Source organism: Ochlerotatus camptorhynchus, unplaced genomic scaffold, assembly GCF_037179485.1.
Source record: "Ochlerotatus camptorhynchus isolate MF236.1 unplaced genomic scaffold, CSIRO-AGI_Acam_v1.1 ptg000304l, whole genome shotgun sequence".
In the NCBI taxonomy this organism is placed as follows: domain Eukaryota; kingdom Metazoa; phylum Arthropoda; class Insecta; order Diptera; family Culicidae; genus Ochlerotatus; species Ochlerotatus camptorhynchus.
The window spans coordinates 3,192,605-3,264,693 of record NW_027040792.1 but is presented as its reverse complement, the minus strand read 5'-3'; the positions used below and the strand labels follow the sequence as shown (position 1 = coordinate 3,264,693).

The window sequence follows — 72,089 nt, the reverse complement described above, 5'->3', positions numbered from 1 at the left end:
AAAAAATCAATCGATTTTCACCATCTTTAGACAATGGTTTACTTTTAACCATTTTTCAATAGTTTACAGAATGAAATCAATAGTTTTGAAACATTCAGCAAATTGCTAGAAATATTTCCAATCGATTGATGCCATTATCTCGTAAATCTATCGAGAGACGGTTGAGTTATTATCGTTCAAAATCTTTTAATTTTTCGTAACGCATCCAAAATGACTGTTTTCAATTTTGCACCCCCGTATGTTGCCGAAAGACGTTATCCAACGTCAAAAAACAAGCGGAAGGAACTGAAGGTGGTTAAAGAACATGCAAGGAGCTGGGCATTGTACAACATGTTGCAGCATTTTAATTCACATTTCCGGATAGCTGACATAACACCCAACCGAAAGTGAAATCAAGGATACGATTCGGGTCATCTGAGCAAAAGGTACTGCAATAAAACAATTGCCGTAGATTCAGCTACTACCACTGAGCCAGTTAGTATCGAACCAACTACCGTTGCATCGGTAGAAATTGAAGGAATTGAATGGCTTAACAATGCATGTATTGATAACGAATTTGAAGAAGAATCTATTGTTCAATCATTCATCGAAATAGGTATGGTTTAATAACAATAAAATTTAAACACATACAGGCATATCACACAATCCACACAATCACATCCAGGCTTATCTGCTTGTGGCTGAGGTATGCATGAACCAGAATTTTTTCACTTTTAGAGGGAAATTTTACAAACAAACGTTTGGTCTAAGCATGGGCAGCAAACTTTCGCCTCTCCTGGCCAACATCTTCATGAGTGACTTTGAAGCCGATGCTGAAAAACACAAGTTTTTCCCACGTGTTTGGAGGCGCTATGTAGATGATGTTTTTGCACCAGTGAAAGAACGCTACTTAGAACAAACTGTAAGTCTACTTAACTCCCGGCACAGTTCAATAAAATTCACGGTAGAAAAAGAGGTGGATGGGAAATTGCCCTTTCTGGATCTAATGATAACCAGAAAGGAGGACGACACCCTGAAATTTGGTATTTATCGCAAACCGACGTCCACCGATCGCTACATTACTTCCGATTCCAACCACTTTGGAGCTCAAAAGCAAGCCGCTTTTCACTCCATGGCACACCGTGTTTACAATGTACCCATGGAGGATGACGAGTTTGCAGAGGAAAGAATTCGTATCTACAAAGCGGCTGAAGTGAATGGGTACGAAAAGGAGTTCGTGGACAAAATTCTCCGAAAACACAAACGAAAGAAGCACCGACAAAATATAACCACACTAGAACCAATGGGAGAAGAAGTAAAAAGAATCAGCCTGCCGTTCTATCCCAAAATTACGAATCCAATCAAATCCACACTCAAGCGACAAGGACTACAGGTAGTACACAAGAGCCACAACACTTTGCGTGACCTGTTGTGTAATTTGAAAGATAAAGTTCCACCGGATGAACAGTCTGGAATTTATCAAATTCCATGCAAGGATTGTCCTTCAGTCTATATTGGACAAACGCGCCGCAAAGTAAAGGTCCGCCTAAAGGAACATAAACATGCTGTAGACAACAGAAAATCAAATGAATCAGCTGTGGCAGTACACAAAATTAGCTTAAACCATAACATTGACTGGAAAGGTGCAAAACTCATTAAATCCGTCAGAAAAACTACACATCTAAACGCCTGGGAATCATCATTTATCAACTATGCTGCTGAACCATTAATGAATGAAGATGAACCCCCCATTATATCCTGCCTTTTCAACCTGACAAATCTGAGAATCCAGTAGCTTCTCTTCTCTTCTTTTTGGACGTGTACGGAACAACGTATGAACATCCAAGTAATCAGTCGGACATTGTCCCGTAGATGGGCAGCATCACGCCCGAAACCGGTCGACAGTGAGGTAAATTTTAATTTATTTTAAAGTTTTAAGAACGATAAGTGTTGTGTCTTGTCTCGTGTCGCGTCTTGTGAATGACATACAGGCATAACAAAGTTTATTATTCTAGAAGGTGAACACTGTAGCAATAATTCCATTGATCAAAGCTCAAACGATACCGTTCTTTTCTGGGAAACATGTTCTATGTATAATAGAATCAGTGGATCAAACCCACATGCTAGAAGGTATACCGATATAGAAATAGACATTATGGTGTTTGAATACCTCACAGCTGGTAATTCATACAACGAATATACTTCCATGAATATGGCAACAATGTCAAAAACTACAAGCGACAGCCCTATGGGGTTGTACGCAATGGTGACGTAGGACTACGTGGTCTTATATAATACGTCTTATTTCTAGAACATGTCAAAAGGTCCTATCTTCATTGATCGATTCTCTTAATCGACTTTCTCTTTCGTTAATAACACAGCTGCAAAACCATTCTCTGTTGCATTTGACGTTTTGGACGCTAGATAAGATCCTCCTTTATCAAACTATGTGGTAAAATTAGCGCGATATCTATTTGCATAGCAGTGGTTATCAAAATAGAAAGTCGATGAAGAGAATCGATCAAAGCAGATAGGACCATTTGAAATGTTCATCGAGATTTGTTAAGTGCAGCAGGAGCTTGTGTTTTGTTGGGGAATAGGAATTTGAGCGGGGTTTTCTCTGTTTATACTCTTTAGTATGACGCGCTTGACATAGTTGACCCACAGCGACTCACGAAGAGCTACTGATTCCGATCAATAGCTGTGCGGCTTCTTCCTCCTTCTATGGATGCTCATGTGGGCTGCAGCTCGCTGCTTGCAGGAAGCCTTTCGTTGTGTACTGGAGAACACCATCACTCACCAAGCGGTGATTGGATGAACATTGTTTGGTGAGACCAGATGGAATTCAACATTGAAATCTGTGTTAGGGAAAGCGCTTTTCGCAGTCAATCGATGATAATTTTATTTATCATAGCAACAGTTGCACATTCGTGCAATTTTCAACAGTGACATTTTGAAAAATTATAAAGTCTTAATTTTAACAGATTCGTAGAAAAAACTTCTAGCGATTGGCGTATTGAGAATTAAAATCCATCATTTCTGGATCAAAATCAGACCACTTTCATGCCGCGACCGCCTTTGGTTTCTGAAATTGCACCCCCAATGTTGAAGCCTAACATGGTATGTTAGATTTAAACATAGTTGGATTTTCAAAAGCTGTTACGCCCTAATTCCAGCTCTATCTTTATATGGGAACTGACATTCGACTGATGACCCTGACAAATGTCCAAAACATACTCTTTTTCAAATTAATGGTGGTCCGTTTGGAAAAAAAACCGTTTTGTCGTGATGGTTGAGTAATGCTGAACTATTAGGGTGTTAAACACAAATGAGGCTAGTGAGCTGTGTGTTGTTTGGAATGAGGGTGACGCGCTTGGCATAGATGGCCCACATCGACTCACCAAGAGCTTCTGATTTCGATCAATAGCGGTGCGGCTTCTTCCTCCTTCTATGGATGATCATGTGGGCTGCTTCTCGGTACTTGCAGACAGCCTTTCGTTGTGTACGTTGTATACTGCTGAACAGTGTTGCCAGTATTCAAGATTTATCTGGATTTTCCAGATTTATCAGTCGTCTAGCCAGATACACAGACAGATCACGTTTATATCCAGATTGTTTAAATATGTTCCAGATTTTCCAAGATTTTTAAAATGTGTTGCTTTATAAATATCACTGCAATTAATGGACCCTCTAGTAAAAAAAATAAAAAGCCAAACTTACTACTTTAATTACTAAAGGCCATCAACGTTGGACATTATTGCAACATCATACATGGAATTGTTACAACATGTTTGCAATGGGTTGCAGAATCATGAAAATTGAGACATTTTCTTAACATTATTGTTGTAAAAAATTTGTTAAATCTGTTGGCTGTAAAAAATCTTCAAATCCTGGATTTAAAAAAATCAATATTTAAATATGGAGGAATTTTCTTCATTTTGGAATTTAGAGAAATCGAAAACTGTTCAGGATTGAAAACAATAAATAGAGCTTTGGAAAATTAGCAAGGCTTTTGAATCTAGACAACCACCAGGACTTTGAAGTATGTTCGTGATATGTTTGAGGACAATTAATTAGATTTTTAAATAGAATTTACCTACCTGTACCTGTGAATATTGAGATACCTTAGCAGTTTGAAATGCGTTAGAATTCTGAACTGCCCTAGATTTCAGAATTTTAAGGTAATTCTGAAAATAGTTTACAGTGAAGTGCAAGTATGCAGTCAGTACAACCTTTGATTGAAGTAAAGGCGGTATAAATTGTCTTTTGCAAACTGATGACAATTGCATGGAGATTTTGTGAAGAAAGGAAATAGTTAGAATTCGGAAGAGAAATCATAGAAAATTCTTAAGATGAAACTTAAGGAGAATGCTGATATGAATCGTGAGAATTGATTTCTAATTTCAATGGAATTCTGTCCAATGTTTCTATGGAGATTAGGTTTAATCAAGTTTTAAGAAATCTGGCAATTTCTGGGAGACTTTCAAGGCTATTTTGGCAAAGTACTTGAGTACTTAGAGTATACTGAAGAGGATACGTCTGAAAAGAATGTGACGATCATTCTGAAGAGCGTACCAAGGAAATTATCAAGAATATTCTATGGGAATTTCATGGAGAAAAATTGAGACAAAATTATGCCAATTCTTGCAAATTGCAGTTTGAGGGAACTGTGGAATCAGAGAGCGATTTATAAGAGATTACAAGAGTGCTAAGCACTCTTAGAATGTTACTGAAAAAGTTTGGATATTATCAAGATCAGTTTAGGGGAAACCAGAATAGAAGTATGATGAAATTCTAGGATGATTAAAATTGAACTCTGTAAATGAAGTACATTCAGATTAACAAAAAAAAATCACTATCTGGGACCCAGGAAAAATATTAATTCCAGAATTTAGAATCATTTCAGACTTTCATTTTAGTTATATAATAATGTTATTCTTTCTATTATTTAATTATTTATATATAATAATTTATTTATTATTTTGTAATGGTCATGTGGAGTAACCCGTAGTGTAGGTAAACTGTGCGTGAGTACCACGATGTTAGGCTTTGATTCTCACCTCAGCCAGGAGAATTTTAGCTTGAAATAAAATTTCCCACTGGTCTACCGAGTGTTGTGAGTTGAATGATGTCAAGAATGAAATTAAACGATCAATCTCCGAGTAATATTAGAATTATATAGAACTACTAAAATTTTTAAGACATATTCAGGTACTGACTAAATCGACTATTAGTTTAAAAAAATCATCCCATCAAAGTCAAAGACTCTTCGCTGCTTCAGAATCCTAAAAATATTTTACCAAAAATTTAAATCAATTTTGAAATGCTGCGTAATGAATATTTAAACTTTTTGGGAACACTGTGTCAATACTTTTCTTAACTTTTGGATGATTTTCGCAATGCTAACAAGTTGGCTTTATATATTTTTTAACATGGATTTCATAAACATTTTTATGGGAGATTGACACATCACTTTGATTTTAATAGCATTATGTTAAAAACAGGATTTTTGGAGCATTCCAGATTTTTCCAGACTTTATATTTTGATTGGTCCAGATTTTTCTGAATATGACCTGGCAACGCTGCTGCTGAAGCCAACAACCAGACACACGGTGAATGGAGCTGAATCCGATCAGCGGTTGAGCTCAGCCTTGATAGCTGCTTGCGGGGAGCCTTTCGTTGTGTACTGGACTGTGTACACCACTCACCACGCGGTGATTGAATAAACACCGTTTGGTGAGACCGGATGGAATTCAACTTTGAAATCTGTGTTAGGGAAATCGCTTTCGCAAGGAATGAGTTATAATTTTAATTATCATAGCAACAGTTGCTCATTGGTGCAATTTTCAGTAGTGACATTTTGAAAAACAATAAATACTTAAATTTAACAGATGTGTAGAAATATTTCTGATTGATTCGTGATAAAATTATTGAAATTGGTCCAGGAGCAGCTGAGTTATTATTGTTCAAAATCTTTCATATTTTGTGTCATGTTCCATTTTTGGTTTCCACAAAGTGTACCCCCAGTATAGAAATTAAAGACGTAGTCCTACGTCAAAAAAGCAGTGAAATGTGATGGGAGAGCAGCGACTATGAGCAAGCACACCAATGCGGTGCTAGAGCTCGTTTAGCAACCTCCATCATAACGCAACTATCGCAACGGAGGTTGCTATTTCAAATGCGGCAAATAGCAATCCACATCTCGGGAAGTAGCGAGTTCATAAATCTAGTAACGCATCGCAAAGATGCTATGTGAAACAAACGTCAAAAGTTTGTTTTGGTTTTTGTCCGCCTTGATTTTGTTTGCGTGATTTTCGGTGCAAGCGGTGATTTTGAAAGTGTTAATATTACAGTTTTTTAAATCATGAGTGCTTAAAAAGGCGGATCATACTGAACCACGCAGGAGAATGAAGCATTGTGTACTGAGTGGTTGAATACTACGCAGGACACAAGTGTTGGGCCCAACCAGCGAGCGAAACCCATGTACGATCGCGTGTATAATAACTTCCTTGAGATTTGCTCGGAGAAACAAGTTCCAGCAATCCCGGAGCTACGTGCCCCTAGTGGTATCAAAGCCTGATTGGATCATATCAGTAAAATGGTTAGCAAGTTTGGTTGCAGTCTAGCTCAAATAGAGAATCGTTCCCAAAGTGGTGCTTCTTAGGAAGATGTAGTTAAACAGGCGGTTGCATTATTTGCAGCCAAGGAACTGCATTTACGCACTGCACGACTCAAATTTTGATTTTAGTTCACTCATAATCGCCAAAAGTGCAGGAACTCAGCGATGAGTAAAATTTGTCTCATGGTTTCCTGTGGAAAACCTAAAAAATCTGCCGGAAAACATGAGGCAAATTAACTCATCGCTGGGTTCCTGCACTTTTGGCGATTATGAGTGAACTAAACTCAAATTTGAGTCGTTCTCATTCGCCGTTCGTTGGGTAGAGAACATTTGCGGGAGAAGGCTCCTTTCGATTCGCTCCGACGGCGGTGGCGAGTATGTCAACCAGGAGTTAAACAATTTCTACAGCTCAAGGGTATCAAATCGCAGTACACCACGCCTTATTCACCTCAACAGAACGGGATAGCCGAACGCAATTTCCATGCTGGCTGATGCTTGTATGGACAAATTGTACTGGGGGAGGCCGTAATGACAGCAGCATACCTCCAGAACCGGAAGCCTGTCCTTGCCCACCTGAAGGTGTTTGTATGTCACACTTATGTGCAAGTTCCGGAGACAAAATGTTTCAATCTGGACCAGTCAGTGGAGTTAATCTTTGTTGGCTACTGCGTGGATCGTAAAGGCTATAGGTTTCTCGACCGTTCCAACAATAGAGTAACCGTCAGTCGGGATGCCAAGTTTATTGAGCTTGGAGATGGGTCAGAGCAACCTGTGAATCTGGAGAAGTATAACGTTGTTGATGACGAAACCGACGATGATATTCCAGTCAGTTTCAACGACGGTGAAGATTAAGAGCTGATGCAGAATGATGCAAGTCAAGAAGAGATGTCAGTTGATACTAATGGATGGCATGACGCCAATGAACACGTGATGGAGAGTTATTCCGGCGATGAAGAGGCGGTAGCCGATCAGGAGGAATTGGAGTCTTGAAGGCCAGAAAGACGGACAAGAGGGATTCGACCGAAGAAGTTCGACGATTATGACGTTGGCATGGCGAAGTCGACGGCTAAGGAGCCAACGGATTATCATAGTGCACTGAAGATTCCAGCATGGAAGCAAGCCATGGACACCGAGATGGATTCACACGAACGGAATGCTACTCGGGAACTTATTGGACTGCCAGAAGGGAGGAAAACTATCGGTTCGCCGCGGGTTTTTAAGCTAAAACGGAACCCGACGTGGAACACTTCGAACGTTGATGGCCGCGGCGGGCTAGCGTGGATTTGGTCTTCCACATTTGGATGTACGGACGGCATATTTACACGAAACCGTTGACGAAGAGAGTTACATGCGTCAACCTCCAGGATAAATATATGGAAAGGAGGAGCTAGTTTGCAGGATAAGAAAAATTGTTTACGGTCTTAAGCAGTCTACACGCTGCTGAAATCGTGCACTTCACGCAGTGTTGACAAAGCATGGCTTCAGAAAGTGTCAGTCTCATAGTTGCCTCTACATACGCGATAACGACGATGGATTGATTCTACTACTCGTCTACGTAGATGACATTCTTATCGCTTGTTTGAACGAATCCATAGCTAAGAAGGTGTATGAATCGTTGTGGAAGGATTTGGATATGTCCGTCCTCGGAACAACCAAGCATTTTCTGGGATACGAGATAATCTATAAAGCAGGAGTATACAGTCTACGGATGATTTGTTTTATCGAGTCACTGATCGAGAAGTTTGGCCTTAGTGAGTGCAAGTCATCTAAGAAGCCAATGGAACCAGGATACCTAAAGTCAAACGGTGATAGCAAGCCATTCGAAGATGTAAGCAGATACAGGAGCCTTGTAGGTGCTCTTCTCTACATCGCCGTCAACTCTCGGCCTGATGTGATGGTCAGCGTCTCGTTGCTTGGCCGCAGAGTCAGTGCACCTAGTGAGATGGATTGGAAGGCTGCAAAACGAGTTGTAAGGTATTTTAATGGAACAAAGAAGCTCAAGGTACTATTCGGACCAGGTGATGGATGGTCACTGGTTGTCTATTCGGATGCGGACTGGGCAGGCGACCAAGAGAGCAGAAAATCGACTACAGGATTCGTGTTTTTCTTCGGTGGTGGTCCTATTGCTTAGGTCAGTAGCCGGCAGACCAGCGTGAGCTTATCGTCAATGGAGGCAGAGTATATAGTATAGAGGGAGACTTGCCAGGAGCTGATCTGGCTTCGACGTGTGAGCCTCATCAGGGAGCAACGATAGTTCACGAGGACAACCGGGCTTCGTTAATCTGGAGAAAACCAATATTAGATATTAGCAAAGACATCATATCAAGAAGACTGGCAACTTTGCCAGAATCCAAGCGACAGATACAATAGCGCTGCGCTTGAGTGGAGGTGGAAGCAACGCATAGAAAAATTAGCAAATACACAAACCTTTCTTCTGAGGATGTAATCTTTGCTATCAAATTCGTTCGAAGCATTTACCTTTGAGCGGCAGATGACGCGGTTGTACCTGTCTCATAGCGTTCGTATGAGAAAATGGAAGAGCTGCTAGTCTTCTTGATTTGTGGTCTTTGATATTAGACTAAGTTTACTTGAGAAAATCAATGATAAAACCACATACACTCAGCCATGCTTTGATAAAATCACCATAAAACATGAATAAAACCAATTGACATTTGGATTGTTAATTGGCCGTAAAGCGCATCATGAGTACGGAGTGAACGAGATGGAGCGTTGAAGTTGATAAGCTGACGCAAAGCTGGGCAATCGATCCGTAAGAATGTCGAAAATGAAGATACGCTGCAGCTTCGAGCGTCTGGCAGAGAGCGTCTCCAGGTCAAGTAATAAGCAACGTGTGTTTCATCGTTCCATGGTAGGTGACGGAGAGCAAATCGAATGAAATATTTCTGAACTCGCTGTAATGTGCTGATTTGTTTGGATTGATGCAGTGCCCGTACAGGTGCGGCGTATTAAAGTAATGAAGCATACAATGAGTAATACAATGACTTCAAAGCATAAACGTCGGTGATGAATGTTGTATGGTGTGGAATATACCCTAGGATAGCGAATGCCTTTGCAGCTGCCGTAGAAATTTGTTTTTTGAATCCAAAATAACACCTAAGTCACGAATAGAATCTACGTGTTCGAGAGCGGTAGGGCCGATCTTAATTAAAACAGTGCAACAACGTGTGAATGAAATCGCTTTACATTTAGTTATGATAACGCTCATCCCGTTCTCTTCGCACCAAATCAACAGTTCGTCGATGTCGTTTTGTATATCAGCACAGTCCAAAGCCGATGTGATTACATTGAATAATTTAAAGTCATCCGCAAAGAAGGATTTGCCAGATGATAAGCGGAGAGCAAGGTCATTGATAAACAGAATGAAAATAAGTGGTCCTAGCCTGGGTGGCGTCAGCTCATGTTAAATTTTGAGACCAATTTGGTGTCAAACGGAGACCGCTTTCTGATTGGCTGAAAATAACACCAGCAAGCCTTGGTGAAATTACAACGGAGTTGTTTGTAATTGTTTTGGTCGTGTTGCTATGATACACATAATTGGCATAGCAACAACAGCGGCTACATTCAGTCTTTTCCATTTTGTTCAAATCTGCTCTATTTTGGTTCGTTTGTAATTCCAAAATGAAGTGCAAAGTAATTCTGGGAAATATTTGGAACTTTCAATTTTAGTTCTGGAGACCTCAGCATGGTCCAGAAGGTTTTTCCTGAAAATTCACTTCGAGTGCTCCTCAGCATTAGCTTTGTATTCTCCCGAAGTTCCCATGAATTTATTCTAGAAATTCCACAAACTCTCCTCCTGTCAAGTAGAGTTAATTTAAAACAGTAGTTTCAGGGAACTTCTTGGAAGTTTGTAACCCTTCTATTACGAAGGTTCGATACAATATTTTTAATTTGCACCATGTGATCGAGCATTCAACTCAATTTGTATAACACTTGCTGAATAAGGCGTGCACGGCCGCGATGCTTAAGGGACGGCCATCGTTCACTTTATCTCAGGCGAGCGTGTAGACCAGAAGTGTATGTGGAGTATGCTTTCAAGTGCGAGTAGTGAATCAAGGTGAAGTGTAAATCACCAATTCCACTGATTCAGGACCTTTTCTATGAATCAAATCGCTATCAAATTGGCTAGTCAAGGACCGCCATTGCACGCTACGTTCTAGGTGGCGGTTTAGTTGCCTTGACCTAAACGTAAAGGACAACTAAAGGAGAATTTCCCTTCCCGGTTCGACAGAGGACGCTTTGCCGTCGTCGACCGGCTCCGTCAGAAGGAAGCGCCTGTGCTTCGGAACCATATCCACAAGCTAAAACCAACCTCCATCGCACTACAGCCGACGTACGGTAGACACGCTAGTCCAACCGCCATCTCGCTGTAGTCAGTGGTACCGCCTGGAATTGTTTCGGATTCTCAGCGAGCGGTGGCACCGCCATCTTGCCGACAAGATCGGCCTTTCATCATCCACCATTGACAGAATCATTCCGGAACCGCAACGAGCGCTCGCTGGACTGCAGTCGTCGTAGTCTTCATCGTCGTCAAATGTATGTGTCAGAATGTCGACCACACCACACAATCCACACCATAGTGCTATAGTGGTACCTTTAAGAAATACAGTGTTTAAGTTGATCCGCTCTGTGTTTCAGTTAATTTGAAAGCTTGAGTCAGCGTAGCCACTCCAGTTTGCCCAGTAGTGCGCCGACTCTGAGACATGAACTGGAGAGGTATTTACTAGTATAATAGTCTTTCTTGAAATTTTGAATAAGTGCATGACTGGACTCGTTTGATCACAAAATACTTCTGTTTATTCAATCCTCGAAACCACACTTTATAAGCTACATGCTTGCTCTCTCATGTGCTCTTTTCTCCTACATCATTCGACTAAGAGGAAATATTGTTTTACCGCAAGTGGAGACTTTATATCTTGCCACCACAAGACACAGTTCGAGGAGTCTCGTGCTGCTGAGTTGTTGTCGGGCAGGACTTAAGTTCGTGAGAACTTCTTAGAACTTCCTTTCGGAATCCAGCTTCGGATCCCCCATCGGGATCCAGCTTCGGATTCTCTATCAGGATCTAGCTTCGGATTCCTTTTCGGGATCCGGCTTCGGATTCCCTATCGGGATTCGGTTTCGGATTCCCTATTGGAATCCGGCTTCAGATTCCCTATCGGGGTCCTGCTTCGGATACTCTACCGCGATCCGGTTTCGGATTCCCTTTCAGAATCCAGCTTGGGATACTCTATCGGCAAGTTAGGATTCCTTGTCGGGATCTGGCTTCGGATTCCCTATTGGGATCTGGCTTCGGATTCCCTATCGGAATCTGGCATCGGATTCCCTATCCGGTTTTGGATTCCCTACTGGAATCCGACTTCTGATTCTCTATCTGGATAAGGCATCGGATTCCCTATCGGGATCCAGCTTCTGACTCCCTATTGGTATCCACCTTCGAATTAATCATCGAGATCCGGCTTCGGATTCTCTACCGGGATCCAGCTTTGGATACTCTATCGGGATCCGGTTTCGGATTCCCTATCGGAATCCAGCTTCGGATTCCCTGTCGGGATTTGGCTTCGGATTCCTTGTCGGGATCTGGCTTTGGATTCCCTATTGGGATCCGGCTTCGGATTCCCTATCGAGATCTGGCATCGGATTCCCTATCGTGATCCGGTTTCGGATTCCGTATTGGAATCCGGCTTCAGATTCCCTATCGGGATCCGGTATCAGATTCACTATCGGGATCCAGATTCTGATTCCCTATCGGTATCGGCCTTCGAATTAATCATCGAGATCCGGCTTCGGATTCTTAATTGGGATCCGGCTTCGGATTCCCTATCGGGATCCAGCTTCGGATTCCCTATCGGGATCCAGCTTCGGATCGCTATCGGAATCTGGCTTCGGATTTCCTATTGGAATCCGGCTTCAGATTCCCTATAGGGATCCAGCTTCTGATTCCCTATCGGTATCCGCCTTCGAATTCCTCATCGAGATCCGACTTCGAATTTCCTATTGGGATCCGACTTCGGATTCCTTATCGAGATCCGGCTTAGGATTCCCCATCGGGATCCGGCTTCGGATTAACTTTCGAGATCTGGCTTCAGATTCGCCAAATTCCCCATAAAATACCTTTTCGTATTCCTCATCGGATTTTCCAGTATTTCATTGTGCTGGAGCAAATATTTCGTAAGAACATAACGAAAATACAGCTGGTGAATAACAATAATATGATAATATTCCTTGTCCAATTTCACTTTTCATACGCAAACTTAATTATAATTATTTAAATCTCAACAGTCAACCAGCGTCTGGCTGAAAATCTCCTCAATAAAGACAACCAACCTCAACAATTAAATTCAACCCCAATCTTAATACTTCCCACGCTTTTCTTCGTGAAGCGCTCGTGTTTATTTACATTGCTCGATTGGAACCGCGTTTGGCGGTTCGATTAGAACTTTTGGCTTCAGTATTCGCACGTCTCTTATTTAACATCGTCTTTGGGAAAATCCACGAACCCCTCATTTTATCTGTCAAACTTTCATATCGAATCAAAACAAGCATAGTGTAGTACTAGAATTTTGACTAAAATGGGGTACGTTATTTTTTGCTTGGGACCAATACGCTAGTCAAGTAGTGATCCAATTTAAAATCGATAGTTTCCACCGGTTGACTCTACTAAAGACTTCTCGAAATGAAACTACAAATAAATTGTGCTGATCACGAAACTGATGTGATGAGAAAGATATTGTTCGTCCAGTCTTTCCAAATAATCTCGATTTTACGTTTATTTTCACTTAAGATATGACACAATAGCCAAGAATCAATTAACCTTTAAGTTCCATTTGGCCACACGACCGATTCGATCCATTCGATGTATCGTGCCACCCGGGTGTACACACTGGGCGTGTTCGATCCGCATCCGTTTCCAAACGAGGTCACCCCTACCAGTTGAAACTTGTCGTCCTCTATGATCTGCAGCGGCCCACCAGAATCACCCTGGCAGGTATCTCCCACCTGTTTGGTGAGTACGTTTTCCCTCCCCGTGGCACAGTACTGTGTATTGATGATTCCCTGAGGTAGTCTTCGATTGTTGGCCAGCAAGTTATTGGCAGCAAAGGTTTCATTACACTTGACGATGTCCACCGTGGTCAGGTTAACCTTCATCAACTGTGGCGAGCGGAGTTGTTCTGAAATGTAAAACAAAATATTACCTCTTTGCTAAATTTTATTTAAATAGGGTACTCACTATCAACATCAACTATACCGAAACCCTCGGCGGTTAGGACAACATTGTTTGGCAGATCTTCTACTTGATTGTGGATGCAAATTGGGTTAACGTCCGGCTCTTTCTCCAGTTTACGCTCCAGCTCTATTAAGGCAATATCGTTGTAGCTTCGACTAGCTTTGTAGTCCGGGTGAGGGTAAAACTCCTGGAATATCTCGGTGTAAATAAACTACATCTATAAAGCTGCCCGACATACCTTTATCCCAACGATGACTCCCGGATTCATCGAGGCGAGACTAGACGTACCGAGCAATGCCACTACCGGACGACCCTGTCTCGGAATGCAGTGAGCTGCCGTTAGCAAGAAGTTCGGTGAAATCAGGCTAGCTCCGCATCGGTAATCGTAAGTGCCATTCTGATCTTCGTTTACATACCCCAGGGCAGCCATAAAGGGGAACTCCCCATCTGCGACTTCCTCTCCGTCGATAATGTGAAACGTTAGCCGGTTGTCAGCCGCTGGTACCTGCTCACAGGCCAATCCGCTGCGTACTCCCGGTTTGAATGTGACCGGTGCGTCCGATTTACAGCAAATGACTTCAACGGCACCGTCGAAGCCGCAAGTGACTCGCTCGCTATAGCGCTTCTTGTTGACGATGGTTTCCAAGAACCAGGGACATTGGGTGGCTTCTTGGCAAATTCCATTACTTCCATCCTTCAGAGTACATGCGTCACCGTCTAGAAGAAAAAAGGGTTCTGCAACAATTGGGGTTGAAAATATTGTGCAAGTCTGTTGATATCATAGGCGTAGCCAGAGGTGCCCCCCCCCCCCTAGCTCAGCATTAAACTACATTTCAAAGTATCCATTAATAGCGCAGCAGAAGGCGCCATAGGGTTTGTGGAACGCGCCGCGAGCCGAAATATGTCGGGATAAAGATGGAGGTATCTTTATGGACGAACGTGAGGTGATCGGAAGGTGGAAGCAGCACTACAATGGACACCTTAATGGCACAGAGGCGGAGAGCCAAGGAGGAACGGTTTCATTGGTGCGGCGAACGAAGTAGGTACAAGTAACTACTCCCTCAATAAGTGAAGTTAAGGATGCTATCAAACAGTTAAAGAACAACAAGGCAGCCTGGAAAAGTTGGCAACTTGTCTGCACCGACTGATAGTCAGGATCTGGTATACAAAACAGCCACCGGAGGAGTGGAAAGAGGGATGCCCAATATACAAGAAAGGTGAAAAGTTAGAATGTGAGAACTACCGAGCGTCACCATTCTCACCGCAGCCTACTAAGTGCTTTCCCAGATCGTCTTCCGCCGCCTATCGCCACTAGCAAGCAGATTTGTGGGAAGTTATCAAGCCGGTTTTGTGGACGGGCGATCGACAACAGACCAAATCGATTTTAAAGCCGCTTATGATCCTATTGACCGTGAACAGCTATGGAATATTATGGACGATAATGGTTTTGCCGGGAAACTGACGAGACTGATTAAGGCTACGATGGATGGCGTACAGTGCTGTGCGAAGATATCGGGTGCGCTATCCGACCCGTTTGAAACACGCAAAGAACTTCGACAAGGCGATGGCCTTTTCTGTCTCACGTGCAACATCGCGCTAGAAGGTATTATAAAACGTGCGGGCTTTAACATGCGGGGCACGATCTTCAATAAGTCCAGTCAGTTCATCTGCTTCGCTGACGACGTGGACATTGTCGGAAGAACGTTTCAGGCGGCGGCGGACCAGTACACCAGGCTGAAACCTGAAGCAGAAATGGTTGAATTAAAGGTCAATACGTCCAAGACAAAGTATCCGTTAGCTGGAGGAACCGAGCACGATAGGGCTCGCATTGGCCGAAATGTGACAATCGACGGAGATGAGTTCGAGGTGGTGGATGAATTTGTGTACCTCGGTTCATTGGTGACGTCGGATAACAACTGCAGTAGAGAAATTCGGAGACGCATTATTGCCGGAAGGCGTGCCTACTACGGACTCCACAAGACCCTAAGGTCGGGTAAACTTCATCTCCGCACGAAGTGTACCATGCACAAGAAGCTGATAAGACCGGTAGTACTCGACGGACATGAGACATGGACGATGCTCGAGGAGGACCTGCAAGCACTGGGAGTTTTCGAACGACGTGTGCTTACGACCATCTTTGGTGGGGTATATGAAAACGGTGTTTCAATGAGAAGAATCCATAAAGTCGCTAAAGCAGGAAGGGTACAAGGGGCGGGACACGTTGTAATGTCTTTCTAAAGTCAGAAACTTCGAAGAATTTTCTTAAAAATATTGAACATAATTTCACAGGAATTTTGAGCAGAAATGAAAAGCAATTCAGTTGACAATTCTAAGGGATTATGTAACAACAATTTACGAGAATTTCGAGCAGAAATTCTATTGCATTGCTAGGAGAATTTCAATACAGTTCAGAGAAATAGAGAAATCTAAGTAAGTTCTAACGATAATGCCGATAATTGGGTTGTTTAATGTTTAAAAACATGCCGTTTTTTATTCATCATCTGAACGAGCGTGTTTTTCTGAGAACAAAGATTTTTTTATCGATCCCATAGACATTCATCTCGATTTTTAAATTAAGATTTTTTTTTATTTTGACACTAAATCTGTTATTTTTGTCAGCTCACTCCCACACAAAGTATCACCATAGAGCAGAAGGTCTCGAAGAAACGTGCTCAACTTTTTGGCTCGGCTCTGGTACTATCTTCGGTCCCAAATTAATAGATTCACCCCTCGAAACATAGGAAAATCCACTAGCCCCTCATTTTATCTGTCAAACTTTCATAGCGAATCAAAACAAACATAGTGTAGTACTGGAATTTAGACTAGAATGGGGTACGTTAGTCGATTTGCTTGGGACCAATAGGCTAGTCAAGTAGTGAGCCAATTTAAAATCGTTAGTTTCGTATTGATTGTTGGTACCACCGAGGGGCGCTAAGATAGAGATTTTTGCTAATGTAATCGCACTTATTTGAAATAGTTCCAGTGCACCAAAATTGATGAAATTTTGGATTTCGGTTCCATCTTACTGCACCTCAATACCCCTAAGCATGGATGCTTCTGTTGAAATTATCAGTGCGCCCCTCGTCATCAACGACAGAGAAATGACAGCGCACATCAGTGTTAGTACTGCCAACAGCTAACATCAAAACGTGTTTTTTTCGTTATCAATCAAACCTAAACTATCGAGAGAGGTCGCTAATAAAATCAGTAACGTAATTTAAGTTTGTGTTCTTTCTTTCGCGTTTTTTTCCGATTCCGATCTTTTTCTTTGAGACAATGGACAATGATCTTTTTTTCTTGAATTTGTGTGGTTTACATGTATAACTTATCAAGTGACACAGATGTGTCTTTTCAACTTTAGTTCTTTTGAATTTCAATTATTATTAATTACAGTTCCTAGTTCTATCAGGCCTGTTTTAAGAATGATCACCTTGGTGGGATTGGTTTGTTTTAAATTTGAAAAAGGAGACTACTTATAACTACTATTTACAATTACTATATACACCTGATCCACATCGTTCCACAGATCATGGGCCCAGGAACGCAGCGCGTTTGTGATTCGTAAATTGGCCGGGAACCAGAATGAAAACTGGAAGTGATATTTTGACGTAGAACTACGTCTTTGTCGACTATACTGGGGTGCAAATCAAAAAATAGGTGTGGTGAAGGAGTGTTAGGTTTTGAACGCTTGTAACTTTGTCATGTATAGATGAAATTAAAATCCAAATACGCCAATCGATAGGATATTACATTACAAACCTGCTGAAATAAATATTTTTCCATTTTTTCTGGAATTAATTTTTTGAAAATGTACAAATGATAATTTTATCACTGTTTTCATGAAATAAGCCTTTTCCCAAACCCAGTCATCATAAACGAATACCACTTGGTTGCACATCATTCTGCTTGAACCTGGAAAGATATAAATCAGCGCTGCTCTTCTGCCTCTGCTCATTACCGTTTCGGACGGCGTGGCACTAGGTCCTGCAGCAAGCAGGACTTAGTCAGCGGCTAAAGGTGGATCACGCCGTGTCCACCGCAATTAGAAATGAGACTTGAAAAAACGTGCATGTAAAACCCCCTCCCCCTTAAAAACCTTTCCCCCTCCCCCCTTAGCAATAACCCGAAAAATACATGGACTTTGACGATCATTTTTTCCGGGAAATAAATTTTAAGCAAACCACAATTACGTATAAACAATTAAGTTTTTACATGCAGAGCCAACATTTTCAAAAAACAATTGCTTAACAGGAGACATACACTCGATGGATTACCAACAACTGACTTTAAAACATATCTGGTACCTCAATATATGCAATTATATTAACATCCAAAGTCCATCCTTTTTTACATATTCTGCACATAATAAACTTTTTGCTCCGCCCCATTCATAAAAACGGCGGGAAGTCCTATCAGGTTGGGTTGCACATCGTTCTGCTTGAACCTGAAAAGATATAAAACAGCGCGCTGCCGTGCTTTTGCTCATGGACTGATCATTTTCTGCTTGAGCGTCAAGCAGTTCAGTTTGGTGTTAGCTCGCTCTCTCGAGTTGTTTGAAAAGTTCGTGGCGATAGTGTTCGCGCTCTCTCTTTCGCGGTTTGTCGTGCGTGTGTGTGTGTGCCCCGTAATGGGAAAGCATCGGTCGCGAAGCCCGGCGAAGGTCCAGAACCCCGGTGAAGGAAGCTCCGGTGTGCCTACCTCGAACAGGTTTGCTGTTCTCCCCATGGATGGGAATATCCAGCCAGCTGTGTTGGAAAAACGGGAATATCCAGCCAGCTGTGTTGGAAAAACGCAGCAAGAAGAGGAAGAAGAATCGAGGCCAGTCCGATGTCTCTGCGACGAACGCCAACGACATCGGTGATTTCGGCGACGCCATCGGCAACGAAAATTCTGCCGGCCCGAGTGCGGCAAAAGTGAAGCTACCTCCATTGGTAGTGAAAAATGCCCATCTTAATGAACTCATCGCAGATCTAGCAACGCTGGGCGTTACAGCCGAATACAAGTTGGGCAGAGTCGGCACCAAGGTGGTGCTCCGTACCAAAGCGGAGTATGACTTGGTCGTCGCCCACCTGAGGACTTCCAAGGTGGAATTCTTCACCCACGACATTCCCGGTGAGAAGCCATTCAAGGTCGTCATTAGGGGCCTGCCAAACTTCGACCCGAAGTTTATCGAAGCTGAAGAGAGACCGGTACAAGCTGGCCCCAAGTGCCGTCTATCGGATGACAAGGAAGGACAAAAATGTGAAGGCGTATCCGGATAGCCTTTTCCTGGTACACTTCCAGAAGGGAACGGTGACGCTCAACGCACTAAAGGCCATCCGCTCCATCAATTCCATCATCGTCCGCTGGGAGCCATACCGTGGCGGCCATCGTGATGAGACTCAGTGCCAACGGTGTCTGAACTTTGGACACGGCACCCGCAACTGCAACATTAAGCCACGCTGTGGCAATTGCGCTCAAGACCACGCCACTTCCGACTGCCCTGCGGATGGAGCCGTGGAGTTAAAATGCGCCAACTGTGGTGGTGCTCACCAAGGTTCCGACAGACAGTGCTCCAAACGAGAGGACTTCAAACGCATCCGAAAACAGGCGGCAACTAACAACCAACCAGGACGCAAGAAGGACAAAGTCCCGGCATTTCGGACGGAGGATTTCCCGCCTCTTCGTGCTCCTCAGCAAAGGCAAGCAAATTCGCGGGTGCATTCCGCTCAAGCAACTTCTGGTGATTCTGCTGGCCAAAGCTCTTCATCTTCCCCCTCTAGATTCTGGAGACAACCATCAGCGCAAAACAACAACCCCGATCTGTTCTCAGCGGATGAACTGATGGAAATTTTCGTCAACATGTCCGGTGCTCTTCGTAAGTGCCGCAATAAGCCCGAACAGATCCAAGTGCTCGGTAAGTTCATCATCCAGTATGGCGTCTAAACCGCTAACTATCGTCACATGGAATGCTTGCTCTGTAAAAGCTAAACAGATTGAGCTTGCCGACTTCCTCCACAAGCACAGCATCGACGTGGGCCTTCTAACCGAGACCCATCTAAAGTCCGGCGACAGCTTCTGGTTGCCTGACCACAACATTATCCGGCTTGATCGCACCAGCTCCAGGGGGGGTGGTGTAGCGGTCATCGTCAGGAAGGGAATCAAGTTCTGCACTCTGCCCCACGTCCGCACTTCTATCATCGAGGCCGTTAGTGTGGAGGTGGAATCACCAACTGGAAACGTCCGGTTTATCGCCGTCTACTGCCCTCGACAGTGCACCGCCAACAATGGACTAGGAACTCAATTCAAGAACGACCTGACCCATCACCCGTACTAGCTCCCGATTCATCGTTGGGGGCGACCTGACTGCCCGCCATGAAGCTTGGCGGAACTACCAGCGGAACCGGAATGGATGTCTATTGTTCGACCACGCACAACATGGACTGTACACTGTGCAGTTTCCGAACGAACCAACTTTTATCTCTCCGGCGGGAAATCCGTCCACCCTGGACTTTTTCCTGTCAAACATCGTACTATCCAAGCCGGAGGCGCACAACGATCTCAGCTCCGACCACCAACCGGTGGTGACTGAAGTCGGTGTCAACGTGGTTCCTGCTAGAAGCTGCCTGCGTAAAGACTACCACCATGTCAACTGGGTGCAGTACGGACGAATGGTGGACAGCAACATCGATAAAAATCCACTGCTCGACACTGTAGATGACATCGACCGGGCGTTGGAAGGACTCCAACAGGCCATATCCGTGGCAGACGAGGCGTGTGTTCGACAAGTTCCTGTGAGGGGTAAGTTTGTTGCTATTGATTCCCACACCCAATTATTGATTCGGTTGAGAAATGTTCGTAGACGCCAGTTTCAGAGGACTGGAGATCTGTTTTAAAAACGTGAAATGGCCGATCTGAACAGGCAGATTGCTTCCAGAATGGACTCACTCCGAAATGAAAGTTTCGGGCGTGTTGTCCAGAATCTGGACGACCGCTCCAGACCATTCTGGAAGGTAGCCAAGGTCCTGAAAACTCATCCCAAACCCGTTCCACCTCTCAAAGTCGAAAATGATGACGATCGGCGATGACGATAGTCGAATGAGGTTGTTTGTCTGGCGAATGGCAGGAAGATTCCAGCGAAAGGAATTGGTACGGGTAAGCTGAATGTGATCGGCTAAAATGATGAGTGCAAAACCATTTCTATCAAAAATGTATTGTTCGTACCTGGCTAGGCCAGTAATTTGTTGTCAGTGAGCCGTATCACCGATGAAGGATACGAGGTGATTTTTGAATCCGGAGGATGCCAAATACTACGTAACGGTAAAGCAGTTGTTGTTGGAGAACGGAAGGGGCGCTTGTATTATTTAAAACACCCAAGCCAACAGTATCTCTTAGCTGCGGTTGGACATTCGAACATGTGTCAGCATCTTTGGCATCGCCACCCGGACGCAGTTAAGAGCATCGTCAGTAAGAAGATGGGAGCAGATTTGAAAATGAGTGACTGCGGTGTTAGATCGGTATGTGGGGTTTGCTGCGCGGGAAAGCTGTCGAGAGCATCGTTTCCGATTTCGAATTTGAGGTCAGGTTTGTGGGAGAAATCACCGACCACCTATCTCCAGATAAACCATCCTACCGTTTCCTACCCCTCACATCATCATGATGACATCTATGGCAGTTGCCAACATCGCAGACTAAAAACAACACCAGCTTCACGAGCAGTAGCAGGCGTACAGTTATTTCTCATACCTTGTTCCATTCCACATTCTGTATTCCTAGAGTATAGTTATTATTAATCACCGTGTGAAACAAGTTCGGCCTCGTGTATATTTTATTTAAGAAAGAATTCCTTTTTCGTGGTTTTCTCCGGTTCGCTTCGTTTCTGCTGGTTCTGCCCACAGGTTATGGGCCCAGATCGAGGAAAGTGCGGAAAAGTGACGGACATTAGAAGAAAAAACGGGTCGGTCGGTTGATCGGTCGAGTGCGCGAGTGTGACTTCATTTTGTTTTCTGCCACGCGGAGGAATCTCGGTGGAATGGCGGAGCGTATGGAGTGGCTGCTGGAGCGAGAGGACCTTTGGGAAGTGATTATTGTTGCTAAGCCAGAACCCGAGACGGAAGGATGGAGGGCAAAAGACCGAAAAGCGCGGGCAAACATTGGGCTCTGTCTGGACGAGAGCCAATTTAAAGTAGTGAAAAATTGTTAAAGTGCGAAGGGAATGTGGGAAGCATTAAAAACCCATCAAGAGAAAGTGTCTATGTCAACGATCGTTCACTACCTGAACCTTTTGTGCAGTGCTAGTTTGTCGGAGGGTGGCTGCATGGCAGCTCACCTTGAGAACATGGAAGATTTGTTTGACAAGCTCACGGCAGCCGGTCAGAATCTTGAGGAGTCACTGCGCATCGCGATGGTGTTTCATAGTGTGCCATCATCCTACCTGAATCTGGTGCATGGAATGCAGAGCCAGATAAACGCGGACTGGACAGTGATGATGGTGAAGAATCGATTGTTGGAAGAGTATCGTCAACGCCGAAATCGTGATGAATCGCTTGCACAGGATGTGAAAGCAATGAAGTTAGATGCTGCGAGTGGCAAGAAGGAACGTTTGTGTTATTTTTGTCAGCAGCCGGGACACCTTCGGAAGCACTGTAAAAAGTGGCGTGCGCAGAAGAAAGGTGATTTCGAGAAGAAGCCGAAAAGTGAAGACAAAAAATCCAAAGGCCAAAGAAGCTGATGGTGATGCCACTGGTAGTGCGGTTTGCTTTGTGGCTGGTGCAGTGATTCGTAACTGTTGGGTGATCGACAGTGGCGCTACGTGCCACATGACGTGTGACAGGTCGTTTTTCACGGAGTGTCAGGCATCGGTAAAGGAATCGTATACAGTGAGAACGCGCGCGGTGAGAGAGTCGAAGTTACTCTGAAAAATGTACTGTTCGTTCCGGAATTAGAATTGGGTTTATTTCTGTCGGAGCGTTGGCCGCGAACGGTTTTTCCGCGAAGTTCGGCGTGTCGGGTTGTGCGATTCGTAATGCACACGATGAAGTGGTTGTGATTGGTGATAAATCGGGCAGTTTGTATAAGCTGTGAATCCAGGAGTGTTCGCTCAAAGTGGCAGGTGATCATCACGAGCGGTGCCAGCATACGTGGCATCGTCGAGTTGGACACCGGGACCCCGATGTTCTGCGACGATTGAAATCGGTGCGTGGTTTTGTAATGAAAGACTGCGGTGTGCGTATCACATGCGAGAGCTGCCTAAAGGGGAAGTTGGCACGAGCGCCATTCCCTGCTTTGGCCGAGCGAAAGACTTCGAGACTTCTGGAGCTGATCCATACGGACTTGTGTGGGCCTATGGAGGCCACAACACCCTCAGGTAATCGATATATTATGACCTTAATTGACGATTATAGCCGTTACGCCGTGGTACACCTGCTGAAGCGCAAGGATGAGGCTGCAGATAAAATTAAGCAGTACGTTCGTTGGGTGCAGAATGTGTTTGGGAGGAAGCCTCTAGTGTTTCTCTCTGATGGCGGGGGCGAATATACCGGTCGTGCTCTCCGGGAATTTTATGAATAAGAAGAGATTAAAGCGCAATACACGATGCCCTATTCGTCCCAACAAAATGGAATGGCGGAGCGGAAAAAATCGGTCGCTGCAGGAGATGGCTCTATCTATGTTAGCAGACGCGGATATGACGAAGTTGTACTGGGGCGAGGCTGTACTGACGGCAGCATATCTTCAAAACCGGTTGCAGTTACGGGTGGTTACTAAGACTCCTTTTGAGATATGGACGGGCGAGAAACCAGATTTGGCTGATCTTCACGTATTCGGCTGTGATGCTTACGTACAGGTGCCGGAGCAAAAACGTTCGAAACTCGACTTCAAGTCGGTGAAGCTTACCTTCGTAGGGTACGTGGAAGATCGTAAAGGGTATCGTTTTGTGGACCGTTCAACCAATAAAATTACGGTCAGCCGGGATGCCAAGTTCATAGAACTGGGAAATGGGTCTGATAAAGCCAAGAAACAGACTGAACCTGAAACGGCCGAGGTACCTGAGGTAGAGATCCCGATCGCTGGAGGAGACAACAATCAGATTCTCGATGAGGAGATTATTGAACCTGAGGATGATGACAGTGGGTCGTCGTCGGATTTTGAAGGTTGGGCCGACGCCGTGTCCGATGATTCTGAAGATGTTCGGGTTCAGGAGGAGCAAGGAGCACAGAGGCGAGGTAGGCGTAATCGCGGTGTCCTACCGGCGCGTTTCGATGACTTCGTAGTCGGTATTGCTAGAAATGAAGCCGACGAACCGACGGATTACCGTGAAGCGCTGCAGTGCCTTGAATGGAAGGAAGCAATGAATCAGGAGTTGAATTCCCACGCGGTGAACCAGACTTGGGACTTATTTCAATTGCCACCAGGGAAGAAGGCTGCTGGGTCACGCTGGGTCTTCAAACTGAAGCGTGATGGAGCAGGTGACGTAGTGAAACACAAGGCAAGGCTAGTGGCACAGGCGTACCGACAGCGCTATGGTGAAGATTACCTGGATGTTTTTGCACCAGTGACGAGACAGGAGACCTTCCGGGCGTTGTTAGCCGTAGCGGGTAAGCGAGGAATGGTGCTCCATCATTTCGACGTTAAGACGGCGTATTTATATGGTACGATTGAGGAGGAGCTTTATATGCGCCAGCCTCCAGGAGTCGTGACTACCGGGAAGGAGAAACTTGTCTGTAAACTAAGGAAAAGTATTTACGGACTTAAGCAGTCAGCACGCTGCTGGAACCGTGTGATTCATGGTGCGTTAATCAAGCTCGGATTCAAGCAATATTCTTCTGATTCCTATTTGTACGTTCGGGACGACGATCGAGGTGTGGATGACATCCTGGTTGGCAGCACGGACGAAGAATTGATCACTGATGTGTTTGAATCGTTGTGGAAGGAGTTTGATGTTACGAACCTCGGAGCTGTGAAGCATTTTTAGGATTCGAAGTTCAATGTGTGAGCGGATTCTACAGCTTGCGGCTGACAAGCTACATTAGGACGCTGATCAAGAAGTTTGGCCTTGAGGACTGTAAGCCGTCGAGAACCCCAGTGAACCCCTGGGTGCAGACTAAAAACAACACCAGCTTCACGAGCAGTAGCAGGCGTACAGTTATTTCTCATACCTTGTTCCATTCCACATTCTGTATTCCTTCCTATATTAGAAAGAATTCCTTTTTCGTGGTGTTCTCCAGTTCGCTTCGTTTCTGCTGGTTCTGCCCACAAGGTTCTGGATCTCGTGCATTCCGACCTTTGTGGACGGATGGATGTCCCAACTCCTAGCAGCAACGAATATGTGATGACGATGATTAATGATTTCAGTAAGTTCACTATCATCTACCTACTGAAACACAAATCGGAAGCGTATGAGAAGATACGCAGCTACGTGAGCCTGGTTGAGAATTTGTTCGGAAGGAAGCCCAAAATCCTGCGAACTGATGGCGGAGGCGAATACTCAAGCAGAAAGTTGAAGAATTACTTGAGTGGACATGGGATTACGCTGCAACAGACGGCTCCTTATAGTCCGCAACAAAATGGCAAGGCGGAAAGGGCGAAGTAGAGTCGGTGTATAATGAGTCACGCCAAGATAGAAGCCAAGTCTACCTATTGAACTGTCAAACCGGCTACCTATCGTGCAAAGTAAACAAGCATTACGATGCTATGAAAGGTCCACGAAAGGTATTGCAATTAAATATAAAATATAATCGAAGAAATGATCATATACACGCAGTGAGCATTACATTTGTCATGCGATACGTTTTGTAATGATCAGTAATGACAATTTCTACTATTTTTCTTTAAGATAATTCGAAAAAATCACTGATATAATGATTTACTACAGCCGTTAATTGTTTTCCTCGCTAGAAGTCATTTGCAGTTGATGCAGAAGTCCTCTGTTGCCAAGTTAAAAGAAAGGGAATCTTTCGAAAACCGTGATGCGAGTTCAACTGTTTTTCTCTTGGCGTGACTCATTATACACCGACTCTAGGGCGAACCATTCTCTGGTGGAGATGACACGGTGTCTGTTGCTGGAGGCAAAGCTAAGTAGAAAATACTGGGGTGAGGCGGTGATGACAGCATGTTATATTTGTAATCATCTACCGTCTGCCAAGTTGGATTGTACTCCGTACGAGTTGTGGTTCGGCAAGCAGCCCATGTATAGTCATATGCGAGTGTTTGGATCGGATGCCTGGGTACATGTACCGAATGAGAAGCGTAACAAGCTGGTCAGGAAGGCTATGAAGCTGAAGTTCGTGGGCTACGGGACATGGGACAGACTTGCCCGCTGGAAGAAAATCTATCGGCAGCAAATTGGTGGTCAAACTGAAGTACGATGCGTCGGGAGAGATTATTAAGTATAAGGCTCGTAGCAATATGGGGTGGACTTCAAGGAAGTATTCGCACCTATTACCAGCCAAGCTTCGTTTCGGGCCCTACTTGCCACTGCGAGCATTGATGCATCTTGATGTCATAACTGCATATCTGCACGGCGAGCTTCAATACGAGCATTACATTCGTGGTTCGTGGAGGCAGGAAAGGAAAATCAAGAGTGTCAGATACTGGAATCGACGACTGCATGACATTCTGATTCGAATGGGATTCCGTCAAAGTTCGGCTGGTGCATGCCTATACATGTAGTCATTCGGCGGCAAGTCAGCATATTTGCTAGTGTATGTCGACGACATCGTTCTGGGATGCGCTGATGAAGCAGTTACTGCGCGGATTTTCAAGGAATTGAAGAAGCATTTGAATATTACAAATCTGGGAGAGCTAAACTACTTTCTGGGTATGGAAATCCAACGTGATAAAGGCAGATACAGCTTGAGTTTGCGTGGATACATTGACAAGTTGGCGGCGCGATTTGGAATGTCAGATGCAAAATGTGCGAAAACCCCGATGGACGAAGGGTTTTTGAAGCTGGAATGTGAAGAGAAGTTAGAAGATCTATTGATGTACCTAAGCTTGGAAAGGGCGTTGGTCTCTATATCGAGCTGATTGGACGACCGCAAAGAGGGTGGTGCGCTATCTGGCACGAAGTCTTGGAAGTTACAATTCACTGGAGAGACAGGAGACCTGGTTGGTTTCACGGACGTGGATTGGGCAGGAGACGTGATGAGCAGGAAGTCAACTTCAGGATTTACGTTCTTATTTGGAGGAGTTCAAAGAAGGGGAGATGTTACAATGAGTAGAAATACGCCCTTTAGGTTTTTGGATAAATTTAAATGCTAATTTGACTTAATCCAAACTAAGCGAGTAGGTACTTGAAAGGAAATAAATAAAACGCAGGTTTTGATTGGCATCGCAACAAAGAAACACGAGCTTCATTACAGAGTATGTGCTTGCTAGCACCATTACATTAATCATCCCTGGGTATGCGGTATAAGACGGAGCTGTACGGAAATTGAAAATTTAATTTCTTTCGTTTTGTATCATGTACACAAAAAATGGTCAGAGCTAAATTTCTTCTTATTCTACTTTGCTTTTCAAGCTTATTGCTTATCACATATTAGCTTAATGCGTGCACTCAACTTATAGCGAATTTGATTATTATCCAGGTTGGAACCAATTCCAACCCGTTCGAACCCGAGCTTATTGTCAGTGCGAACCTCAACTGGAGCCAGGTTACAAAAACAAACGTTAACACTGACATTTGAAAGGCAACAAGCAGACCCAATCTTGATACCCGATCCAGGTTGGAACTGAATCAAAAACAAATTCGCTATTAGTGTTCTAGATGCACTTTTTGCATTGGTATAATTCAGTGCCAACATTTCAAAGAGACGTAATTGCATTTGTAAGCAATGGCTTTAGCCGTCGATTTCTCGCAACTAAAAGATCGCTCATAAAAATTAATCACACCAACAGGTAGATGAATGTTTCCTCTACCAGCTAGCATTGTTAATTTGGAGGAGTAAACTTTTATTTACGAGAAATCGACGGCTAAAGCCATTGTTTACAAAAGCAATTACGCCCCTTTTAAATGTTGGCACTGAATTTTGTGGCAAGTACAACCATATCTATACCCAGGGAAGTCGAGAAATTTCTTACCCAAAAAATTCCTAGACCGGACCGGGAATCGAACCCAGCCAGCGCCAGCATGGCCTCGCATTATAGCTGCGCCTTTACCGATGACGAAAAAATGTCAAGTAAATTATGCAAGAATGTGCATTCATAGGGTCTTACAGAACCACACGTTTACAGTAGGGTGAAAAATCCAAATTGTGAATATTTCTATAGAATATAAGCCAAAATTTCGCTATGCTTCATTCTGTAACGATGGGTAACATAGCGTTAATGGTAACGCCACGAGTTGGGATAACGAGTTAAGCTGGTCACACTGTAAGAGCGAATGACAGCTGTTCGGGAAACGCGATATGATCGAGGTGTTGGGTTCGGTAGCAATGCTGAGTTTAGAGTAGGGGATTCAAGTATAGACGATTGTTCGGTACGGACGCTTTCACGGAGCTCTCGGGATTATTAGAGCCAGCGAGAGAAGGCACAAGTTAGATTTTACACATTTATTAAAACCTCACCCTCACTACGCTGGTGGCAAGCAAAATAATACTCTATGGCTCCAATGTGCAATATGACTTTCATAAAATACGAATTACGATGCTCAAAATAGCACGTAAATTTGAATAATAAATTAAATATGCTTCAGAAACAACTCAGAACATGATGTACATCTGCCTTTTCCATGATCTCTGATTTACTACGGTTTTTTGTAGTCCATTCTGAGCATGTTTCTGTTTTGATTTTGCACATCCTACTGTTCCAAGCTTGTCGCGGCTTCCTGCAGATTAGCAGCAATACCCAGAAAGAGAGGTTATCAAATCAACCCGAGCACCAGATTATAACAGCGAATGCAAATCACAAACACAAACACGCCTACTTTGCTCGCGAGCCGTCAGCTAGAAACCACCACAAGCCTTCTCTGTCACTATCGGGTGGGTGGGCAGAAAACAAGAAAACTCCCTTTCAAATCAAATGATACCGTTCGACGATCCTTACCGTACAGAAACATGCACCGCACGGAAGCGAACAGCAACGTGCTAGCGATCACCAACAGCTGTAGAAGTAAACCGGCACAAGCGGGTTTCCCTAAGGTCATCATCATCGTCGTCGCTTTCAGCAGGTTTCACCGCTTTTTTGTTTACAATCCCAAAGAAGAATCGCAATCTTTGCGTTGTAAACAAGACAAGTCTTTCTCGTTCGCACACAACTTTGCTCTTGTCGCGGAGGGGTCACCACTTCACCGAAAAAAAACTACAGATTATCTTATTCTCTGATGTTGTTCTTGATCTGCCTTTGGTGACCAAAATGACAGTTAGTATCACTTGCTATGCACTATAACTCAAATGACGCTAGCTTTCGTGTGTAAATCATCGTTATGTCACTGGTCTAAATCCGTTTGAACTGGCAAACTGTAGTTCTGCCCGCAAATTGATAGGAAAAGGGGAACAACGTAAAAATGGTCAACCGGTTCCGCGATAGAGAGATCACAAATGACACGATCACCGACGAAATGTGGAGTGAGCACTCTGAACACCAACCGACTACTGGATGAGGATGCGCGATCATCATGAATATTTCGGATTCGGACAGTGGTGAGCTGATCATGCTGCATTATAGAGCGGTGAGAGTGAGTACCAGCCCGCTTTTCATGGGAACTCGCGCCAAGAATCAGTCAAAAGAGAATCTGCAGAGCATTTGGTGACCATTGAACTGGACATCCGATGACACTATGCGTGCCTGCTATAAACAAAAACAGGTTTGCTCGCGATCGGTTTCACGAGATGGTCAAGAGGTGCTAAACAAAGGTAATAAAAACTATATTTGCATCGATGTTTGCATTTATCTTGTCTACTTTTATTGGTCCAAGACGGAGGCATCGTCCGGCCATACGATTGCCTCTATCCAATCGAGGTAGGATGCCACACGAGTGTAGATACCGGCGGATTCACCACAACCTAGCCCAAACGACGTGATCCCAACCAGATAGAATCGATCCGCACCGTGATCGGTGTAATGCAAGGGACCACCGGAGTCTCCAAAGCACGAATCCCCACGTTTACCGGACTTTCGGCGTTTACCGATGGCGCAGTACTGCTGCTGGATTACGCCTGAGGAAAGCCTTCCACCAGCGTTTCCCACCTGCGATCGATAATCCGTAGCACACCGCTCCAACGGTTCTGTCGTTAGTTCAACCTTGAGCAGTACGTCTGATCGAGACCCATCGGCTGAAAGTTAAAAAAAAATCTATTTAAAATACAGATATTTGAAATAATATCTCAGAACCCACTCTCCGTCAATCCCCATCCGGACGAGGTTAGAACATGCGTCGATAGCATATCCTGTGGGTCAGCATGCAGGCAAATCTTATTAATATTTGTGTCATACTTGAAAGGCGTCACCAGTTCAATCACAGCAATGTCATGGTATTTGCTCTTGGACGTGAAGTTTGGATGGGAATAGAACGCCTGAAAATGTTGCCAACGGGTTGTTATTGAATCGTAACTATGAAATTCATCCACGAGGCACATACCTTCAGCTCCGAGTCCTGTATGGCCGGATTGCTAGAATCTTCCAAGTTGAGCACTCCAATGCGGGCCAATATCGGCCGTTGAAAAGATCGTACGCAATGAGCCGCCGTCAGGAGATACTTGCTCGCAATCCAGCTAGCTCCACAGCCCCAATCATACAGCCGACCAGGCTCTGACGACCTATATCCAAGCGCTGCAATAAACGGTACCTCCCCATCCTCAGCTTCCACGCCTTCTACGATGTGCTGCGCAATGTAGGAACTCCCCCACATGAAATTCCGACACGCCTGAACCGCCTTCCGAACCGATCCGGACCTGACGTCAAACGAAAAATACATGGAATTTTTAAAAACCAATGTATTTATGATAAGCGGCGGGAGTCCAGGGGAGTGAACCCGTACAATGACGCAAATCAATTCCATACCTGCTTTTGTCCTCATTCGGGCAGCAAACCAGTTCATCAGTGACGGTGAAGCCACATTTTGGAACGTCTTCATATAGTACCAGCTTGCGTTGGATCACGTTCAATACGAACCAGGGACACTTGGTGGACACCGTGCACTTGCCGGTTGAGCCTTTTTCCATCTGACAAATGTCGCCCTCTGGAAGTGAAACGAAAGAAGGAAACCGAAAATTACCTATCGATAAATCTTGTATCTTGATTAGTAGTAGGGTCCGGTGGGGCAAGAGTGCCAAATGGTGGATGTTTATAAGAGAGTGTACACCGTTCATAATATTTGCTTCATAAATTAGCAACTAAATCTCGTCAAAAGATGTTGGCGATTTTTTTCAAAAGTTGTCGTCTCAAATTTTATTTTGAAACTGTAATGCGACAATAGAGATTGCTGATCTTTATCGTACACACGCTGCGTCAACTATGAAGATTTTTTTCCAAATCAAACTTTAGCAATCTCTTTAGTGCCAACCCCTATGGGGCAAAAGGGCCAAATGGATTCAAATCGATTAATGCTTGCTATAAACATCAAGAGCCACATATGAAAAGGGCATACAAGCTTTTTGTAAACAAACCTTTGTACGCTCTTATCTCGCCAACCAAGGGTCGCCCATGCAAAGCAACATCATCATCGGGAAGGTGATGTTGAGGGTTTGCGTAGGTGTCATATGGGTGGCGAGAAAAGGGCATAAGAAGGTTTGTTTACAAAAAGCGTGTATGCCCTTTTCACATGTTGTTCTTGACATAGCCTTTCGATAATTAATCATGCTAGCAACAGCTTTTATTATTTACTCAATTTAACTATTGAATTTTACAATATTATTCTATACATAACAAATAAACCATGTTTACCAATGAAATCAAATGAAAACTATTGTTGACGATATTTTTAATTTGCGGAAAACAAGCTCGACGAAGACTGAAATGCACAGTGGAGATTTTGGCAACAACAAAAAAATTAAAGGGTTGTGTCCTAGACACGACCGCAGTATGACGTAGAACCGAATTATGCAAAAATGATGTTTGTCATGCATTTTTGACTATTATACTTTATCTTATTTTTTTTCAAGTATTTCAATGTTTCGGTTATGGTTCAAAACTCGCGACAATTCATGTTAGCATAATCAGACCACCGTTCATATTACGCATAAGATAATGTGTTTAAATTTAATGTAATGGTTAAGAATTGACAGAATTACATGATCAATGTTGAGCTATTTTGCTGTGATCAATGTGCACTGAATTCGGCATCGACATCGACTACAATAGAAACTGATACTATTTTGTCACACATTTTTGTTGATATGCACCACAGTATAGTACACAAAAACACCATGCATGTGTGGAATAAAACAATTCCCACAAAATGCGCTTTTTTCAGTAGCTCCATCATTAGTTTTAAATTAGGGCTCTGAAGCACAGAAGAGAGTGAAGGTTTCATTTTATGATCCGTATTTCGTATTTATTTATTTATTGTTGCCATACATACTGTTGCCCAAATGATGTCAATAATACTAATCATAATAATAATAATAGTAAAATTACATGACAAATAATCACAGAAAGAAAAACAAAGCAACATGGTCAGAATGTAAAAAACATAAATAGAAATACACTAATTTTCTCTGTCAGTCACTGCGGCCGGCGAAAACAGATGAGAATCTCCGACGAAGCGCATCACGTGTGAGGTGAAAGTCTAATACAGATGCAACTCTGTTGAACACACGCTGTAGTCTGCAAATCGCACCATATGCCCCGTAGTTCGTGCAACGCAGTGGCAGTCTCAGCATGAGGTTGTTACGGAGTGGTCGGGGTTGCACGTTTAGGTCAATTTGCCTCAGGATAGCCTCACAATCTATTCGTCCCTGTAGAGTGTCGGCGATAATCAAAGCTCTGCTGGTGTCCCTTCTAATCCGGAGAGGTTCAAGGTTTATCAGTTGGCAGCGACTCTCGTAGCTGGGCAGCCGAAGCGGATCTCTCCAGGGCAGTCTACGAAGCGCAAAACGAAGAAAGCGACGTTGAACAGATTCGATTCGCTCGGCACCATTGTTGTAATTTGGATTCCAAACCGCAGAACAACACTCAAGCGTCGATCGTACGAGGGAGCAGTAAAGAGATTTTAAGCAGTAGACATCGGTGAAATTCTTAGCTAACCTGAAGATGAATCCTAAAGTCCTAGACGACTTATCGATGACATAAGAAATGTGTTGCCTGAATTTTAGCTGTGAATCCAACACCACACCAAGGTCTTTCACCTGATTCACGCGTTCGAGTGTCGTTCCAAGCAGGTCATAGCTGAATACAATCGGTTGCTTTTTTCGTGAGAACGTTATGGCAGAGCACTTTGCTGGGTTCACTACCATTCGATTTAAAGTACACCAACTGGCGAAGACATTAAGCTGATGTTGAAAATTGTGGCAGTCAGCGGTCGAGCAAATTCGTAAAAATATTTTGAGGTCGTCTGCATATGATAATCGACGTTCTTCGATAACCAGATTCACGTCGTTGAAGTAGAGTAGAAAAATCAACGGTCCCAGATGGCTTCCCTGCGGTATACCTGATGTGGCAAAGAAGCTAGTTGATTTGCAATCTCCTATAGCAACCATACGAACGGAACCAACTCAAGAGATTACCGCTCACCCCAAGCCTGTCGAATTTAGCAATCGCAATGTCATGATTCAACTAATCGAATGCCGCGGATAGATCGGTATATATAACGTCCGTCTGTACCCGTTCAGTCATACTATCGGTAATGTAGGATGTGAGGCATAGCAGATTGGTGGTTGTAGAGCGACCGCCAGTAAACCCGTGTTGATCAGCACTGTGAGAGAGCAACGGTTCCATAATAACAAGCTCGAATAGTTTCGAAACAGCACTCAGCGATGTAATTCCACGATAGTTATCCACGGCTCGTTTGGGGGAGGTAGCTCATCGATTCTTCCGGTTCGCCTCCTAGCATCGTGCTATAAGGTACCAGGCGATAACCAGGGTAGTTGATCGATAGCTCGAAGACGTCATTTCGTTGGCGTCTGAAATGGGAAATTCTCATAGCAGGCGTTCACGATGGGACGTTGTCGAGTTGTTCAATAGCAACTATCGTGGTAACTCACCGATTACCTATCGATCTGCCAAATTTGGAAAGACGTCTACATTGAATTATCTCAAATAATAATATTCCGCCCACTATATCACAAGAAATTGCGAGTAGCTGAGTGGAATGGAGATAAGTTAAGCATTGGGTACAGGACCAAGTCTCCCCTGGGTGGTGCCAGAAGATGAGCGCAATACCCAAGTAACCATAGGCACGTTATTTTGCCTTTTTGACTATATACAGCTGAACACCGGCTATACCAGTGTTTGCAAGTTCTGATGAGGCCCGTATATAGCCAAAAAGGCGAAATATCGTGCCTATGGTTACTTGGGTAGAATCATCAAGTTGCCATAAGGCACGGAATGAGACTATTGCATGGCTGGGTAGTCAAAGTCTTCCATTCGTTAGTCATTTCAGGTGGATTAGAACAGGTTTAGGTTTAGGGTGGGCGTTGGCCAGATTTGGATTTTTCAGATATAATCCTAAATAGGACCTAGATTATTTAATACACTAGTAACCTCAACTTTTGTCACAATGTTTCTTGTGACTAATCAACACTCAATGGGTAAAATATCAAATTTGTGGTAAATTTGAAAAAAAAGGTAACTTGGCGTGTAGAGCGCACTGCCCACTGGACGATTCTGAAGCCTGACCAAGTGAGTGGGTTACGGGTTCATTTGATTGTACGTCATTTCCAAGTTATATATAGATACATTCATACCATTGGCATTTTGTATTTGAGATAAGACAGAGACAGGATGCGGAGGGTTCGCTTAGGGGGAGCGTAACCCATGTTATGGCTTCCATTTATTAAATAGTTCAGATAGGCTGGAAATGATAGGTTCATGGTGAGAAAATGTACCATATGGTGCCCGTTCACTGATCAAAATTAGATTCAAATCGTCAGGCCCTGCCCTGGAATAATGATGATTTGTCGAGTTTCATTTTGCATTTGCATATAATTGTAAGTTTAGGTTTGCTTTTGTAATTGTAAGATAGATAGTTTGGCTCAATTGAAACATTGAGTTGTATAAACTTGACGAATCATACCTCTAAAATAGAAGTAGTTACAGTGCCGCATAAATTTAACAACCACTGCCTGCAACTAATGTTGAGGGGTTGGCAGGGCTGATTACGGATCAAAACTAACATAACTCTAACACTGAAATGATCCCGAAACTAACGCTCATTCATTGCACTTTGAGTCATAAAGTAGTTTTATTTATTTTCCTACTAATCTATCTACACACTTAGTTTTTTCTACCGAGCTCGGCTGTGCGGGTCTCGGCGGGGAGGGGGTTTCGCTGAGATCTCGGCGGGAGTGACATTTGATTGCTGAGTCTCGGATAATGCCTTTTCTAATAATCTGCCTACGTTTCTTTTCTTTGTTATCTACTTCATCCCTTTTTTATTTTTCTGCTCTTCTTTCCTCTTCTCTTCGTTTCTTTTGTTTGTTTACATATAACTAATACTAATACCTCCTTGTTTTCTCTCTATGTCCCACCATCACGATGAGAGATGAGCTACCGTACATGGTACACGCTCATATACACTCCCAAAATAGTATGCCGCAAGTAAGTATATCACAGAGGCAACTAAAGATCCAGAAACGCCGATAACGCTGAAGATAATGAGCTGTGGTGATTTATATGACTATATAGTATTATTTATTTATACTAACCTAAACACAACGTGGGTTGACCCAAATCCAAACGATCACTAACCAAAATAAAAGACTTATCTTTTTTTCAGCAGGTAATTTCGTATAGTTCTGCTTCTCTCTTTTCAGCAAAACAACAACAACAAAACCTCTATAACTCTTCTCCATTTTTTTAATCTCCTACTATCCCCTATAAATGTATCGGAAACTAGTGGGACTATCTGTGCAAACAGAAACAGGCCTGCTAGTGGAAGAAGGTCGTTATCCTATACGGTCTAGCATAGGCCTACGGCCAGGTTTCAGTAGGTACACACTCGCTTAACGGCAGATTGGTTTACAGTGGTCGACCAGGGTGTGTGCTGATAAATTACAAAACTACAATTACATAATTATATCATATATCAGCTAGAATTACGTTGACCGATATTACATTTTTTTTTGCTGTGCACTACACCAGCCAGCAAAGTTCAACAATCCATCGTTGCTTATGCCTTTGTTGTCGTTTGGAACCAGTTTTGCGAGGTAGGCGATGATTGTGCGTATTTCTCGCGTAACTTTTGAAAAGAGCCTATTTATAGCCTGAAAAATACGTAAAGAGCAAATTGAAACATTGAACATCGCGTGAAAGTGGAACTTAATGAAGGCCTAAGTACTTTTTCGTAGTTTTTAGTTTTCGGATTTGAGAGATCGTCGGTTACAGTGGCCTGCTTACTGAGCAGAAAAACGTATCGTGTATTTTGCGAAACTCGTTGTTGTCGTTGGTTCCGGGTTTGAATGGATACAAAAATTTGAGCAACGGTATTATGTGATATGAGGGGCTCGGTGGCCTTAGAGCAATCGTTTTTGCTTACTGAGCAGAACATCATGAGTCTAATCTCAGGCCCATCCACATTCAAGATTCGTCCATCGTTTATTTGTTAATATGACTACATGGTAATAACAGCAACTCGGTGATTAAAAAGGTGCTCGTCTGCCTAGTGGCAAACGTTTTTGCTTACTGAGCAGAAGACCGTGGGTTTAGTCCCAAGCTCCTTCGCGTTATATGATCGTTAGGACATCAATTCAGCTTATCGTTTACCAAAACGAACCCTGCTGTAAACTCAACCCTCTTATCCAACATCCCAGTGATTCCTCGTGGAAGTGCTGAGGTGTTCTCGGCTTCCATCAAAGCGAGTGTCATGTCAACACAATCCTTCCCATTCCTTTCTTGACCTGTGTTCGGGCGCGGCCGGCGCTGGTATTGCCTAATTTAAGATCACCAGTTTTTACACATTGAGGATGATTGCTAGTCCCAAGCATCGTCTATTGGTTCTCTGTGTAATTACAGCTGATCTGGCAATAACAGAGTAGCAACCGTGGGCGGTCAATCAAGCTCAAGCTCAAGATAGTTATCCACGGCTCGTTTGCTTCCCTTTTTGTGGACAGGAAACATGTGTGCAAATTTCCAGAAGTTGGAAATATACCACTGGAGAGGGACATACGGAATAGACGGTGAAGTGGAGTTAACAAGCAAGCAATATGTTTATTCAAAAACACGGACGGAACTCCATCGGGTCCAGGGTTGAAGGACGATTTGAGCTGCGTTGCAGCGTTAGAAATCATCTCAACGTTGACATCAATTGCACCCAGCGTTTGACCATTTAGTGGGATGTTCCTGGCTGCGAGGGAAACATGGTCGTCACTTAGTCTCTCATCAGTGAACACACTGGCAAAACTGTCAGAAAAAAGGCGGCAAATATCCTGCGGAATGGAAGCGACTTCACTGTTCAATTCCATTGACGATGGGAGGCCAGATTCTCTGCGTTGCTCGTTCAAGTAGTTCCAGAAGGATTTCGGGTGTAGTTTAAGGTTACGCTGAATACCTCGTTGAAATCGCAGAAAGCATCGACGACTGGCTCGCTGATACTCGTGATTAAGCCTCACGTAGTGATGTTTCAGAGGAAGCGTGCGATACTTCGTAAATCTTCTCAATGCTGCTCTCTTGGTCGACTACCGCAGCTCAATCGTCTGCCAGGGAGGGTGAGAGTCTTTGCGGTGAATTCTTTTCGGGACGTGTTTGTCAATGACATATGCCAAGACATGAGAAAAAGTTCCGCAGCGGCCTAAGCGTCGTCATGATCGAGAATGTTCTCCCAGTCCATGTTTGACAACACATCTACAATGCTTCGATGGTCGGCCTTTCGAAAGTCATAAGAAACCGCAGCAGGAAGACTATCGAAATCACGAACGAGATTGTCCTCAACAGTGACAATCAGAGGAGGGTGGTGCGGAACAAGCTTAACTAGTGGACAAGGTGCTGTGGAAATGGACGGAGCATTGTCCTGAGTGCTCACGAAGCAGAGGTCCAAACTACGGTTGTTCTCGTAGACTACGTGGTTAACGCAACAGGCAGTTGTTTTCCCTGTCAGAAGATGGTACTTTCAAAATTGAACAAAATGTTGGTTCATATGTTAGCGAAGTTGAGGAGGAGGGGATAAAACAATCACACATACATTAAGCAATCCTAACATAAAATTATTATCATGCATCATCATTATGTACTGTACAGCGTGTTCGTAGAATGATGCAAAATTGAATACTGTGACTTTTCTCAAATCAAACGTTTGGTTTCCAATAAGTAAGTCACAGAACAGAAGGGGAAGTGCAAACAAATCGGTGAATCAAAAAGTGTTCGTTTTTCTGCTCAACAAGCGATGTGTTGTGGTAGCGTTCCACACGGGCTTTCTATGTGCACTCACACTATCATAGCATGCTGCCTATCTTAACTGCAGGCAGAAGATGCCTTCTACCGCTAGGTGCGCTAGTGTTCGCAAATTACAAGTGGAGCCACTTTCTGATCCGAAGTTCCACTCCTGTGAGTAAGTGCTTAGAACAACATTAACTAAAAATTGGGGGGATTCAGCTATTCAATTTCAAAGTCAGAACAAAAGCTCGTATACAGGTTCTCCACCTGTTCAATGCTTTGATAGTAAGCATCATAGTTAAGGTACATAGGAGGAAGTTGGAACGGTACGTGTACTACCGAAAACTACTATATTAGAAATAATCTCAGTGATTATTCACTTCCGCTAAGAGATACATCTACCGGTTCAACTTCCCCACGTGAGACAGTGGCGACAAGCTTCGTGAGACAGTGGCGAATAGTGGTGAAGGTAGCTCGTGCGTTTCTATCACAAATAGGTACACTACTCTTCCCACCGATGCTGGGAATGCCCTACCAGCGGAAGCGAAGCGGACGAAGAAAAGGAAGAAGAATCAGGGCCAGTCCGATGGTGCGAGTGACCGTGACACCATGACGAATTCAAGGTGAGCAGGATCGGCACCAAGGTGATGGTGCGTACCAAAGCGGAGTACGAAGCAACCGTGAATTACCTGAAGGATTCCAGGCCGGAATACTTCACACATGACATCCCCGGTGAGAAGCCCTTCAAGGTAGTCAGCTTACCGAATTTCAACCCCAAGTCGATCGAAGAAGAACTTAAGGACCGTTACAAGCTAGCTCCAATCGCAGTCTTCCGGATGACGAGGAGAGACGAAAACGTGAAAATGTACCCAAATTTTAACGGTTCCATTTGTGAATTCAACGTATTTTTCTGGAGTCGACCACGCCAGTGTGTCCGAATTGCAGTTCGAGAATCTGATCCCTCAGTTACAGTGTGCGCCACCAATCCAGGCAAGTCAACTTACCCTTGTGTTTCGTTGAAACCTCGAGTCCGTCACCATACTCGGGGGAGGGGGGGACAGGTAGAGGTGTCCACCCCTGGCCCAAGAAGGTGATGCGGTACCAGAGGAAGGAGAGGAACGACGACGACGGCAGTGGCAAGTGAAGGGGCCCCTAAGACAAAAGAAGAGTAGTGCTAGCACAAGGTAGGAGTAGACATCTAAGGAAGTGGGAGACCGTCCGTGAAGTGAGTGTCGTCAAAACGAATAAAGTGGGAGTTTGTCTTAAGTGAACTTTGAGTGTTTTCTTGGTTCGCGGAATAATCACGAGCGTGTGCCGACCCTGAGGCTTGGAGACGGGGGTCTCATCAGTGCTGGGAGTAACACCGCACTGGCACGTTACACTCTGTACGAGCCAAAAAGTTCGAGCTTGCTGACTTCCTCCGCAAGCATAGTATCGACGTGGGCCTCCTATCAGAGACCCATCTAAAGTCCGGCGACAGCTTCTTGTTGCCTGATCACAACATTATTCGGCTTGATCGCACCAGCTCCAGTGGGGGTGGTGTTGCGGTCGTCGTCAAGAAAGGAATAAAATACCACACTCTGTCCCATATCCGCACCTCTATCATCGAGGCCCTTGGTGTGGAGGTGGAGTCGTTGACTGGATACGTCCAGTTCATCGCCGTCTACTGCCCTCGACAGTGTGCCGCCAGCAGTGGACTAGCGGCTAAATTCAAAAAGGACCTGTCCACCATCACCCGTACCAGTTACCGCTTCGTAGTTGGAGGAGATCTAAATGCTCGCCATGAGGCCTGGCGGAACTACCAGCAGAACCAGAACGGTCGTCTGCTGTTCGACCACTCGCAGCATGGGCTGTACTCCGTTTGGTTTTCGAATGAGCCAACATTCATCTCACCGGCGGGCAACCCATCGACGCTAGACCTGTTCCTGTCAAATACCAGCTTGTCCAAGCCGGTAGCCTTGAACGAACTCAGCTCCGACCACCAACCGGTGGTGGCTGAACTGGGCTACAACGTGGCCCCTGCTCCAAGTCTGCACAAGGACTACCACCGCGTAAACTGGGCCCAGTTTGGACGCGTGGTAGACAGGCACATCATCGATAACCCGCCGCTTGACACCGTGGAGCGTTGGAGGGACTCCACCAAGCCATAACCGTGGCTGACGAGGCGTGCGTCCGACAAGTTCCTGTGAGGGGTAAGTTTATTGCCATTGATTCCCACACCCAATTACTGATTAGCTTGAGAAATGTGCGTAAACGTCAGTTCCAGAGAACCGGAGATCTAGCAAGGAAACGCCAATCTAAACAAGGAGATTGCTTCCAGAATCGTCTCACTCCGGAACGAAAATTTCGGGCGGCTTGTTCAGAATCTGGACGACCGCTCCAGACCATTCTGGAAGATAGCCAAGGTCCTGAAAACTCATCCCAAACCCATTCCACCTCTCAGAGTCGAAAATAATGACGATCGGCTTTTAATCACCCCACAGGAGAAAGCAAATGCGATCGGCAAGCATGTCGCTTCATGGCATTTGCTTGGCTCAAATATCCTAAGTCCACTCGAAGATCAGGTTACGCAATGCGTTCAGAACCTTGATGCCTCCCCTTGTGTCGTGCCTCCAGCGGATATGATTACAGTACAGCAAATTTGCTCAGCGCTGAAATGCACCAAGAACATGAAGGCTCCCGGGTTTGACGGTATATTCAACTTGATCTTGAAGAGACTCTTCTAACCGCTATCTTCAACAGATGCTTATAAACTGCACTACTTTCCAAGCATCTGGAAAGTAGCAAAAATCATACCAATCCGCAAGCCCGGTAAGGATCCGACAGTGCCTTCAAGCTACAGACCAATCAGCCTTCTTTCAGCGCTGAGCAAATTGTTCGAGAAACTCATTCTCAATCGTTTGCTCAAATTTGTCGAGGAAAACAACATTCTCCTTCCGGAACAGTTCGGTTTCAAAAAGGGGCACTCCACCAATCATCAGCTAGTATGGGTGATTAATAACATCCGAAGTAACATGGTTGTATCCAAGTCCACAGCCATGGCCTTCTTAGACGTTGAAAAGGCGTTTGACAATGTTTGGCATGATGGACTTGTGTACAAGCTTTGTAACTTCAACTTTCCTTTACATCTTATTAAAATCACCCGTAACTACCTCCAGCAAAGGTCGTTTAAGGTATCGTTGAATGGTTGTCTTTCCGACACGTTTTTCATCCCAGCAGGAGTCCCGCAAGGCAGTCTGCTGGGCCCCTTGCTTTACAGCATTAACACTTCCGACATTCCTCCCCTTGGAGACGGTTGCGTGTTTTTCCTGTTCGCATATGATACCGCAATAGCCGTCAAAGGAAGAATGTCTCGCGAAATAACGAACAAACTTCAACGATGCCTTAACACCTTTGCTGATTATGCCACCACGTGGAAAATCAAAATCAATGCCTCCAAAACACAAGCAATCATGTTCCTCCATCGACAATCACCCAAACTAAAACCGGCTCTCTCTTGTACTGTAATGATGGATGGCACAAGGGTTGAGTGGTCTGCCGAAGTAGAAGTAGAAGTATGTTGTTTGATGAAAAGCTCCTCTTCCGTTCGCATGTAGAGAAAACTGTAGTCAAGTGTTCTGCCTTGGTTAGGTGTCTGTATCCGCTGATTTGTCGCAGATCCCACCTCTCAAGGGTGAACAAAATGGCTGTCTACAAACAAATCATAGCACCTCCGATCCTCTACGCAGCTCCGGTGTGGGAATCATGTGCCTTCTGATCGATGCCTCGATGACTCTAAAATTTAGTGAAATCTGCAGGCTGACAAAATCGGGAAAAAAGTTAACAAAATCAGGAAAGAACTGTATTATCAGCATAGAACGATACCTGTTATAATACAACCGAAGAAAAAAAAAATATACAAGGATGAATTCCTGAACACTTTCACGTACATTTTGTTCGAGAATAAGTATTCTTTGTATGGTAACTTAACGACCAATTATGGTAAGAGCTTGTTTTACCATAACATTTATCATAACATCATCGATATGATTCACTTAATCTTAGGTTTATAGGTAATATAAGATAACGTGTATCGTCATATTATTCAGTTGACTAATCGTACAATGATAAATGGTATAATAGCTTTATAATACTTGTTTATTCGGGAAGGAATCTAATCATCAAATGAGCTTGTTTTCATGCTGATCGCAAAAAGAAAAATATTTTCGCATTGAGAGCAAATACCCTTCACGGTTTTAAAGGGTGATACGGTCAAAATTTGGTCAAGGGAAAACGCGTGTAAATCGGTGAAATCGTTTATTTAAAAAATCAAATTAAATTTCTTTTTCAAGTTCAATTAGTATAAAATTCAGGAAAAATATTCAGTTAGGCTTCCGCTTTTCCAAATCCGAATTGCCGGGCCTTACGCTTGACTCCTGCCATCAGATTTTGTACAGCCACCTTGTCCACCTTCTTCGCCGCAGAAAGCCAGTTTGCCTTGAACTGCTGCTCGCCCTTAGCAGTTTTTTGGTCTTCTTTAGGTTCCGCTTGACAATAGCCCAGTATTTCCTAATTGGGCGGAGCTCTGGCGTGTTGGGAGGGTTCTTGTCCTTGGGAACCACCTGCACGTTGTTGGCGGCGTACCACTCCATGGCCTTTTTACCGTAATGGCAAGATGCCAAATCCGGCCAAAACAGTACGGAACAACCGTGTTTCTTCAGGAAAGGCAGCAGACGTTTATTCAAACACTCTTTCACGTAAATTTCTTGGTTGACAGTCCCGGAAGCTATGAAAATGCTGCTTTTCAAGCCACAGGTACAGATGGCTTGCCAAACCAGATATTTCTTTGCGAACTTTGACAGTTTCATGTGCTTGAAAACATCTGCTACCTTTCCCCTTCCTTTTGCCGTATAAAACTCCTGTCCCGGAAGCTGCTTGTAGTCGGCTTTGACGTAGGTTTCGTCGTCCATTACCACGCAGTCAAACTTCGTCAGCATCGTCGTGTACAGCCTCCGGGATCGCGCTTTGGCCGTCGTATTTTGTTTATCATCGCGATTTGGAGTCACTACCTTCTTGTAAGTCGATAGTCCGGCTCGTTTTTTGGCTCGATGCACGGTTGTAGACGATACACCCAGCTTATTTGCGGCATCTCGGAGAGAGAGGTTAGGGTTTCGCTTGAAACTACCGGCAACTCTCTTTGTCGTCTCAGCGGCTTCCGGTTTTCGATTTCCCCCCGATCCAGACTTCCTGGCTGTCGACAAACGTTCCCCAAACACTTTAATTACATTTGTAACGGTTGATTTGGCAACTTTTAGCGATTTTGCCAACTTTGCGTGCAAGTAGCTCGGATTTTCGCGATGCGCGAGCAAAATTTTGATACGCTGCTCTTCTTGCTTGGACGGCATTTTGACAACTGAAGAGTGAATTCCAAAATCAAAATAGGAGCAACATTCTACACACACACACACCTTCAAAATGAGGGGTGTTCAGGTTTTTTAAATGCAAAATTGAAAGAAATACGTCAAGTTGATATTGACCAAATTTTGACCGTATAACCATAGAGGTAACTCTAAGACCACTGGGTCCCGAAGAAAATCATTATTATTTTTGGCTCACTCAGTACCAGAACAACGGTCCCAAGCAGTCCCAAGCTATTTCACTCACCCCTGCATGTTCTGCATGAATCCACACACCCCTGATGTTATCTGTCAAACTTTCATAGCGAATCAAAACAAACATAGTGTAGTAATAGAATTTCAACTAGAATAGGGTACGTTAATCGTTTGCTTGGGACCAATAGGCTACTAAAGTGGTGAGCCAATTTAAAATCGTTAGTTTCGTATTGATTGTTGGTAATACTAGTACCATAGACGAAGTGACAGACGAAGCGGCTCGAAAACTTTGGTGAATAACCTGCTATTGCAATTTTTCAGTGTACCACATGGCAACACCACTACTACTGGATTGTACCACATGGCAACACTACTACCAACAATCAATACGAAACTAACGATTTTAAATTGGCTCACCACTTTAGTAGCCTATTGGTCCCAAGCAAACGATTAACGTACCCTATTCTAGTTGAAATTCTATTACTACACTATGTTTGTTTTGATTCGCTATGAAAGTTTGACAGATAACATCAGGGGTTATTGGTTTTTCCTATGTTTCGAGGGGTGAATCGATTAGCTTGGGACCGAAGAGAGTACCAGAGCTGAGCCAAAAAGTTTAGCACGTTATTTCGGGACCTTCTAGTCTTAGAGTTACCTCTATGGTGGTATCATAGCTTTAATATGATTGATGATTCCCCACTTTTCTAATTCTGCAGAATGCATAAACACCGTTCGCGGTATCTCTCCCAGATCCACTGGGAATAATTGAAACCTCCAAGTAATTGTTTATTATTATTACCTGTCACCGTAATCACAAGCCGCTCCTACACTGTAAAGACTTTGATGGAGGGCATCAAGCGTAAATGCGTTCAATTTTACACTCAAGGCTCCATCGATTAACTTTTCTTTTGATTTTTGAAGTAAATATATGTATAAAACTACCCTAAAATTTTGGTTTGATTCTAAACATTATAAGAAAATTAGCATGACATTTTCGGTGTCGCAATAATTTCGTGTTCGCCCTTTAAGAGCTGTCCAGATTTTTGTGTACAAATTAAATATCAAAATTAAACTAAATATATGCCAGGGTTGAAAAGAATATTTTCGAACCTGGAAGTGTGTATGTATCGCCAATATCCATTTGATGCACCTCAGTATAGTACACAAAAACGCCTTGCATGTTGTGGGATGAAACAATTTCCAAAAAATACATTATTTTTTTTTTAGTAGCACCATCATTAGTTTTTAGTTAGGTTTCTGAAGCAGAGAAGAAAGTGAAGATTGCATTTTATGATAACGCAACAGGCAGTTGTTTTACCTGTCAGAAGAAGGTGCTTTAAATATTGAACAAAATGTTGGTTCATATGTCAACGAAGTAGGGGAGGAAGGGGTATAACGATCATACGGGAATTAAGCACCTCTTTGTTCTCCAATTTGGAGGACAACCCTAACATAAAATTACCATGCATCATCATTATGTACTTTACAGCATGTTCGTAGAATGATAGCAAAATAGAATACTGTGACTTTTCTCAAATTAAACGTTTGGTTTCCAATACGTAGGTGCTTAGTACAACATTAATTGAAAATTAGGGGATTCATTTCAAAGTCAGAGCAAAAGCTTGTATACAGGTTCTACACCTGTTTATTGTTTTGAGAGTAAACATCATAGTTAAGGTACACCGGTGCAAGTTGAAACAGTACGTATATCTCTTTGGAAGTGAATACTACCGCAAACTATATTAGAAATAATCTCAGTGATTATTCACTTCCGCTAAGATCTACATCTACCATTTCAACTTCCCCACGCGTTTCTACTGTCCCCGGTGTAGGGTAATGGATTTTGGTTGGACCTATTCATGTCATTTTCGCACTGCGTCTAAATGTATGCCGAGTTTTTTTCTTTGAAGATTACATATGGACATGAAAAATGTGTGTTTGGTGAAAAAGTCTAACTTTCTAGTTTCTAATAATACTAAAAAATGAATAATGTTCCCAAAATCGGATTTTATTGAAACGCGGGCTCGTAATCACACAAGCATTGCTGAGTAATTGCACCAATTGGGTTCTTTAATTTTATAAAAGTGTGTCGATTTTTATACATCATCTGAAAGAGCACCGTTTTTTTGAGCACAACGATATTTTTTTCGAAACCGTATACCTTCATCTCGATTTTTAAATCAAAGTTTAAAGCAAAATATTAACTCCACTGTTTGACACTAAACTAACAAATTGACAGCTCACTCCCATACAAAGTCCCACTGAGGGGCGCTAAGATGGTGATATTTGCTAATGTAATCGCACTTATTTAAAAAAGTTCCGGTGCTCTAATTTTGATCAAATTTCGGATTTCGATTCCATGTTTAATGTAGATTACGAATATGCCTTTACCTCAATACCCTTAGAGAACCCAATTGGAAACAGTATATAAAGCTTCTTTCTCTATGATGCACGGTATATGCATTTGGGTTAACATCCGACGCCCCTCCTTCTTTACATATTCTGCACAAAAAATACTTTCTTCTTTTTTTTTTCCTTTGGTTTGTTTTTTCCGTCGATGTTGTTTTCCGTGCTGAGCACCAATGCTACCGACGTGCCAGGAAGGCAGCTCCCACACCTGGACCCTACTTATCGACCCATCAACTCATGAACCGGGAACCAACGGCTTTACTTCCCGTGATAAGAGATGTTATGCCTCAGTACATCCCGGCGGCGCCGACTGGGATTGAACCCAGGCCTGCTGGGGTGAGAGGCAATCACGCTTACCACTACACCACCGGCGCCGTTAACGGATGTTTATCTAATTGCATATATAGAGGTACCAGATATGTTTTACGGTCAGTTGGTGGTAAATCACCCACAGAATAACATCAAAATATTATGAGCGATTTTTTTCTCAAATTCGAAGATCTCTGGGCAGTAGTTGGGTAAAACAATTAACGTAATTAAACTTTTTTTACTTCATTGTACTTTGCTTAACGATTATTTCCCGGAAAAAAAGTGATCGTTAAAGTTCATGTTTTTTTTAGGTTGGTTATAGGAGGGAGGGGTATTTCCATAAATAACTTTTCCGCGTTTCGTATTAGGGGATGTTCATTAACTACATAGACATTTTTTTGGGATTCTTGCCCCCCTCGTAGTTAATGAACAGCCACTTAGTTGAACGGGACCCAAGTCACCTTTTACCACTGACTTGTTCCTGCTTACTGCAGGATCAAGAGCCACGCCGTCCGAAGCGGTAATGAGCAGAAGCGCGACAGCAGTGCTGTTTTACATCTTTTCAGAACAATGTGCAACAGTGAAAACAGTGATAAAATTATTATTTATACATTTTTCAAAAATTTTATTTTAGAAAAATTGGAAAAATATTTATTTCAGCAGGTTTGTAATGTAATATCCTATCGATTGGCGTATTTGGATTTTAATTTCATCTATAAATGACTAAGTTACAAGCGTTCAAAACCTAACACTACTTCACCACACATATTTTTTGATTTGCACCCCAGTGTAGTCGACAAAGACGTAGTTCTACGTCAAAAGGCAATCGAGTGATACGATGCGAACAACGTGGTTGTGGTACCCAAAGACCACAACCCTCCCGACAGCCCAGAGCTCCGCCTTATCGAACGGTATTGGGCCTTGGTCAAACGGAATCTCAAAAAAACTAATAAATCCATGGAAAACGAGCAGCAGTTTAAATCTACCTGGCGTTCGGCGGCGAATAAGGTCGATGAGACCACTGTGCAAAATTTAATGGAAGGGGTTAAGCCATAGAGGTAACTCTAAGACTTGAAGGTCCCGAAATAACGTGCTCAACTTTTTGGCTCAGCTCTGGTACTCTCTTCGGTCCCAAGCTAATCGATTCACCCCTCTGAACATTGGAAAATCCACTACCCCATAAAAAATTTGACAGATGGGGAATTTCCCTGTCGACCGACGAAATCGGTTGTATACAAAAAAAGGCCTATTAATAAACCGACAACGTCGGGATTAGTACACTAGTTATTTTTGTCAACATATTCGTTAGTGTATTTAATCGGATTCCGCCGGGACCGTCGGCCATAGATTTTATCTAGTGTAAAATCTGGAAATTGTATGTTTTTTGATCGGTGATTATTTTATTGTACGTATTAATATACAGACGAAGTCGGTTTACGTAGTGATTATAAAATAGTGACAGTGAGACTAAGTGAGTGCAGCTTTATTATCAAATTTCATAACAACCTGGTAAGTTGGTATTAATATTTTTGTTTTTTAGGAAAGCATACAATGGCAAACAGGTGGAGTACTTGGCGTAGTAAAAAAAAGCTGCTAAACACAAAGAATACGACAAGTTATATCGCCAATGACTGGAAGAATCAGATATGAAAAGTGATTCCGATGATGATCTGCAGCCCTCAATGGAGCATGAACAATGGAGCATGAACGACGGAATTGAAAGCAGTTTTGAAGAAAATGGAGAGCCCTTGATTGAGATACTGCAAAAGGATGGAATACATCATAATGATTCTATGAGGTATCCTAGTAATGTAGACAGTGGTCAGATAATAAACATATCTAGCGTTCAGAATCATAAGGGCCTAACTGCGATAATCGGTTGGCATCAATCTTAAAAGTGAAGCCCACCAACTACAGGTCTTATAAGTGAAGCTGGTCCTGGTCTTATAAGTGAAAGGACCCACTGACTTACAGATTTGCTGAATTTTGGATCTGGACATGATATAAGACGCCCATTCCTATCCACATATAAGACAAGAAAATGGATGCAAATATCTAATAAGTGAATGCAGGAGGGAGGGGGGGCGGTCTTCTTTGTGTTGGAACAATTCTCGGTGCATTTGCTGTTGCTTTTGTTAGCCAATACAACCTTTTACGATACTGTATTGAAAAATGTTCAGGAAAATGCAAGGAAAAATTATTAAAATTTAAAAAAAAAAAAATACAACTTACCCCAAAGGTAAAATCAATGAAGAAAATCTGTCATATTAGTTAGGTCCTCATGATTCTGAGTGCTAGAATATGTTTTAATTTATATACAAACTATCAAAGCCACAATGCACTAAAGCAGTGTTTTTTTCTGTTTCTCCTAGCAGCAGTGACACCGTGCATGAAAAAGAGCGAGACGATGAATTCGAGGCAGAAAACTTTAAAGATCTCAAATCTAACGTTCCACTGAAATATCGACTTGCATATTTCGTGTCACGTTACAACCTGAGTGTTGAAGCTATCAAAACATTATTAGAAATACTTCGTGATGAAGGTCTCGATGTTCCGATAAGTCGTATGACCTTGTTGAAAACTCCTCAAAGTGCTTTACTGCCTAAAAAAGTTCACCCTGGTGAATACGTCCATTTTGGAATTGAAAACACGTTTTCTAATTTGGATGGTGATCCAATTGTGTCAACAATGAGCGAGATAAATTTAGACATCAATATCGATGGTCTCCCCGTTTCAAAAAATGGCCTATGCTTATAAAAAATGCTTATGGCCTATCCTAGCTGCATTCCCGAACGTGTTCGAAATCTCTCCGTTTGTTGTTGGGTGCTATGCAGGTCTGAAAGAACCATCTAATTTTGATGACTTTCTGGCTGACTTTGTAGCAGAAGTCAACGATTTGATAGCAAACGGTATTGAAATAACTCGTGAATCTGGAACGGTCAGACTAAATTTTAAAATTCGCCTGTTCACCGCCCAGCAACGTGTAAAATAAGCGGAACTTGATATCAATAATGTTGTCTGTCAATGCATTATTCAATTATATCTGTCGATTTAGTATGGTTTATTAGAAGAAACAATTTAATTACCCGATTAATTAGTGTACTTCCTCTGGTTTCATCAATTTCATAAGCCGATTTAACAGTTGACTTAATCTTTTCCATCGTACAAACAACTGAATGAACCGATTAACCACTCTATTTCGTTTGGTTTCATCAATTGCGTATGCTGATTTATTTGTCGACTTAATCTGTTTTCATCGTAGAAACAATAATTTAATAAACTGATCAACCAGTATATTTCGTCTGGTTTCATAGAAGCCCGGCTACAACTCTGTCATCCTACTAGTCGTTCGATTTGGTCGCTTCTGATTGACTGATTTCCTATGTTTTCGACTACCGATTTCGTGTGCTGACGCGTCGGCAACCTCCCTTTAAGCAGTCCCATAAGAGTCGATGCAACAATTTATAAATACGTCGGTTTCATAGTCGGTCAATCTTACCGACGTGAACCGATTTAGTCGAAGGGAAAATCGGGAGGATTTTTTATGGGGTAACCCCTCATTTTATCTGTCAAACTTTCATAGCTAATCAAAACATCGGATATGTTAATCGTTTGCTTGGGACCAATAGGCTAGTCAAGTAGTGAGCCAATTTAAAATCGTTAGTTTTGTATTGATTGTTGGTTAAGCGGAAGGCACGGCAGTTCGGATTTGGCAAACCAAAAGAATAAACGAACATTTTTTCCTTGAAATATATGAATTGAACTACCAAAATAAAAATAAGAACATACTCTTTTGAACCAATATATGTTTATATCAGCACAAAATATTGCTTATACATTATCAAGCACTCTTTATTTGATGTCTATCATCAGTTTGTTTTATTTGTCATTGATTATTAACGACTTAGTTGAAACTTTGTAAAAAATTTACCTTTTTGTGATCATGCCGTTTTATGCTTTCAGTGCCGTTTTGCAAAACAATTGATTGCTTTACAGATTTGCTGAGCACAACATACCGATCAAACAAACAATATTTGAGTACACGTATTTTATTTTTACATTAATCATTTAAAACGATAAAAATAGTTGCATTTAAAAATAGGGAGCAGAATAACTCACGTTCACGGTACCGTCCGACGATAATAGGTATTGACGAAGCCGGTATTTATCCTATAGGAATAACACTTAAACTTAATTAAGGCGATAGAAAACCTGACTCAGATTGGGGCATCAGATAGCCTAGTTAGAAGGCACGGTATTACGGTGTTACCAATGCATGGTTGCAATAGAAAGCTCTTAAATAATAAAACTGGAAGTACTTCAAGGAACACTAAATTAAGAGCCGGCAAACCGTTCGTAAAATAATCTAAAAAGAAGAAGAATATATCCTCACTGTTGCACTCAACAAACAGAACCACCTCTTGCTGTGCACTACACCAAAGACGAGTTCATTATCCTCCATCCTCAAGTTGCAGTTGCATTAGCTTTGTATTTACGCACGGAATGACTCACAACAAAAACTATTCCCATTATTGTTGCCAAGATACCAAGGATAATTAAAATCCATTCATGAACGAGATCATCAACGCCTATCGGCTGGAACCGGCTTGATTTAACTTCAGGTTTATCCGAGGAACGCAAAACTTACCGTACAGCTCCTCTCTCAGACGACGACTGGAAACATCGAAGGCGAGGGAAAAAGTAAACAATCCGCAAATCACCGTAACGGTGACAATAAAACGTATTGGCAGCATCTTGATCATCTGAGGCACGAGCTTGAACTCGATCAACGGCCGACCGATTTTCCACGCACTTCCGCTGCAAATTGGACGAAACTGAACCGTATGCAAGCTGCGACTTTGGTACACTGAGCGCAATAGATCTATACTGAAACCGGAACTACCCGCCTAAAGAGTGCGGGTGTGAAGAAGCTCGATGGGTAAATGTAAATGAGTCGCGACGCTAGCTGCTGCTGCTAGCCGACTAAGAACCGGTTACCGCAGAATACTGATTATCGTTTATCACAGATAGTTTTATTGCTTCAGATCGTATATATTCTCCTGGTTGAGGGGATACTGGCTTACACGCGCTTGATAATTTTTGCAAGAGACGTTTTAATTTGGCTTTAAAATATACACTTTTCACACCAAAGCAAATCGATCGGATCGCGTTCACAAATTTTACGCACGGCGGCAAGACCACGCTTGTGAGCGCCTATCCGAACGGATGGAGGTTGAGGACTGAAAGAGGAAGATGTTCACTGCTTGATTCTCGAGATGAGACTGAGTTGGGTGGGACTACTTGTGAAGCCCAACCCTCGACTACGATGAACAGTATATATCAAGCGTAACATTTGATAACGGCACAAAAGTTTTTGTAAACAAACTTTTTAAGGCCTTTTAAACGCGAACCGAAGTATGCTCAAGCAAACCAACAACATCATCGGTTAGGGGCAACCACCACCTTTCCGAAAGTGGTATTGGTTTGCGTGGGCGTACTTTGGTTGGCGTGTAAAGGGCCTTAGAAAGTTTGTTTACAAATGCTTTTGTGCCGTTATCAAATGTTATGCCTGATATGCTCCACAGATTGCACTGATGGGCAGTGAACAAAGTGAGATTAATGGAGCAGTCTTTCTCTGGTCAGGGTTCAGATTCTCAGAACATAGGGTAGAGGTTCCAAACCTCGGTCTAATAAAAAGGCATCATATTATGTGATTTTAATTATGTCGCTACAACAATGTGTACAAATTAAAAAAAAAAGTGTTCAAGACACGACCGCATGGTTGACATAGGCTACGTTGAGCGGTTTGTGAACTTCTCGTGCATTTTTCTTGATATTGATTTAAAATACAGTAGAAGTAATCTGTCTGTTTTTTCGTTCCAATGTACATATTTTAGATTCCATACAATAGTTTCCTCTATAAATTTTGATCTGACCATGATATATTTTACTTTGATTTATTTTTATTTAATTTGTTTTTCTTCATCGGACTTAACGTGTCTAAATGAAGCCTGATTGGGAAAAGCCTAGGAAAGGCGTAAAAACCCCTTATCTTTTCGAAATACATGAATCACAATAATACAATACAATTACAACAAACATTAATCAAGTCTACACATTTTGTTTTCGTGTTCGGTAAATTTTACCGAAATCAGAACAGCTGAACGTTTGGTAAAACTTTGACCTTCATTTTAAAGGCTGAATGTGAAAATAATTTCAAAACATGTTAACCTTAACATGTCAACCTTGTTTAAATGATCAAATATTGTCATTTTGGTGGAGATTTAGTTTCAAAGTAGCTGAAAAGCAATTGAATTGAATTGCATAAATTTTACCGAAAAGCTCAGCTGTTCAGTTTTCGGTAAAAATTACCGAAGTCGGCGATAATTTCTAAGTGTGTATAGCATAAAAAAAGTTATCCTCCTATGGCATAGAGTTGTCCGTCAATCAGGTAGAAGTCCACGTCATGCAGATGAACCGGAAACAAAAAATAAACAGGTAGCACAATCCTTCACGTGTACATTAAATGGACAGCTACTCACCTTCTCAGGAGTCTGGTTTGAATACGGTGACGAAAGGTTTCCGCTGCACAGTTAAAGTCGAAAAACTCGTAAAACTCGTTGAAACGCCCAGACATGAACCGTATTGGGTCATGCAAGCTGTAGTTCGCAGCACGAGGTCCAAGATGCAGGAAACTCCTCGACCGAAGAACTCGTGCGGGTGCGTAGATTTCGAATTCAGCCAAAATTCCTGGAGAGTCGATATCAGCAATAAGTACTTTCGCTGCGAACACGGCCTGACTAATCGTCCGCCTATGTCCTAGTGTTTCAAGACCCAGGAGTTGATAACGATCTTCGTATGGCGGAAGGTCCACAGGGTCATTCCAAGGAAGGTGACGAAAGGTATACCGAACAAATTTCCTTTGAACAGATTCAATCCTCGCTATCCAAACTTTTAGACAGGCAGTATCGCGAAACTCGTCAGCGATCTTGAGAATGGACCCGAGTTGCCTGTTAGCTTTCGCAACGATGCCCGAGTAATGAAGCTTGAATGTTAAGGCGCAGTCCAGCGTGATTCCTAAGTCACAAACATTGTCCACACGTTGCAGAAGTTTACACGGATAGAAATCTCCTTATACCTTTTGGCAAATTTCCATTGCTGATTATTCATAAAATGTATAAGTCAACTAATAAGCAGACGCCTTGCAAAAAGTTAATAAAGATCATGTGTCAAATGAAATGTATAAGCGGTCACACATACCTTTTATGCATTCTTATAGGACCTATGTGGTTTGTTTTATGGAATGTATAAGGCTGATGCTTTGGCAAAAATGTATAAGTGAAACACATGAATTAAATAATTGATTTTCGTTTCGTGTATGATTTATCGTATAGTTGAATGCCACTGGTTTCAGCTTGTGATGAAATGAGATAATATTACATTTTCTCTGATCCGATTCTAACACAAAGTTCCCGATTGGTCAGATAGGACTTGAACCAACGAGTTAAACCCGAGGATACACCGAGTTTTTCAAGTTTAGCTAGCAGTATGGAGTGGTCAACCCGGTCGAATGCAGCCTTAAGATCTGTATATACAACGTCCACCTGCGCTCAAGCTTCCATACTTCGAAGACACAAATAAATGAACGGAGCTAGATTTGTTGAAACTGATCTCTTGGGATAAAAACCGTGTTGGTCAGGAGAAATGTAATTTCTGCAGCTAGAGAATAATGCGTCGTTGATGATGATTTCGAAAACTTTAGAGCAGACACTAAGTGATGTGATCCCTCGGTAATTTTTGACGTTCCTCTTGTCTCCTTTTTTGTAAATCGGGAACATGAATGACGATTTCCAACGCGTAGGGAACTCCCCCTGCTGTAATGAAATATTGAACAGCTTCGAAAGCGGTGTTGTAAGCTCTGAACAACATCGCTTCAGGATGCTTGAGGGGATCCCGTCAGGGCCAGCAGCATTAGAAATTTCAGCTTCTTGATGGCGGATTCGACGAGGTCTACTGTAACTGAGGTAATCGAAAACTTGAAAGCATCACTGGGAGTGTCCCTCACCGCTTCAGCAACTTGGGACAACGAAGCCGTAGTGTCATTGAAAATGCTTTTGAAATGTTCTGCCAGAAGATTACAATTCTCAATGGAATTGCTGGCGATTCTATCACCCAGGTGAATTTCGACTGGTAGCCCCTCCTCTTTTCGTTTGGTATTCACGAATGACCAGAACTGCTTTGGATTAAGCTGTAAATTACTGTTGAAAATAATCGTTTGGTGAATGGGTTACGAGTACGGCACTATTTACGGAGGGCCTACGATCTCAGACGCTTTAAACTCCGTAGTCGAGCATTGGACCATGCGGGTTTGGGAGAGGGTCTCCTCAATGGGACAGAATCAGTTATTGCCCGGCCAACGACCTCAGCGAAGTAGTTGACGGCTTCATCAATAGATGAACACGTGTCAAGGAACTGCCAATCTGCCTGGGCAAGCGAGTGACTCAGCGCGACGAAATCTGCTCTACGAAAGTCGAGCTCATGTACATCTACAGGAGGGTTATCGTAGCGAACAGGAACAGATAGGTTGATGGAAACTTCCAACGCAGGATGATTGGTGTCGATGCCAATCAAAGGCTCTGGGGCTTCTAGGATAGAACATTCCAGTCATGTAGAAGCAGCCGAGAGTTGCTATTCAGTATCGAGTTGATTTGCGTTAAGCCATGCAGGTTGAAACCACCAAGGAGAGCACAGCAGGATGCGGGCATGTTCGAGCGAAGAACATCAATGCTAGGAAGATCGTTTGCAGGAACGTTCCATGAGAGCCCAGACTGATTGTGTGTGTGTGTATTCAATCTAACCCCCACTGGCCGGCAGTGGTATTATGGAAGAAATTTGCTTACAACAATCCTTGATGTAATAATTTATAGCTCTACTCCAGATTCAGCAACCCATTTCAGAATGCCTGGTAATTTACGTCCATTTCGAGGTTACTTTAACATACAATAAGCCCCGCATGTAAACACTACCGTTATCATATGAATAATGGTACTGCAAACACACTTCCAGATTTCAAAATGTGACGTTTCGAAATCTGGCGCGTATTTAGTAATTTATGGAAATGGGAAATATGCATTTATGATTGATTATAAATCAGATGGATCTCACCAAATTCTGCTTCCCAAAAAGGACCGGTTTGTTCACTCGCGGTAATCGAAAAAATCTTCCGCGTTGTTTTTACAACCCAACACGACATTTTGAATCACATTCGAAGTTTTTCATTTGCACCGAATTTTTTTCTTGACACCTCATTCGCGTGCATCCTCCGGAACAAGGTGACTATATATAGGTGTTCTAATGTGTCAAATTCATGATTCAGCCATGTTGGATTTTTGTATGGGACAGCGACCGAGTTTGTTTACAATTTGCTCTAAAACCGCACTTTCCCCCCCCCCCCCGCGACCTCCTCGCCTATATAGTGACAAAGCTGTATCACCATTTATATACCCACCATGCTCCGGAAGGCAGAACGCCAGCACCAAGAAAAGAAAAGAAAAATACCCGGTAAAACTCTTCTTGGGAGGGAGGCAAAGCACCAAAAACAAGCGAAATGAAAAACGCGACACCACAGCAACACAGCTACTCGATACAAATTCTTGTCCCAGATGTTTCACGTTAATTACAATATCACTAAAAAAACTTCTGAAGACGTGATAGATCTTAATTTACACATATCCACACGCGAAAACTAATATTTGTTTGATTTGGTACAATTAAAAAATATGCGAAAAACAGATGAAATCAGCGCCAGCGAAAACAAAACCAACCGTTCGCGGGCAGAGCCTACTGCGTTTTTTCATGAGAGCCCAGACTGATTGTAGTCACCAAATACCAGAGCTAGGTCGTTTTGTTCTAGTCGAGAGAACACGGTACCAATCGAACTGATGTGGTTTGCAATGCTGCTCGAATCAGATTTCCGGTCTGGAGGTAGATACATAGCGCCAATGATCTACGAGGCATCGTTATTTTGACCCACAGCTTCTTTAGAGAAGTGCAAACTGGAGCAGGATCGATGCAGGAGCTTATGCGTTTGGATACCGCAATCAAGACGCCTCCCCCATGCGATTTGGTACTATTCTGGTGGTTGCGGTCGTTTCGAAATACCGTGAATAGACTGCCAAATAATTGAGATGAATTAATGCGGTCATCGAGCCAGGTTTCCGTAAGAACTATGACATCGTAGTCAGAGTCAACGGCAGTCAGGAAAAAATCATCAATCTTTGTTCGCAGGCCACGAACGTTCTGGTAATACACCAACAGGCGGTCGAACGAAGTCGGTTGGTGGTCTGCAGAATGATCGATCAGCCGAAACGAGAATGGTGGTACTCTGGAACACAGAGACGGATCAGAAGAAGAACTGTTTTTAACAAACGCATACTTGCCTGATGTAGAAGGTTGGAAAACCGCTTCACCATTCTCAACCACAGGGCCAGAACGACTACGATGACAGGAATCAGCAAGCGCGACTGGGTTGAATGGCTCAGAGGCTTCCTTGAGGCAGCAGGCAGCGCGTTCTGGTCTGGGATGTTCCAAAACGTGGCGAGCAAGATCCGGTGCAGTGCTGTATGTCCCATCGGTGATGTGGGATTTGAAGCCATCGGAGTATGACGTTTCAGTCGAACAAGCCGGTTGTTGCTCTTGAGGCGGTGAGGCGCTAGAAGCAACGGACGAATCAGGAGCGGAACTGGTGATGACACGAACATACTTGCCTTGTGTTGCGGGTTGGAAGACCCCATGGAACACCCCATGCAAGAAATTCATGGAATACCAGATCACCATCGGTCGATGGTTGTTCCCCCTAATTTTTGCAATCAAGTACCACCATATAAGTACCGTAAAACGGGGTAACATTGATAGTTTTTTAAAGTATATGTTATCCACATCCCTCAAGGCCTGAGGAAAACAACCCTCGATATCCGTTAGAGATGTCTTGGCGAGCCGAGATCTCGACTATTTGAATTTAATTTATGTGGTTTTAAAACGGATAGATCTGAGGATTTGGTAGTTAGTGTCCATCGGTGTACCCCCGTGTTTGTCTTTTTCATCAGAGTGTCGCTTAGTTCGAGATCAAGAGCACATTGCTCTCCAAACCTTGTGTTCACAATCCCTACCCTGCCATCCATTTGTTACAATTTGTTACCCCTAACCTCGAGATAGCCGCGAGTAATCGGCCCCCGCTTTACTAACGTTAGTTTTAAGTAATTTTGTAATCTAATCAATGAATATCGGCTCCGCAAAGCTACAGCAAATAAGCCTGGAAAAATAAACGCATTATTAAAAAAAAACTTTTCTCCACAAATAATCACTGCCTCTTCCTCTTGAGCTCACTCTAGAAACTACATTTCGTATTTAGATCTATAAGTGAACTGCTGGACTGAGTTCATCTGGTATATTCAATTAGAGGATGTTCCTGAATATACAGTCAAACAGGACGTAATGTTGTGAACAACTTTAATAACAGTTGTCCAGCAGTGCTCCCATTTTATTTACAATAATCCAATGCCTACAATATTGTGCCGAAGGATGGATGGATGTGCCCAAGCTGTGCCGAATCTAATTTCGACACAATGTGCTGAGTGACTTACCCCTAGGGTGTTCACTAAAAAATTAGAATGGAAAGTATGGGTTGAGAAAAGACATCAGTTAAGTTTAGTTCAAAATGATTTATTTCATACAAAGGGTTAGCTTAGGTCTTTAAACTGAGCTTGGAGAATATTGGCATACGGTCCGTGGTCCACCGTGCAGAGCACCTTAGCCATGATATTGTAACATGGCCGTTGGAGGGCTGCCACATCGATTTTCCGGATGCAGGTTTTGATCCTGTTGGTAAGTTGCTTGGTGTCCTTGACCTTCCAATTATCCTTGTATACCATGTAGCTCAATAGACCAAAAACATTCTCGATAGGACGGCACTGCGGCAGATTTGTCTGATTCCGATCTTTTGGCACATATGGTATATTTTGGTACTTCCGGCTCGTCCAGCGGCATTGGGATTTCATGGTTTGGATTTGCTCGTCAGTGTACTTTATGGATCTGGTTTTCACACTATTCACTCCTTCCTTAGAGTCTTGCAGATGTGTTACTTCGAACAACGGAAATTTCTGGTCGCTTTCCTTTGACTTACCGAATCCTTATTGTTGAACATGTTGTGCAGTGTCTTTTTATTCATTATCTTCCTTGGACGGCCGCTACATCTCTTCCGTGTTACTGCCATGGATGCCAGGATACGGTATATGGTGGACACCGGAACATTTTCCCTTTTGAAATGGTCCACCGTGTACTTTTACGATCTTTGTTTGCTTGAAAGAATTGTACAATGCGCGCGCAGTTCTTTCTGTTTCGATTGCATGCTAATCTGATGTAAGGATTCTAAAAAGTAAGGTGACATTTCCCTGCAAACGTTTTTGTTCTGTTAGAAAAGTATTGGAATCATTCTCATTTTTTAGTGGACACCCGTTACATGCACCTGTTCGACTTTCAAGGTGATGATAGAAGTGAACGCAAATCACGGTTTCAATAATCTAAACGTTCAAGGTTTGATTCCAGTCTGCAGCCTTTTAAAGATATATAATTAATTAGGGCGATTTGACTGTAATGGGTTATGTTCTTTGGATTAGGCTCAGCAGTCCTATTTAATAAAAAAAGGGGTTTCTCTTTCCAACGTATCGGTACTTATTAGACCCTTTTTTAAGAATTCTAAATTGATGGAGTTTTCTTGTGTTTTCTTGTAATCGCCTTTGTCTATCGTATCCAGCAATACTGCTGCCGTTCATTAGTTACAATTTTGTTTTTTTCGGAATTATGAAAATCATTAAATTTTATGAAGATATTTTGTACTTGTGAGTTACAAGAAGAGGTTGCAAAGTGTTTGTTTGACTTATGAATCCTGTCAATTTTGATTTCAGACAGTCGGAATTTTATGATCGGTGAATACTCACCGATGATATAGTCACTGACTGTGACTCTCATGCCATCATACAAACCCTAGATCAATGATAGCAACGGGCAGCTTGAGCACGTCCATCGGCATACCTTCGGCACTATCTCGTAGGCATTAGATTGTTGTAAATAAAATGGGAGCACTGCTGGACAACTGTCATTGAAGTTGTTCAGAACATTACGTTCTGTTTGATTGTATGTTCAGGAACATCTTCTAATTGAATATACCAGAGAAACTCAGACCAGCAGTTCACTTATAGATCTAAATATGAAATCTATGTTCTAGAATGGACTCAAGAGAAATAGGCAGTTAATCAGTCCTTATTAGTACCCTTAATTCAAATAATGCTGAAACTCACACAAAATAAACTAAAGAAGTCTTTTCATCACCCCCTATAGTCGGTCTACAACAATGCTCCCCACCGGTTCCAACTCTTTCCGGTCGAAAGGCTAGTTTTATGGTTTGCCTTTGCGGGCATTATAAAACACTAAAACACTAAAACACCGGACTTTTATTATCTTGTTGATCACAAAACACCGAAATTTCGCACACTCAAACTTCCAGCGTCATCCTCAATCCGATTTATCCTTGCGATTTCAAACCAAAACATTCAAGATGTCAGAAATACCGAGTTGCCGGTATGGGTATTTTATAAACAATCGCAGCTTGCTCTATGATCGGCACAATCGGCATACTTGCGGCACACTGACAAAAAAGATGACCCAAGATTGGTGTGCGGAGTGACCTACCCCTTGCTTCAGACCAATCATGATCACAAAAAAGGGAACTTTCAATCACAAAAACATTACTGAAGGCCCCAAACGTCTAAAACCAGAAACAAAAGCACTAGGACGACTCTCTTGCCGAATGAACCAATGGGCAAATCTGAGCTGAAACTTGGCCATCTCCACTCATTCCCATCCTTTGAAAATAGCGCGCTCGACATTTTTCAACAAATTATGGCACGAAAGCGGCTTTACGAAATTAAGTCTAAGACAAAGTTGTTGAAAACTGATAGAAGGTACCGAAACAGGTGCATAAATAAACAGGAACGAACTCACCAAATGAACGATGGTTTGCCCGTGATGATGATTATATGGAACTACCACTCACTGTAGCAAGACAACTGTCAGTAGACTGTGAACTTTCGCTGTTTGACTTGATCAAATTTAATAACATCTAATTGTACTCAACCTGCCATTGAATGAAGAGCCAAATACGGTTTGGGTGAATCCGTGGGCAACATCGCCCACGTGCATCCACGGGATAAATCAGAATCTCCTTCCAACAACAGGAACCGTTGTCGATGTTTCTCCGAATACAAATGCTTCTACATTGGCTCTTGGTATCCATATGCAGTTAGATGGAATCTTGGTTGTAGTAATGATGATTGCCGCAACATCCTTTGAGGAACACGGAAGTTTAATTGTGAAAGCAATTGAGGGCAGTCCACATCGCAATTTAAAAGTTTCGCTACAAATAAGGCTTGTGGCATTTTTCTTCTGTGTTCCTATGTGTCCAAGTCCAATAGCATGCATCGGTCTGCATAAGGTGGTAAATTCATTGGATTGCGCAACGGCAGGCTGCGCAAAGCCAACCTTAAAAATCTTTTCTGAACACGTTCTATTCGGAGATTTCACACTAGATCATATGGAGACCAGACCACAGATGCATTCTCAAGTATGGCCTGAACTAAAGAGCAATATAGTGCCTTCAAGCAGTGAGAGTCTTTGAAATCTCGTGCAAACTTTGAAATAAATCCCAGTTGACGATTCGCCTTAGAGATGATCGAGGAATAGTGAAGGTTGCAAGTCAACTTTGGGTCCAAAATAACTCCAAGATCAGTCATACGTTCTACTCTGCGAAGCGTTACATTATCAATGCAATTGTCGTAAAGGATTGAACTCTTAGAGCGGTGTAACGTCATCACTGCACACTTTGGAACGCTGATGATGAGCTTATTGCGACGGCACAAATCTAGCAGAGCTGGAAGCCGATGACAATCCTCAATCGAGTGAACTGTGATGAATAGCATAAGATCATCTGCATAAACGAGCTTGCATTTAACTCCCAACAAAGCTGCTACATCGTTGAAGAATAACGTAATCAAAAGTGGACCCAGGTTACTTCCCTGAGGTACTCCAGAGGTGCTGGTAAACGTAGAGGAGACACAAGATCCTAGTCGTGCTCGAAGATTTCGTTCAGTCAAGTAGGAATGTAACCACGACCTAAGTTGCTCAGGCGCTCCTAGTCGGGAAGGCTTGCATAACAAAACCTTCTGGTCAATTTTAATGATAATCGAATGAAAGTTTAGAGAAAAATAAAGGAAAGATCTCACCTGATATGTTGCAAATGAATCCATGACATCACGATGATTTCGAAGAGCTCCTATAGATATGTTGCGGGTACTTCTTCAACCGATGTTTAAAACAGCACTCTCGCCTTTCCTTCCCCACACAGCAGCGTAAACTCCTATCAACCACGAAATACACTCTACACAGCAAAAAAAAAATGTAATATCGATCAATGTAATTCAAGCTGATGTATGAAATAATGATGTAATAGCAAAAAGCAGATACAATATTACATCAATGGATGTAATTTTGTTCGCAAAATCGATGTACATCGTACAACGTTATATTACACAACCGATGGATTGACCTGATTGCAGCAGTTTGGATGTAATATTCAACAACTTTTTTTTCTGTGTAGCTGCTCCAACTGGAGGGATCTCAGCACAGACATAAATGACTGCGACCACTTTCCATCACCAACCACTCCCGACACAACGGCTTCAGTTCGCCAGTACATAGTAGGGTAACTGATGATGGTTGGATCTATTTTTTATGAATTCAACATATAATTATGAAAACTGCTTGCTTAGGGGAAAGATCTACCTTTCTTGTTTCTAATAATAACATTACAAGTAAATTTTTTTGAATAAATGATTTTATAAAACGTTTTTATTCAGCAAAGAATTATGATGTTGCTTTAACCTATGCTGATCTTGGTTGGACCTTAAAAATGATGATGGTTGGACCTATTTTTGTAGATGCTAGTTTAGCCCATATTTGTTCAAAAACTTTACCTGGAGCTTATTGATATCATGAAAAGTTGTACAGTTTTTTTGAATTTGTTATTTAAAAAAAAATCAACGAATTTGAGTTTTACTGCGTTTTTAAAAATAGATCACTTTCCACGCATGAGCTGTTCATCATGGCTCATTTTCTCGGAAATCACTGACCCGATTTGGAAATTTGTTAACGTAAAACTATAGGTACTGTGTTCCAATTGAAAGCTATCGAGTATTTTTGGAATCGGTCATCTGTTTCCGGAGATATGGCTGGAACAGGGTCTTCACATTACTTTCAAATTCGATAACAAGATCAATAACAATATTGAGTGCTGTGGACCACCTTGACTCCTTCCGGGCATGTTCTGGGTGGCTTAATGGGCTTAAAATGACAGAATATCAGAACTTACAGAAATAGGAAGATCACACCACAGGTGAATTAATTCCGGTTTTATAGTATATTTTCCTAGAATTTTTTTTTATTCGGAAATAAGTTTCAGTTAGCAATATTTAGTTTGTTAACATTCTATTTCAAGTTAATTCACACACAGAAGGTGTATGAGAAAGGCTTAATGTAAATTCATTTTAACACGGCGCTTTCGTGGTGGTTCGGAAATCGGTGGTTACCCTTTCAGCCAACCTGACAATGGAATCCCTCCTCTAAATTTACGCCCAACTAGGGACGAAGGTCCATAGCGGCTTCCAAGATCTCTTTGGTCGTCTTGGGACTGCCAGAAGCAGCGCACATACAACCCCAATCCTCTTGCTGGTCATCAACACTCAACACTAATACACTTCCATAATTCTTGCCGTGGCTTCCCTTAATTTTTGCGTGAAGTGTCGTTTTCGGAATTTTGTACCTTTTCTGTGCCTGATACGCGGTAAGTGACTTATTTCTCACTATAAGAACAGTCTCTTGACGATTTCGGCCAAATCGGTCAAATCAGCTGCGCATGAAGGATGTAAACAAACCGAAGCGCACCAAGCGGCCGTCTCAGGAAACACATAGGTCAAACCAGCATCATGTGTAGATCCAACCATGATCATATTTATCTATTCCAATTCGCCAATTATTCAAACATTTTAGTGAAACCAATGGATAAATGGCGTACTAACGTGTTGTTTACATCTTAAAGCAGTATAATACTGCATAAAAATAAAAATAAATGAAAAAATATTCCTTTTTTGTATGTTTACTTTCAAACTGTGAATTGAAGAAAGAATACTACCATAGAGGTAACTCTAAGACCCGAAGAACGGTGCTCAACTTTTTGGCTCAGCTCTGGTACTCTCTTCGGTCCCAAGCTAATCAATGCACCCCTCGAAACATAGGAAAATCCACGAACCCCTCATTTTATCTGTTTAACTTTCATAGAGAATCAAAACAAACATAGTATAATACTAGAATTTCGACAAGAATGGGGTACGATAATCGATTTGCTTTGGACCAATAGGCTAGTCAAGTAGTGAGCCAATTTAAAATCGTTAGTTTTCACCTGTTGATAATACTTTCGTGTATGGTACGAATCGATTCAAGTTTGTAGTGTGAAGCTCCGACCAAACAGTATCTTGAGGAACTTGGTCACAGCGAAGATGATCGCGAGCCTCTCACGGTCTGGCTGACTGTAGGCTTACTCAGCGGCTGTCAGTGCTCTAGAAGCGTGCTGCACGACCTTAATCGACCCGTCTGGAAACTTGTGACTAATGGTCGCACCAACTCCAACCGATGACGCATCCTCTGCTGCCACTATCTCGCGTTGCGGGTTGTAGTGCGTCAGAAGCAAATCTGAGGTGAGAATCTGCTTGAAGGTGGAGAAGGCCTTGTCGCATTCCACTGACCAGACGAACTTCTTGTCGGCTTTGAGAAGCTCATCCAGCGGATATCGCAACGAACGTATACTCGGGACAAATTTCCCGTTGTAGTTAATCGCTCCGAGAAACGATCGAACTCCAGAGACGTCTGTCGGCGCTGACATGTTGAAGATAGATTCAACTTTTGCTGGATCCGGACGCAGACCTTGCCCGTCGATGAGGTGTCCCAGATACTTGATTTGACGCTGGCCAAACGAGCAATTTTCTGCTTTGATGGTGAATCCGAACTCCTGAAGTCGCCGAAGGACGGCGTGGAGGTTGCGCCAATGGTCCGCTTCGTCGACTCCGCCGACCAGAACATCATCGGGATACTCCGAAGTGCAGTTGAGTCCAGCGAGCATTGTGTCCACAAACTGCTGAAACGCTCCGTGTGCTGTGGATTGTACAAAGACCTCGATGTGTGTTGATGGTGAGCAACTCTCGACAGCTTTCGTCCACCACCACCTGCAAGAACGCATCTGAAAGGTCGATTTGACTGAAGACCTTGCAGTTCGCCAACCTAGCGAAGATGTCCTGCGGTAGAGGAAGTGGGTACTGATGCAGCTGCAGAGCATCGTTGAGGCCCGTGGAGTAGTCACCGCAGATACGGATTGCACCACTTGCCTTACGAACAACGACGATTAGAGCTGCCCACTCCGAGAAATCGACCGGTGTGATTATGTTGGCACGTTCCAGCCGGTCAAACTCCGCATCGACGGTACTGCACATGGCGTAAGCACATGTTGATGAAATAAGTGACCAAATAGTAACTTATAGGTGTAAAAATAGTGACTAAAAAGTGACCTAAGAGTAGAAAAGTAGTCGTTATGATGCCACACTAAATAAATGTTTGATGTTTTAGACTTATTCAATACGTATCTCATAAACACTTATGTACGACATGAACCTTTAAAGCGAAAGGTTCAATAGAAAGTTTATGGCCATACCCACGGTATTAGTCAGTGTGTCTACTTACTGCAAAAACCTGGAAAACCGGGAATCCTTAGGAAATTTTATTTTTGCTTAAAATACCTGAAAGTCTCACAGAATTTTGTAATTTTCTTACTAAGGATATTTTAAAGAAAATAATGGATTTTAAAATATCAGCATTTATTTTTTCTCGTTATTTTCATTCACACTTTGAACTTTATAGATGCACAGTGGATTAATCTTCAGTAATAAATAAATTTAAAAAAACAAAGGCTTGAAATGTTTTTTTTTTGGTTTAGGAACATGCATATTTTCTAGGAAATTTTAAAATTTAACTCTGGGTTCTGGATTTAAAAGCTATAATACTTCGAGAAATTTTCAAGTATCTAGTCAAATTTCATGCACAGTTTTAAAGGCTCGTGGAATTCCAAGGGAGTTCTGGGAAAAAAAGAATCTTGGAGAAAAACATCAAGTGCAAGTGCTTTCAAGGTAGTTCTGAGGAATTTTAGATTTCAATTGAAGCCTGATAGTTTTGAGTAGAATTTTAATACACCCTGAATTGAATTACTCTAAGGAATTTCTGAGGATAATGAATTCTTAAGAAACTTTAAATGTAAGTAGAATTAAAAGGGAAGGAAAGAGATTCAAAAGGAAATCTGAAATGAATATTCGGATAATCTTTCCAAAGGGTTTCTTATTGTGGAGAATTTCAAGGTAATTCTGAGGAAAACTAAAAGAAAATTGAATTCGGAGGATAGATTCATCGAAATTATGAGGAATATTTCTATTGAAATCTCTCCGTTGAATATGGAATGGACTATTCTGAGGACTTCACTGCTTGAAAGTTCCCAATTTTTTCCTGAAGTTAACTGCCTTGAAGTTCTTTTATAGTTTGAGAAACTTACCTGATGCTCACAATACTTCTCATCAAATTCTGAAACTTCGCCGTACTTTATAGGACTTCCTAAAGTTTCCTCAATTTTTCTAACAATCGTGGATCTATTGAAGGAGGTTAAAAAATTCGCTAAAGTTCTCTAAACTTCTTTAAAATTTATGTGTTTTCTGTAATGTTAACGGAACTGCTCTGAGGTTCTCTGTTCTTTTCTGAAATTCTCAAAACTTCTATAAAGTTTTTGTAGTTCTCATGAACCAAGTCCTAAAAATGTTTAAGCTTCAGTGACCTTCTGAACTTATGCAAAGACTTCAATTAACTTTTTAACGTCTCTGAAGTTATCTGAAAATCTGAGAACTGCTTTAAATTGGAACTGAACTCCCCCCGAAATTCGTCCAATTTTCGGAGCTAACTTAACTTTTTTTAAATGCTCCCGCATTTTGCTAATGTTCATAAAAATTCCTGAAGTTCGCAGATCTCCCCTTAAGCTCCATAGATTTCTATGAAGTTCTCTAAATGTTTCTGAAGACCACTGCACTTCTGTGAAGTTTTCAGTTTTACTAAATTTCTGGAACTTTTATGCTCCCGCAATTTTTATGGAACTAGAACGAAATTATTAATATAATTCTATGATTTTCACAGAAGTTCTCAAGATTTTTCTGAAGTTCATGAAACTTCTCTTAAATTATCGACACTATTTTAAAACTTCTTCAATGATCTAGACTTTCCTCGTGTTATTAAAACTGTCTAAACGGTTACTGAATTTCTCTAAAGTTCTCTAGACTGTCTTGAATTTATCAGTATTTTTTAAGAACCGCTTACCTGAAGTTCGGCAAATTTTCTGATATATATATATGTTCATAATTCCCTGACGTTTTTGGATTAATCATAGAATTCTTGAAATACCCCACAATTCCACGGAACTCCTTGTAAGTCGTTGCAAATTTGCTTAAGTTAATGGGATTATTCTGAAGCTATCTGATCGTCTTCGAAGTACTCGGAACTTCTCTGAATATCATGAAACTATCAAAAATATATAAATTTATTAGAAGCTAAATAAATTCTACGAACTTCATAAAAATTCCTGAAAAGTCTCGGATGCTAAAAGAACCGCTTTGAGGTTCTTACAGCTTCCAGCGAGGGGGGCGACACATCTAAATCTCAATTCTAGATGCTCAACAAATCTCACACTAGCGAATCAATCTTCGAAAAATCTTCTTTCATTTCCCCCATCTACTTGCATCGCGCATCATCTTTTTGCAAGAAATCTTCGGAATCGTCATCAATCTTCTTTCTATCTACTCAGCGTGCGCGCTGCTAACCACAGCAAAACACATTTTTTTCTGTATCGTAGATAGAGTCGCTCCCCTCAGCTTCCAGTAAGTTTCCCATATGTTCAGCGTGTTAAATTCCCTTATGTCCCTGAAGTTTGTTTAAAGAGCTTTATTGAAAGTCTCAGCATTTCCTTTCATTCCTCAGAACTTCTCCAAAGTTCCTACAATTGTGGTAAAGTTAATGGGACTGCATTGAAGATCTCTAATTTTTCATAAAGTTAATTACGACCTTGAAATAAATCATTTATTTTTTTACTAAATTCTGGCACTTTGAATATTTTCAGTATCTTGAATATTTTCAGATCTTGAACTTACCTTCTTAAAATACTCAGGTAATTTTATCCAGAAAAATGAGTAGACATCCTCTGTATAGAGAAAGACGATTAAACGCCACAACGCAAAGAATAATCAATTTTGAAATAAATTCACGCTAAAAAAGTTGAAAATAGTGACTTATTACAAGAAAAGTTACTTTATTGACTTGGCCATAAAAAAGAGACTTTTTAGTGACTGACTTGAAAAAAGTAACCAAGTCAATTGAAATTGATGTACACGGCCGCTAACGGGGTAGCGCGTTCGTAACAGAAACAAAATGAGATAATCAAAGAGGAACAGTTTTGTTTCATCGCAGTTGAACACTTGATCAAGACAATACGGAACACCTTTAATTTCCTTTTTGACCAACGATCAAATGGCATCGATTTCCGGCCTCTAAACGTCGCCCCCTTTCGGAAAATACCCATATTGTAGGATGTTTGACAGTTTTTCTTGAACCGATGGCCACCATCTTGGATTCCAAAATGGCGTTTGGCACCAATTTTCGGTCTGTACACGTCGTCCTCTTTGCCATTCATTTTTATGTTTTCTTCCACATGCTCTTACTCTCACCCTGGGTGAACTCTGAGCTTCATGCCTCGAACAAAAAAGTCATCCGGAGCCTCTAAAAGTGCACCTCTCGTCAAATCAACCTCTCGCTTTAATTCACTCTCCCTCAGTCTCGGGGAGTTTATGTTTACTTCTTCCATATTCCTGCCACCACTCACTCAGGACGAGGGCTGCCTAAACTCGCAAGGTACGAGTATTTCAAATCCTCTAGTGAATTTGAGGAGTTTCATCAAGCCTGCCAGAAATACCCATATTGTAGGATGTTTGAGAGTATTTCTTGAACCGATGGTCGCCATCTTGGATTCCAAAATGGCGTCTGGCATCGATTTGCGATCTGTACACGTCGTCCTCTTTCCGGAAATACGCATAGGTATTGTTTGACAGTATTTCTTGAACCGATGGCCGTCATCTAGGATTAAAAAATGGCGTCTGGCCTTAATTTTCGGCTTCTACACGTCGTCCCCTTTCCAGAAATACCCATATTGTATATATAGGGTATGTTAGAGTTTTTCTTGAACTAATGACCGCCATTTTGGCAAGGTTGCAAATACTCATTTCAGCTAAAACAATGCTTATTTTTATTATGAAATAATTAGATGTTATGATCATATTTCGAATAGGTAAGATACAAGAAGAGGTTGCAAAGAATGTGTTTGACATATTAAACCTGTTTATTTCACTTCACGAGAGTCACAATCAGCGATTTTTCACACACTCACTCACTCACTCACTCACTCACTCAGCAAATCGTTGATTGTGACTCATAGAAAGCAAAATGTACAGGTTGTATGTTTCAAACGCATACTTTGTAACCTCTTCTTGTAAGTTACAAGTAAAACATTTTATAATTTTATTTTATTTTATTTTATTTTATTTTATTTTAACTTATTTTCATCTAGCTTGACGCTTTAATGAAATGTAGCACGATGAGGAAAAGCCCTTTTGAACTGGTTGACTTTACTCGAAAGGGCAAAAAAACCTCATATCTTTTGTTCTAGTCACATTACAAGCTAATTACATTGAACAGTTACACAAATTAAATAAGTTCATGCTAACAAAATACATTATCAAAGGTCAGAAGAAAAAAAATTAAAACTATGTTTAATCGAACGAAGAGCTATGCTGCGGTGGGCGATCCTGTATGCAAGCCCGCTTGGTATTCAGTTCCAGCAGTCGAGAAGGAAAAAGGAAAAAAGGAAGCAAAATTCTTCGTTGGACTAGGTGTTGGACAGGAACTCACCTGATCGTCAGTCTCATTTGTCATCTGTCCAGTAATCTACGTTGCAATGCTGCAGCGGATGAGTTGAAGTCAAAGAACTGGGAAACCTCATTAAATATTGCCGTCATAAATCGAATCGGATCGTGTTGGCCATTCCCTGCATAACGTGCTTCAAGTGACAAGAAGTCTCGCTGTCGTAAAACTCTTTCGGGTGCGTAGACGTTCAGTTGGGCCAGTATTTCTGCTGCATCAGTTTCACCCAACATAATTTTCGCGACAAACACAGCCTGTGCAATAAATCTTCTACGTTCCAATGAATCAAACCCAAGAAGCCTGCATCGATGTTCACAATAAAGCACAATAAAGTGACCGGAGGCAGTGAGGATCACGAAATTCATTTGCAACTTTGAAGATGAATCCTAGTTGTCTGTTGGCCTTTGTGATGATACTATCATAGTGAAGCCGATATGTGTGTCACGTATATGATTCACGCGTACGAGAGACTGATTGGAAATGTTGTAGTCGTAGATGATTGGGTTCAGTTTCCGATGAAACGTTATTACATTACATTTAGGAATACTAATCGATAATAAGTTTCTTGAGCACCACTCTTCGAATTTGATAATCACACACTACCAAAAAGTAATGTAAATTTCCATGCCCTGAGACCGACACATGCAAGCGGCCCAAATGACATAAGAATCAGTTGAAAGAAACGAGAAAATAAATTCAATCAATCGTACTTTTCGTCGAGTTGTGTAAGTTTCGGTTTGGGAACACTTAATTTTACGTGACATGTTTGTTTACATTCCACAATTTACGTCAAAGATGAATTACGTCTCGTGTAAAAATAGCTATTTTTAAGTGTGCAGTTGTTGTAGCAGGTCGCAATCCTGGATGCAATTTACGATTACGTATAATTTACCATCGTCCGCGTAGAAAAGGCGGCATCCCGGTGGTATTAGTTCCGATAAATCGTTGATAAAAATGGAGAATAGAAGTGGTCCTAAGTTGCTCCCCTGTGGGACACCAGAAACATTCCGATGATTCACATCCAATCTTTACATGTAGACTGCGATTTGTAAGGTACGATTCAAACCATCTGATGAGATCTCCGGAGATTCCGAGCTAATCCAGTGTTGATAGCAGTATTCGATGATCAACTCGGTCGAAGGCTGCTTTGAGATCGGTGTATATCACGTCAACTTGTGAGCCGCCATCTAAGTTACGCAAGCAAAATGAGGTAAACTGCACCAGATTTGTGGAAACAAATCGCTTTGGTCAAAAGCCATGTTGATCAACTGATATATAATGTTTGCAGGTCGCAAACAGCACCTCGTAGATAACTATTTCAAACACCTTGGAGCAAGCGCACAATGACGTAATGCCGCGACAGTTTTCTACATTCTGTTTATCTCCTTTTTTGTGAACAGGGAACATAACAGACAATTTCCAGCTTGATGGGAATCTGCATACTCGAAGGGCCATATTGAAAAGAAGCGTCAACGGATAAATCAATGCACTCGAGCAACGTTTCAAAATGCAGGATGGAATTCCATCTGGGCTAACTGAAGTGGAGAACTTCATTTTAGAAATAGCTGATTCTACATGTTGGTGGTCAACAACAAAATTCCTCAAATCACAGGCATTATTTGGTGTATCCCTGCAGGCAGCTGCAGCTTGTTCAGTAGAAGCGATATAACTATTGAATGCACTCTTGAAGTCAGTAGCGAATAGCTCGCACTTTTCAGAAGCGGATTTAGCGATATCATGGTGCAGAATCATCTCTACAGGTAGGCCATTTTCTTTACGTTTAGAGTTCACAAAAGTCCAAAACTGCTTAGGGTTTCTCCGAAGGTTGTCTTGTGTGCGTAGAGAGTAAAGTTTGTACAGGAACCGGTTGTAAAGACGATAGTTATTACTGGCACGGGTAAATTGCTGCCTGTAGAAAGGACAGCGGTTCCTACTATAACTCCGAAGTGTTCTCGATCTAATACGTTTGAGCCGTCGTAAATGAGCATTTCCCCAGGGTGGCTTTGGAGTGGGTCTACGTATAGGAACATGTTCCGCTAAGGCAGTGTTAACAGTACTTGAGAAATGACTAACTGCTTCGTCAATGTTCGTTGTCGATTCTAAAAACGTCCAATCCGTGTGATGAAAAACTTCGTTCAAAACTGGTGGACTTGGCACTTCAACTTTCACTGAAAGGGCGGGATGACCAGTGTCAATGGGAACTAGCGGTTCAATATTTTCAAGTAGCTTGCAATTTACTATCAATGAATCCATGATCAAAACTAGGTCGAGAAGCCGTCCA

At 42.3% G+C, this 72,089-nt stretch overlaps 1 protein-coding gene and 1 pseudogene across 1 annotated transcript; one reads left to right on the top strand and one right to left on the bottom strand.

Annotated features, from left to right (window-relative positions):
• LOC135707107 (uncharacterized) overlaps positions 1-2,254 on the top strand; it is a 4,005-nt pseudogene extending 1,751 nt beyond the window's left edge.
• Positions 2,255-13,336: 11,082 nt separating this feature from the next.
• Positions 13,337-51,363, bottom strand: LOC135707185 (serine protease persephone-like). Its single transcript, XM_065228935.1, has 7 exons — positions 51,243-51,363; positions 30,822-30,999; positions 30,400-30,712; positions 30,157-30,334; positions 14,083-14,561; positions 13,848-14,031; positions 13,337-13,788 (listed from the first exon to the last, which is right to left on the bottom strand). The coding sequence occupies exons 1-7, from the start codon at positions 51,355-51,357 to the stop codon at positions 13,433-13,435; spliced, it is 1,803 nt and encodes a 600-aa protein (XP_065085007.1). The 5' UTR covers positions 51,358-51,363; the 3' UTR covers positions 13,337-13,432.
• Between the last annotated feature and the right edge of the window lie 20,726 nt (positions 51,364-72,089).

Coding starts and splice junctions, on each gene's coding strand:
- LOC135707185 (XM_065228935.1), bottom strand. CDS start 51,357: ATGATCAAGATGCTGCCAATACGTTTTATTGTCACCGTTACGGTGATT. Junction 30,713..30,821: donor CCGAATGAGGACAAAAGCAG/GTATGGAATTGA, acceptor GTTTGACGTCAG/GTCCGGATCGGTTCGGAAGG. Junction 30,335..30,399: donor TACAGGACTCGGAGCTGAAG/GTATGTGCCTCG, acceptor CAACATTTTCAG/GCGTTCTATTCCCATCCAAA.